General features: G+C 39.1%; 1 pseudogene; it reads right to left on the reverse strand.

Annotated features, from left to right (window-relative positions):
* Window positions 1-739: 739 nt before the first annotated feature.
* Window positions 740-7,458, reverse strand: LOC125058913 (annotated as a pseudogene).
* Window positions 7,459-72,089: the final 64,631 nt, after the last annotated feature.

A 72,089-nucleotide genomic window follows, 5' to 3' on the forward strand; every position in this document is an offset into this window, starting at 1 on the left:
TGTTAAATAATTTACGGGTATCACGTCATGTAATGATTAACTCGTATGAACAATTAGAAATTCATGTGTTTTCGGACGCTTCTGAAAGGGCATACGGTGCCTGTTTATACATACGTAGTAGTGATCGTAGCGGTAATGTATTAGTACGTTTATTAACAGCTAAGAGTAGGGTAGCACCGATTAAACCAACTACAATACCACGGCTCGAGCTTTGTGGAGCTCAAGTGGCTGCAAAACTATATAAAAAAATGTGCGTGTACTAGTGTACACACGTTAGAAGTGAAACTTCTTTATGACCTTATTTTTCGAAATTTATCTATATGCAACTTTACAGAAATTGGTTAAATAAAGTTAAATTAGATAAAGTTTAACAAAAGGCTTTTAATATCACAGACTTGAATACAAATAATACAATTATTTCATTTTACCTTATTACCACTAAGATTATTACAGAATTTCATAAATTGTAATATAATTTTTAGTATCATTGTTATCGTTATTATACATTTTTGTTATTAATGGTTTAGAATCTCTTTGAATCAACCCTCATAGGGACAAGAAAAAGACGCGCGTAACGGTCAAATGTGACGCGTAACCGAAACATGTGACGCGTAACGAAAAAATGTTACACAAATTTTTTTTCCAACCCCGATAAAGAAGTTTCACTTCAAAAATTGATTAATTAATTTACTAAATAAATTATTCTTTATAATATTGATCTTAGATAACTGAAAAACTCTTACCTCCTGAATGGATCTTCATTTTTTTTTCGGATTCTGTACTCTTTGGCACGCTCTGCGGCTGATCTTTTCTGTTTTTGATTATTCACCGTTAGAGTTTCTTTTTTTTTCCGAGCTCTATACTCTCGCATTCGCTCTGCAGCTGTTTTTGGATAACCAGGATGGATTGAAGAAACATCATTCGTTGCTTGAGTTTCATTCACACAGACATGGTTTGTGGTAGCAACTGATGCACTGAGTTGTGAACAATGCCGATGATGGACATCAACTTGAACAGTAACTGCATTTGAAGATTCCTCAGGATTTGGCGATATTTCCATCGTTGAATCTAAAAAAAATTGATTAATTAATTTACTAAATAAATTATTATTTATAATATTGATCTTAGATAACTGAAAAACTCTTACCTCCTGAATGGATCTTCATTTTTTTTTGGATTCTGTACTCTTTGGCACGCTCTGCGGCTGATCTTTTCTGTTTCTGATGATTCACCGTTAGAGTTTCTTTTTTTTTCCGAGCTCTATACTCTCGCATTCGCTCTGCAGCTGTTTTTGGATAACCAGGGTGGTTTGAAGAAACATCATTCGTTGCTTAAGTTTCATTCACACAGACATGGTTTGTGGTAGCAACTGATGCACTGTGTTGTGAACAATGCCGATGATGGACATCAACTTGAACAGTAACTGCATTTGAAGATTCCTCAGGATTTGGCGATATTTCCATCTTTGAATCTAAAAAATGATTAAGTGGTCTTGCAATAAATTATAGGAATTAAACCATCCATATACCTTAGGTAAGTCCAGTAGGAGGACTTGCTGACTTCTGATTGGCCCATTTGAATCGGATCAACAACTATCGGAGTGGATTTGTATATTGGATCAACATTTCGGTTGCGTTTCCTAACTTAACTTCAACGGAGTAAATCGTTGATCCGGTCAGAACCACATTTGTATGAAAAATATTATATTGGATCAACAAAAACCACCCGGATCAATATAGGTTTTCGGATCAACAAAGTGCTCGCGATATAGCACGCATGATATTGACGGATTGATATAACTAAATATATATATGTATTTATATATATATAACAAAGGTTAAACTTAAATAACTTGAAAAATAAATAACATGATCACGCCCACGTGTTGGTGTTTTCAAAAATGCAATCAAAAACTGAGGTTGACTTTGAATATTTTAGAAAAATAAATATCACAATCAACATTCAAGTATTAGAAAAAATTGATACCATAATTACACCCATGTGTTAGTGTATTGAAAAATACAATAAAAAACTGAGGTTAATTTTAAATAACGTGGAAAAATAAATACCATAATTACACCTAAGTATTAGAAAAAGAGATGTAATTACTTACTTTTTTTAGAAATTCACTGGAATTAGAATTAAAATAAGTATAGTGGTAGGAGTAAGTCCGTTAAAACGATATGCTATTGGGAAATGGCAATTGCACGACACCACCTAGTGGTCAAAGTCATCACTACTCAAAGCGGGTCATGGGCTCTTATGGAAGTCGATGCAATCGCCACCTGGATTTCAAAAATGTAACTACTCAAAACGAGCCGCAAAATACATTGGAGACATTTACCAATCCCTACTCCGCTGGAGAAAGTATACTTCGAATCACGTGTGGTAGGGATAAAAATAAACTAAAGATTGCATGTCAAGTAATGTATACCCAATAACCATAGTTCATTTATTAAGCATTTTTTACACTAACTAATTCTTTAATGAACACATTCAAATACTTCAGTGTAAAATTAACAATAATTTTTGTGTTTTGTATAATATGTGTTTATACTGTCTCATCTCTCGCTTACATTATTTTGACACCTTAAAATATTTCAAATATGAATTCAGGACAAAATGTTGGAAATACTCATAATCATTCAATCATCAATATTTGTTTATGAGACTGTTTTAATTCTATTTAATGTACAAATTGAATTGTTTTCTGTATGTTATGTCATGTGCTCAGTTTTTTTTAGTAAATATGTAAGTTATGTTATTGAAGTATATTACATACCTACTTATCTCGATTTCAAAAACAATATTTTTTAACTAAATGTTATAAAATTAGAATATAATACAGTATGTATTGATAGTAATACTTGTAATATATTAATATTTGTACAGACTTTTTGATAACAAATATATTATTATTATGTTTTCAAATCTTATATTTCGATACCTCCCACGTAAGTTGTTGTATGCCACAAAAATGCTATTTTGCTTTTTTGCTGAAAAACATCCTAATATGGACCATTATATCCATTCAAAGTAAAAAAAACAACAAAATCACTATTTTTAAAGGATTTGTCAGACGCATAATGTTGTAATTTTCAAATGCGAACGGAGTAGACCAATGTATATGCCTATGCATTTGTGTACGCGGGGCGCGAGGTGGGTAAAATCACGCGCTCGCGCCTCGTATTGGTTACATACAACAGACTACGCCGGACTTTCAACCGGCCGCACGCACGTTGCCATCGCATATATTATTTGATAATTCATTGACGTAATTAGTTTACTTCTTATTTGTTATAATGAAACGTGCAAGTATTATATTATCAAGAGGGCATCGAATATGTGATTTGCTGAATAATGCGAATATACAAAATAACAACTCCGATACACCCATGGAAAAGGACAATATTTCATTAAATGAAATAGAATTAAACAGTTTTTCTGATTCAAACCTACAAAACATTAATAATAAGTTTCATTTTGTATTATTTTAGTCGCATGAATTAGATTACTAACACTTTTCATGGTGGCCCCAACCTAAACTATTGTATAGATTACGTACAACAATATACGCTGGTGAGCGTTCATCGAAAATGTTGTATGTAATACATACAATATTTTACGTCTTCGTTGAAGTTAAACATTTTGTTGTATCTAATAAATACATCGTTTTACTTCGGAAATCGTTCATCAAAATGTAGTTGTATAGTGAAATGCAATATTTTACGTTGGATTTACTTTTTTTTTAATGAAAATTTACGTTGTAAGTCAAGTCATCAGTTCAAAAGTCGATCTTTAAATGGTAAGTCCGACTGCCTCAATAGCCAGATGCATACCTAGTGCATTGTTTTAGCAGCAGATATCTTTGATAATAACCTAGAAGTTGCTTCAGATTCTTATACTGCAAATCTCGAAACATCGCACCCTTCACCTTCTTGTGGTACCAACCACTTGGACTACGACTGTGATAATGATTTCTGCCCTTATTATATACAAAAGGAAAACCTATCAACTTTTGATATTTTGCCCGTACCCTCACCAGGTTATCTGCCTAGCTGCTCAACGTATACAACAATAAACAGTTATAGTCCGCTGTCAGATATTTCGAATAACAGTCCTAGCACAAGCGATCGCCGTCGTCAACCAAGGAAAGATAAAGGTAATATAAGAAAAAGACATTTTAATGAATAGATAGACACTAAGAGACAGAATTTACGTAATATAGGAAAAGAGTACATGTCAAGAAATGGTAAAATTCAAGCAAAGAGAAAGATGGGGCCGCCATGTCAATGCCGCAAGAAGTGTTTTAATAAATTAAGTGAAGGAAAAAGACAGAAGATATTTGAGAGTTTTTGGAATTCGGGCAATCGAGAAAAACAATAGATGTATATAGTCAGCTTAGTAAAAAAGCAAAATAAACGCAGAGTCTACACAGATACCACTTCAAGACGAAAGTACACGTTAAAGTACTAATTTCCAGTAGATCATGGTGAAGATAATTATGTGGATGTATGCAAAAAACATTTCTTAAGCACTATTTCTGTCAGTGATCAGGTTATTAATAAGGCCCTAGAAAAGATGGCTGCGACTACTGGAGTATTAATTCCAGATCAAAGAGGAAAACAATCAAACCACCCTGTAAAAAAGACAGAGTCTGTTATAACCAGTGTGTGTGACCATATCAAGAGTTTGCAGCCAGTTGAGTCACATTTTACTAGGCAAAGGTCAAATAAGTTATATTTGGATGGAGTGGCTTCAATCAATATATGAAGAGAAAGCTAAATCCGAACGTCTATATCGAGACATTGTAAATGAAAACTTTAAGCTCAGTTTTCATATTCCTAAGAAAGATCAGTGCGATCAGTGTCACATCTTCAGAAATATTAACGGAATTATTTTATATTACAAACGGAAGGTGTCCGTCTTTAATTTTACTTTGTTTGATTTAGCAAATAAAGAGGGTCATTGTTATATGTGGCACGAGGGAGAAGCCAAACGTGGTTCTAATGAGGTATCAGACTGTCTTTCTCATTTTATACACAAAATCCATGAACAAGTTACAAAAGAATTTAGATTCTGGTGTCCGACAATTGTGCCGGTCATAATCGCAATCGTGTTTGCGTTTTATGTTTATATTGCTCATAAGCTAAATATTACTATCAAACATACATTTCTTGAAAAAGGTCACACCCAGGCAGAAGGTGATAGCGTACATAGCGTCTAATAGAACGTTCGTCCAAAAATAAACTTATTTATACACTTACGATGACTTAATAAACCTGTGTCATACTGAAATTATTCCAGCTACGTATCACGACTTTTTCAGGCATTTATCTTTCGTTGTTGGCGTTAATAATGACGCTGAATTTTCTGATTCAGAATAGAGTCTTTTTCAAATATTCCGTTTATTTTTCTTTTTATATTGAATTGCCTTTAATTAAGCATCTCAGGTTTTAATATTGATCTCATAAAAATAATATTTATTTGTTTTACATTGTTTTAAGGCTTCCATAAAAGCTAATTTTAGGTTTGTTAGGTTGACAATTAACACAATTGTTTTTATTTTAAAATTTCTTTAGCATTATTATAAACCAATAAGTACATGCCTAAAATTACAAATGGTTACCAAATTACTACTTTGATTTTAAGCTGATCTCACATAAAATATGATTAATTAAGTTCATATTTTTGTTTTTTTATAGTGATGTTGATTTTTGTAATTCTATTTGATTTCTTAAGAAGAGTTTGTAACGTTACCTATTCTATAATTTTTAAAAAGTCTTTTGTATGATTGTTATGTGTTAAAACGTTTTTGATTATTCAGCAATAGAAGAAGTAATTTAATTAAGTTTTAAAAGCTCATTATTTTATTTTCAAAGATTTTCTGATTAGCTTTTTAACACTGATGTTGTTTTTAATACAAAAAATTAACCTTAATAACATTTCTTTTTTATTTATTAACCTAAAAATTAATCACTTTCAAATTGTACATTTGAATTCTGTACCTAATATAAATATAATTACCACATACGACAGAGTAAGACTTATGTTTTTCAAAGTATACAGTTGTAACTATCATATACCACAAGTGATGCTATCTGGGCGCCGCGGTATAATGTTGTTAGTATCAGATGCAACAACTGGCATAGCTTCTACTCCGGAGTAAAATGTTGTATGAACAATATCTCCGCAAATAGACATATTACTTAAAATTTCTTTTAACGTAGTTAAGAACACTAATTATATTACATTAAATACGAAATTTTAAAAAGATGCAACAATAAATGCAGATTTTGGGTTAATTTGAATCTTTGAAACGCTCTACTGTAAAATTGCAGTTTTGGAGATACAACAACTTACGTGGGAGGTATCGATTTGTCTACAACATAATTTTATAATTAAAGTAGTTTTTCTTATTCATACATTTAAAATATATAAGAATAAATACCATTGAATTTCATTTTTAAACTGACATGATTCTCAAATATTTGTTGAAATAGTGACTATACTAGTAGATTCTTAAGATTTATACATTCCTATGTAATGATTAAGAAGCAATAGTATCCATCATAAATTTAAAAAGAATAAATAATGGTCAATAAATCAATTTTCCTTATTACATTCTTAAGTTTAATCAAGTTATGTGATGTATATTAGCTTATTGGCAAACTAATTAAACAACAAAATAATAAATAAGAGTTTTATTCATTGATTTAAAACATTTTCACTTAAAACCTACAAAAAATCATGCACTAACACTTTGATTTTAATTATTTTTTTCCCAGTTTTCACGTTCTTGCTTTTCCTTTTTAACTTGTTCAACAATTGGTGTTAGATAGAGTTTGTCCTCTTCAAATTTTGTCCACTCCTCCTTTGGTAAAATTGTTTTAGTAACGGACAATTGGACAGCTCTAACTAAACGATAATTGCGTTCATCAACTACATGTTGAGGTAAACGGCGAAGTGCCTCAGTAACTTCTTCAGTTTCGTGAAGGCAATCGTCCCTTAGTAAACCTGTTTATGATTAAAAATTTTAATAATCTCTATATAAATATCTACTTTTACAGCAAAAAATGGGCAAATTATATATTATGTAAATAATTAGGGATTGCAGGCTTCATATACGTATAAAGAACACACCAGAAAATCCTTTTTAAAAAAAAGACGCGCGTAACGGTCAAATGTGACGCGTAACCGATACATGTGACGCGTAACCGAAAAATGTGACGCGTAACGAAAAAGTGTTACACAAAAATTTTTCCAACCCCGATAAAGAAGTTTCACTTCAAAAAGGTTTGTAGTTCGTTAAGAATTAAAGTTACGAAATCATTTTTCTGGACTGACTCTTCCATTGTATTAGGGTGGCTTAAGATGTTGCCAAGTAAATTAAATACGTTTGTAAGGAATCGCGTCGGAGACATTTTAGAAATAACCGGTGATTGTGAATGGCGTCATGTTCCTACCGCTCAAAACCCAGCTGATTATGTTTCTCGAGGAGTTAAAGTCGATGATATTGAATCACTAAACATATGGTGGTCAGGACCAAACTTTTTACAGAAGTCTTATACTGATTGGCCTTCCATTTTAGTACAATGTGAACCATTGCCAGAAATGCGTAATGAGGTATGTTTACTTAACATTGCTCATCCAATAGAATTCATTCAATTTGAACGCTTTTCAAATTTTAACAGACTACGACGTGCTATAGCTTATCTACTTAGGTTTATTGAATCATGTAAGGGTCGACGTGCTGTAACTAATTACCTTACTGAAACAGAATTAAGTAATTCACTTAACGTTATTATTCGTTCTGCTCAGAGAGAATCTTTTCCAGAATATGATATTCTTTTACAAAAGAAAGAATTACCAGTTAAAAGTGCTTTATTAAAATTTAATGTATTTTTAGATCAAAATAATTTAATGCGTATTGGCGGTCGTATTAGTAATTCACAATTTTCATATGATAAAAAACATCCTTTACTATTAATGTCCACACTATGCAGGTCCTATTGCTTCTGTTAGTCGTCAAGGTCGAGGCTCTCGTATTGTCAAAGTTTATATAGTTATATTTGTATGTTTTACGACTAAAGCATTACATCTGGAATTAGTGGGTGATTTGACAAGTAACAGTTTTATTTCTACTTTTCGTCGATTCATTGCTCGTCGGGGTAAACCATTGCACTTATATTCAGATAATGGTACTACATTTGTTGGGGCTTGTAAAGATTTAGCTAATTTCTTAATGCGTAACTCTGACTCTCTTGCCACTGATCTCATCAATGATGGCATAAACTTTCATTTCATACCTGCGTATTCACCACATTTTGGTGGGATTTGGGAGGCAGCAGTTAAATCTACGAAATACCATTTATTAAGAGTATTAGGGAACTCTAAATTAACTTTTGAAGAATTGTATACAGTTTTAACGCAAATAGAAGCGATTTTAAACTCTCGACCACTCACTTCCTTATCAATGCACCCTGAAGATCTGACCCCACTGACCCCTGGACATTTTTTGATCGGACGTCCACTCACAATTATACTCATCTTTCTCACTGAAAGTTATGTAGACCACAATTATACTCATCTTTCGAGATTTCGAAGAATTGAACAGCTTCGTCAACATTTCTGGACACGATGGAGCAAGGAGTATATCTCAGAACTCCAAAAACGGACAAAATGGCAAACCCAAGGAAACCCTTTGCAAATTGACTCACTTGTTTTGCTAAAGGAGGAAAATCTGCCACCTATGAAATGGAAGCTGGGTCGCATCGTGGCGCTCTTTCCTAGTGCAGATGATGTTGTTCGTGTCGCAGAGATTAGAACGTCTACTGGAAATGTGAGACGATCATTTTCGAAAATTTGTCCATTGCCGAGTGGATTGGTTGAAGCCAAGCCTTCAACGCCTGGGGACATGTTGGTGCATAGCGCCTGAATACTATTGAGTAGCAACTACTACAATTGTCTTAACTGCTACAAACAGAACAAGGGCGTGCTTTAGCTTGTAGTATTACTAATTCATTCCGATTACACCTCTGTACAAGGAAACATCTTTTTTAAATTATTATCCTTTTTTCAAAGAAAATATATTAGTGTTAACTTTCATACTATCCTGCAGTAACAATGATACTAAAAATTCTATTACAATTTATGAAATTCTGTAATAATCTTAGTGGTAATAAGGTAAAATGAAATAATTGTATTATTTGTATTCAAGTCTGTGATATTAAAAGCCTTTTGTTAAACTTTATCTAATTTAACTTTATTTAACCAATTTCTGTAAAGTTGCATATAGATAATTTTTCGAAAAATAAGGTCATAAAGAAGTTTCACTTCTTACGTGTGTACACTAGTACACGCACATTTTTTCTAAATCATCATATAATCGTTTTTTTATTAATACAAGATATTTATTGATTTGCAAAAAAAAAAATTCCCGCCATTTGTTGATAAATTTTTTTTAAACAAATTGATTAAATCAATATTTTAAAAAAATTTTTTAACACAACTTTATTACATTAAAAATTTTATGATTTTTAAAAAATTTTTTTTCCTTAATAACAATTTTTAATTGTTTATAATCGTTTTTTTTTAATTTTCTATTGTTTAAATAATTAGTTAAGAAATTTTTTTTTTCCTAAAAATCATAATTGACAGTCTTCTATAAAGTAACAGAATTTTTTTTTTTTTTATATCAACAATTCTAGTGTTTATTAACTTACCAATTTGTTATAAACAAATATTCAACTTTTGTTTATTTTTTTTCTAAAACTTCTAAAATTAACAAAAACAACCATATATAACAAAGTATAGAAAAATTTTTTTTGTAAATTTTTTGATTATCATGAATATTACTTTTATTTAACTATGTATGTAAGAAAGGCTCTACGAAGCGAAATATTTTTACGACCATTATTTAAACATTTTTTTTCACTTACAATTAAGACGGTCGTTCGAGAAAATTTCGTTAGTTAACAATTATTTAACTTGTTGAAAAATTAACTTTAAGTAAAATTTTCAACGGGAATAAATTAATTATAGTGTTCAAAACACACCATAATTTTTTCATATTTAAAAAAAAATATTCAATACCTTAAATAAATTAATTAATGTGCCGTAGTCGCTTCTGACGCCACGCGCGAATCCTAAAAATGTCACCCGCAGACCTATTTTCAGCGTTAAATTAACATTATAAATAATGGAGATAGAGTTCTGGGAGTCAGGAGTTTTTTATTGGAAATTTCCTCCTCTTTCAGTATCTTTATTTGAAATTTATTAAATATTAATAGTTTATTAAATATTGGCCAAAAAACTAAATGCCAATTTTTTTCATCTTTAATGGTCTATAACTTTTGCAATTTTTTATGTGCTAATTCACGCTTTTAGCACATTTTTCTAGACGTCATTCCGGATCCAATGAGCTATCACACATAATTTTAAGAGCAGTATCTCTAATTTGTTCCATTTTCAACTTGTCGACTAGACTATAATATTACTATCAAACATACATTTCTTGAAAAAGGTCACACCCAGGCAGAAGATGATAGCGTACATGCTCTAATAGAACGTTCGTCCAAAAATAAACTTATTTATACACCCTTTGAATGGTTTAGCTTGGTTCGATGGGCGAAACAGGAGGGCAAACCATATAACGTCATAGAAATGAAGCATACAGATTTTTTAAACTATAAAACACTTTTGATTGGACGTAATTGGTCTAAAAATGTAAATGGGAACGTAGTTAGATGGAATAAAATAAAAGAAGTAAGTGTATGTGCAGAAGATCCTTTTAAAATTATGTATCGGTACGATTTGGCAGACAGTAATGCTATGACAATTGCTCTTAATACCAATAGACGCCAAAGGAATAGTATGGCTGAGCTATGCCCCTTGTATTCCAACCGTCTTCCCATAACTAAGGCAAAATAAGACGACTTAATGAACCTGTGTCATACTGAAATTATCTTTCGTTGCTGGCGTTAATAATGACGCTGAATTTTCTGATTCAGAATAGACATTAGTCTTTTCCAAATATTCCATTTATTTTTCTTTTTGAAGTTGTACTTCTTTAGGCGCGTTATGAAAAATTGATGAGAGTGAAATTTTACGATTGCGCGCGCACCTATGACACAAAATTGGCAGTGTGATATAGCGTGCGCGAGCGAGATGGGAATAAGACAAACTACAAGTAAAAAGAAATAGAATATGCGTGAAGCTAACTTCACGCATATTCTAGCTTAGCAGCTTAACAAGAATTTTGAATGACCATGACAATTGACATCTGACAATGACATTTACCTTTTAAACAAATATAGGAGTTTTAATTATTGTTTAAAATTAATAATAATTATATACCTAGTTATTTTCATTATACAAAATATTTGTGAAATAATATAAAATATTTGTGAAAAAACTGTGCTAACCTTCCTGAGTGCTTCAATACAATTGAGGTTAACTATCCGTATGTATTATCGAGTATTATTGTTGATTAAAACTGAAACATGAACCATTATTCATTGCTTTTGTTTATTGCGTTTGTTACAGAAACTTTTTAGAAATATTCTACGACCCTATATATCAATAATTGAGAACAAAGATTTAAGCACGAATACTAATAAGGAGAAAATGAAGGCTTGGAGCGATATAACAGAGAAGTAAACATTTTAATAAGTACCTGCATCTCAAAAAAATGACCACATTATTTAATCAAAACATCAGATTTAATCTAGCAAATATAAGGACAAGAGACAAAAAACAATTGATGAATCAGTGGAAGTGCACTAAATTGAATACAAAAAAAGAGTTGTCATCTTATCGCCGTGAAACATCAAAAACTGGAGGTGGAACAAAGCCACCATCACCTTCTCGAGACACAATGGTTTGAAGTAGATTTCAATGAATTTGATTGTGATGGTGTCGAGGTAGGAATGTTAATTATAAATATGATGTATGGTGATGTTCAAGGTTCAACCTTTCAAGCATAGGCATATGCTTACAACATTACTTTATTCCCCTACAGGGTAGTTAGAGATATTGTAATACCTCAAAACATCCATGTTGCACTTGTAGTACCGAAACTCTGTCCTGCCAGAAGTGAGCCCATTCCCACTTATAATGGACAGTGGGTATAATACACCTTAATACCTGAGTGCGAACCACTCACCATGATACTTAAATTAATAGATGTTATTTATATATTTCAGGTTATTACACATAAAATCATTTTGGAAACAATTGATATCCCAAAAGCAAATAAAGCCAACAATGACAAGGTAATAAATCAGTTTTGACATAACTTGAATACTAAAAAAGCCAAACAAAGGTGTGCACAACAGTGACAACATAACTTAACAATTTCATTATTTTGTAGGATTAAAGAAAGGTTAAAGAAAATCATGTCGAACTGAACAACAAGAATCCCCAAACAACTCCAAAGAAACCTACAAGGAAGACACCGGTATTATATTTAAATTATCTCTATCTCTAAATAGAATAAAAGAAAGTTGCTATCCAGGTCTGTAGCATGTGCTACAAATTATATTATTAACACATTTATATAATTATATTAATATAAATGTGTTAAAAAATTTATAATATGAATTATAAAAAATTTTAAGTTTTGCATGGACAGAGCTTAAATTAATATTCTCTTATTTGTTGCAGAAAGCAAGTAGTTTTGGAGAAGCCTCGTAGATGCACAACCAAGTAATGATTAATTTAAAATTACAAACCGAAATTCTGATGAAGACATTAGAGTCACTTAAAAATAAATAGTATAATGAAATAAAAATGTTTTAAAGATAAATAGTGTTTTATTTGTTTAATGTAAGAGAATAATAATAAATATTTATTTAATTAATTTTTCAAATGTAAACTGAACTTTATTGACTTTAATGACTCCTTTTCCAGTCTTTGATTATTTAATTGTAATTAATTATTTGCATGCAATCAAAAACTATTTTTAATAATGCCAAAGAAGTATAACTTCTTACGCGCGTACATAAGTACACGCACCCTTTTTTTTTTTATTAGAAACAACATCAGTGTTAAAAAGCTAATCAGAAAATCTTTGAAAATAAAATACTGAGCTTTTAAAACTTAATTAAATTACTTCTTCTTTTGCTGAATAATCAAAAACGTTTTAACACATAACAATCATACAAAAGACTTTTTAATACAAAGTTATAGGTAAGTATATTAATTTCCTTGAATTTATCTCTCAGAGATTCCCTACATTTTAAATTATAGATTGCACGAATAGCCCTCTTCTGCAGGATGAAAATAGTTTCGACATCAGCAGCATGACCCCATAATAATAAGCCATAAGTCATTAAGCTATGAAAGTAACTAAAATAAACAAGTCTAGCTGTATCGACATCAGTTAGTGAGCGAATTTTTTTAAACGCGTAGGCTGCAGAACTAATTAATCATTTATATGAAATCAGCTTAAAATCAAAGTAGTAATTTGGAAACTATGTATTTATATTTTTTGGCACGCACTTATTGGATTATAATAATGATAAAGAAATTTTAAAATAAAAACAATTGTGTTAATTATCAACCTAACAAACCTAAAATTAGCTTTTATTATTATTTTTATGAGATCAATATTAAAACCTGAGATGCTTAATCAAATGCAATATAGAAATAAATAAAAAAAAGGGTGCGTGTACTTATGTACGCGCGTAAGAAGTTATACTTCTTTGGCATTATTAAAAATAGTTTTTGATTGCATGCAAATAATTAATTACAATTAAATAATCAAAGACTGGAAAAGGAGTCATTAAAGTCAATAAAGTTCAGTTTACATTTGAAAAATTAATTAAATAAATATTTATTATTATTCTCTTACATTAAACAAATAAAACATTATTTATCTTTAAAACATTTTTATTTCATTATACTATTTATTTTTAAGTGACTCTAATGTCTTCATCAGAATTTCGGTTTGTAATTTTAAATTAATCATTACTTGGTTGTGCATCTACGAGGCTTCTCCAAAACTACTTGCTTTCTGCAACAAATAAGAGAATATTAATTTAAGCTCTGTCCATGCAAAACTTAAAATTTTTTATAATTCATATTATAAATTTTTTAACACATTTATATTAATATAATTATATAAATGTGTTAATAATATAATTTGTAGCACATGCTACAGACCTGGATAGCAACTTTCTTTTATTCTATTTAGAGATAGAGATAATTTAAATATAATACCGGTGTCTTCCTTGTAGGTTTCTTTGGAGTTGTTTGGGGATTCTTGTTGTTCAGTTCGACATGATTTTCTTTAACCTTTCTTTAATCCTACAAAATAATGAAATTGTTAAGTTATGTTGTCACTGTTGTGCACACCTTTGTTTGGCTTTTTTAGTATTCAAGTTATGTCAAAACTGATTTATTACCTTGTCATTGTTGGCTTTATTTGCTTTTGGGATATCAATTGTTTCCAAAATGATTTTATTTGTAATAACCTGAAATATATAAATAACATCTATTAATTTAAGTATCATGGTGAGTGGTTCGCACTCAGGTATTAAGGTGTATTATACCCACTGTCCATTATAAGTGGGAATGGGCTCACTTCTGGCAGGACAGAGTTTCGGTACTACAAGTGCAACATGGATGTTTTGAGGTATTACAATATCTCTAACTACCCTGTAGGGGAATAAAGTAATGTTGTAAGCATATGCCTATGCTTGAAAGGTTGAACCTTGAACATCACCATACATCATATTTATAATTAACATTCCTACCTCGACACCATCACAATCAAATTCATTGAAATCTACTTCAAACCATTGTGTCTCGAGAAGGTGATGGTGGCTTTGTTCCACCTCCAGTTTTTGATGTTTCACGGCGATAAGATGACAACTCTTTTTTTGTATTCAATTTAGTGCACTTCCACTGATTCATCAATTGTTTTTTGTCTCTTGTCCTTATATTTGCTAGATTAAATCTGATGTTTTGATTAAATAATGTGGTCATTTTTTTGAGATGCAGGTACTTATTAAAATGTTTACTTCTCTGTTATATCGCTCCAAGCCTTCATTTTCTCCTTATTAGTATTCGTGCTTAAATCTTTGTTCTCAATTATTGATATATAGGGTCGTAGAATATTTCTAAAAAGTTTCTGTAACAAACGCAATAAACAAAAGCAATGAATAATGGTTCATGTTTCAGTTTTAATCAACAATAATACTCGATAATACATACGGATAGTTAACCTCAATTGTATTGAAGCACTCAGGAAGGTTAGCACAGTTTTTTCACAAATATTTTATATTATTTCACAAATATTTTGTATAATGAAAATAACTAGGTATATAATTATTAATTTTAAACAATAATTAAAACTCCTATATTTGTTTAAAAGGTAAATGTCATTGTCAGATGTCAATTGTCATGGTCATTCAAAATTCTTGTTAAGCTGCTAAGCTAGAATATGCGTGAAGTTAGCTTCACGCATATTCTATTTCTTTTTACTTGTAGTTTGTCTTATTCCCATCTCGCTCGCGCACGCTATATCACACTGCCAATTTTGTGTCATAGGTGCGCGCGCAATCGTAAAATTTCACTCTCATCAATTTTTCATAACGCGCCTAAAGAAGTACAACTTCAAAAATTAACCTTAATAACATTTATTTTTTATTTATTAACCTAAAAAATTAATCACCTTCAAATTGTACATTTGAATTTTGTACCTAATTAACACAATATAATTACCACATACAACAGAGTAAGACTTATGTTTTTCAAAGTATACAGTTGAAACTATCATATACCACAAGTGATGCTATCTGGGCGCCGCGGTATAATGTTGTTAGTATCAGATGCAACAACTGGCATAGCTTCTACTCCGGAGTAAAATGTTATATGAACAATATCTCCGCAAATAGACATATTACTTAAAATTTCTTTTAACGTAGTTAAGAAGACTAATTATATTACATTAAATACGAAATTTTAAAAAGATGCAACAATAAATGCAGATTTTGGGTTAATTTAAATCTTTGAAACGCTCTACTGTAAAATTGCAGTTTTGGAGATAGAACAACTTACGTGGGAGGTATCGAAATGAATGACGGTCATCGAAGCACAAATACATGAGTAAATAGCTGTACAAATTTTAATTTGGAATTCTTAACCAAAGAGGAGATATTTGAGGTCAAAGTGGCCAAAACGTAAATCGCCAATTTCATATGTAAGGACCTAATATGAAGGTAGATAGAAATGCCTATTCAATGTGAGGGATATTGTTTAAGCGAAACATAATTTAATATTCATGATAAATATTTTTATAATAGTCAATTCCTGCTGACAATAAGATATATTTTTTTTAGAAGTTTATTATTATTATTACTTTCAATGACAAATGACATCACTAACATGATATACTAAAATATTTTTTTAAACTACAGTTATAATTTAATATTGTTTTTTTTTTTTTTATAGAACGGGGGGCAAACGGGCAGGAGGCTCACCTGATGTTAAGTGATACCGCCGCCCATGGACACTCTCAATGCCAGAGGGCTCGCGAGTGCGTTGCCGGCCTTTTAAGAATAGGTACGCTCTTTTCTTGAAGGACCCTAAGTCGAATTGGTTCGGAAATACTTCAGTGGGCAGCTGGTTCCACATAGTGGTTGTGCGCGGCAAAAACTGCCTTAAAAAACGCTCAGTTGTGGAACGGCGGACGTCGAGGTGATACGGGTGGAATTTCGTATTCTGTCTCGACGTCCGATGATGAAATTCAGCTGCAGGTATTAATCCGAACAACTCCTCTGAACACTCTCCATGGTAAATGCGGTAGAAGATGCAGAGTGACCCCACATCTCTACGCAACGCCAAAGGATCAAGCCGCTCGGAGAGGGATTGGTCGTCGACAATTCGAACCGCTCTGCGTTGTATACGGTCAAGTGGAAGGAGCTGGTACTGGGGAGCCCCCGCCCAGAGGTGAGAGCAGTACTCCATGTGGGGCCGAATTTGCGCTTTATATAGTTGCATGCGGTGGCCCGGAGTGAAGTACCGCCTCGCCTTGCTGAGCACACCAAGCTTTTTGGAGGCTAATTTAGCCTTTCCCTCCAAGTGACCGCGAAACTGAACGTCGTTCGATATGTCAACGCCAAGTATTCCAATGCTGGCTGTGGCTTTAAGAAGAGTGTTTTCGAAAAGAGGAGTAGCGACAAAGGGTGTTTTTTTAGCGGAAAACGCGCAAACTTGTGTCTTCTTGGGGTTAAATTGGACTAGGTTTTGTCTGCCCCAGTCTGAGACTCCACGTAGTAGAGTTTCGACTTCAGACACAAGTTTGTTCCGGTACTCATCAACAACTGCCCGAGAAATACCTGCCCGGCCAGTGTAAAGAATATCCCCAGTGCTGTCATCCGCATAGCAGTGAATGTTGCTAAGTTGCAACATATCATTGATATGCAGAAGAAATAGGGTCGGGGATAGAACACAGCCTTGTGGGACCCCAGCGTTCACGGGTTTAAGGTCGGAACATGCTTTTCCTAGTGGGAGTGCCATGCTGTTGCCTTCGGGCTTCAGCCAAATGGGCAGGCACGACCGGGGCAGTACCACTGTCTCTCAGAAAACCGGCGTGAAGTGATGCAATAAGTTTGCCTTATTGTACTCGCGTTTCGTGCGGTGAGAGAGACTCCCGGAGCCCATTTCCCCCCCCCCCCCCCCCCTCTTCAAGAAATATGAAGGTGCAGAAAAAAAGACAGAATCTACCCCAGGGGGGTACCACACGCGCTCGCGGTGGAGAATCCCCCTCTGGGCGTCCAACACCGGGACACTCTGCGCCCGGGGGTGGACGCACAGGCTGCCCTTCGTATTCTGGGGGGGGCAATTCTGCGCTCGGAAAAAATAACATAATTCGTTCTCGGGGCAAACGGAGCAAACCTACAAAGGCACCCCCGTCCACACTCGCCGTGGACTTCACAAATGTTAGGGGGCTCAATACCAATATCAACGCAGTCCACTACCATTTAGAGACTGCGAAGCCGGCCTTGCTCTTTCTTACCGAGACTCAGATTTCCTCCCCGGCTGATACTTCCTACCTCTCCTACCCGGGGTACAAATTGGAACATTCATTTGTGCCGCGGGCGGGAGTTTGCGTGTACGTCAGAGAGGATATCTGTTCTCGTCGCCTCGGGACGCTTGAAGGAAGGGACCTATCTAACCTCTGGCTGCGCGTAGACTGCGATGACCATCCGCGATTCTACGCATGCCTGTATAGGTCCCATAGCGGAAATATCGAAACTGACCGACTCATTGAGCACATCCAAATGGCTACAGATTCCCTGCTCGAAAGGGTTCCTACCGCTGAAATCGTGATACTTGGCGATTTTAACGCCCACCATGCCGATTGGCTCGGCTCTAAAACTACCGATCACGCGGGAAGATCCTTTCACGACTTTGCTTTAGCCTACGACCTGACACAAATGGTCCCTGCGATTACGCGAATACCAGATGTGGATGGTCATAAACCCTCTTTGTTGGACCTTCTGCTGACTTCACATCCGGAGAACTATCAAGTCTCTGTTGACCCGCCATTGGGTTCATCAGATCATTGTGTGGTCCGGAGTACTGTGCCATCTACGCGCCCTTCACGGCCCCGCTTTATGGGTTGTCGCCGTATTTGGCACTATAAGTCAGCAGATTGGGACGGGATGCGGTCTTTCTTTGCGTCCTACCCTTGGGGGCCTATGTGCTTTTCGCCGGAAGCTCCAGATTCCGTCGCCGCCTCTGTCGCCGAAGTGGTTCTGCAGGGCATGGAACTCTTTATTCCATTTTCTGCGGTGCCGATCGGTGGCAAGTCTCAGCCCTGGTTTAAACGTTCTTGCAAGGCGGCCTCGCGTCGAAAGCGAGAATGCTTTAAGGCATGGGCGGAAGCGGCGAAATCTCGTGATGCCAATACCAGCGAACTTAAAACAGCATATAACTCAGCCTCCAGGTCCTTCAAACGAGAAATCACTAAGGCAAAGTCAGAGCACATTGCCAGATTTGGCGAGAGATTGGCCCAACTCCCTTCAGGGACTCGAGCCTTCTGGTCTCTCGCCAAAGCTATCCAGGGGAATTTTTGTCAGCCCTCCATTCCGCCACTGCACAGGGAGGATGACTCTCTGGCCCACACTGCGAAGGAGAAGGCCGACCTTTTGGGCTGTCTCTTCGCGTCCAACTCGACTTTGGATGACCGAGGGAGATCACCACCGACCATTTCGCGGTGTGATTCCTCGATGCCGGAAATCACATTCCGGCAACGTGCTGTCCGCAAAGCACTATCTTCCTTGGACATTCATAAGTCGAGCGGGCCGGATGGTATCCCCCCAATTGTGCTGCGTACTTGTGCTCCTGAGTTGGCTCCGGTCTTAACGCGCCTTTTCCGGTACCTGTACTCGCTCAGCACTGTCCCGAAGTGCTGGAAGACCGCTTCGATACATCCGATCCCAAAAAAAGGCGATCGCTCTGATCCGTCCAACTATCGCCCAATAGCTATAACCTCCTTGTTCTCCAAAATAATGGAAACCATTATTAATTGCCAGCTCTTGAGTTATCTAGAAGGTCACCAGTTGATTAGCGATTCTCAGTACGGCTTTCGTCGTGGTCGCTCAGCTGGTGACCTCCTTGTATACCTTACCCATAGGTGGGCGGAAGCAATTGAGTCCAAGGGGGAGGCGCTGGCGGTAAGTTTGGACATAGCGAAAGCCTTCGATCGGGTGTGGCACAGAGCACTGCTCTTGAAGCTTCCAGCCTATGGGCTTCCCGAGAAATTATGCGATTGGATCTCCAGCTTTCTGGCCGATCGGAGCATCAAGGTCGTCATCGACGGAGCATGTTCCGACCTTAAACCCGTGAACGCTGGGGTCCCACAAGGCTGTGTTCTATCCCCGACCCTATTTCTTCTGCATATCAATGATATGTTGCAACTTAGCAACATTCACTGCTATGCGGATGACAGCACTGGGGATATTCTTTACACTGGCCGGGCAGGTATTTCTCGGGCAGTTGTTGATGAGTACCGGAACAAACTTGTGTCTGAAGTCGAAACTCTACTACGTGGAGTCTCAGACTGGGGCAGACAAAACCTAGTCCAATTTAACCCCAAGAAGACACAAGTTTGCGCGTTTTCCGCTAAAAAAACACCCTTTGTCGCTACTCCTCTTTTCGAAAACACTCTTCTTAAAGCCACAGCCAGCATTGGAATACTTGGCGTTGACATATCGAACGACGTTCAGTTTCGCGGTCACTTGGAGGGAAAGGCTAAATTAGCCTCCAAAAAGCTTGGTGTGCTCAGCAAGGCGAGGCGGTACTTCACTCCGGGCCACCGCATGCAACTATATAAAGCGCAAATTCGGCCCCACATGGAGTACTGCTCTCACCTCTGGGCGGGGGCTCCCCAGTACCAGCTCCTTCCACTTGACCGTATACAACGCAGAGCGGTTCGAATCGTCGACGACCAATCCCTCTCCGAGCGGCTTGATCCTTTGGCGTTGCGTAGAGATGTGGGGTCACTCTGCATCTTCTACCGCATTTACCATGGAGAGTGTTCAGAGGAGTTGTTCGGATTAATACCTGCAGCTGAATTTCATCATCGGACGTCGAGACAGAATATGAAATTCCACCCGTATCACCTCGACGTCCGCCGTTCCACAACTGAGCGTTTTTCAAGGCAGTTTTTGCCGCGCACAACCACTATGTGGAACCAGCTGCCCACTGAAGTATTTCCGAACCAATTCGACTTAGGGTCCTTCAAGAAAAGAGCGTACCTATTCTTAAAAGGCCGGCAACGCACTCGCGAGCCCTCTGGCATTGAGTGTCCATGGGCGGCGGTATCACTTAACATCAGGTGAGCCTCCTGCCCGTTTGCCCCCCGTTCTAAAAAAAAAAAAAAAAAAAAAAAAAAATGCTCCGTCGATGACGACCTTGATGCTCCGATCGGCCAGAAAGCTGGAGATCCAATCGCATAATTTCTCGGGAAGCCCATAGGCTGGAAGCTTCGAGAGCAGTGCTCTGTGCCACACCCGATCGAAGGCTTTCGCTATGTCCAAACTTACCGCCAACGCCTCCCCCTTGGACTCAATTGCTTCCGCCCACCTATGGGTAAGGTATACAAGGAGGTCACCAGCTGAGCGACCACGACGAAAGCCGTACTGAGAATCGCTAATCAACTGGTGACCTTCTAGATAACTCAAGAGCTGGCAATTAATAATGGTTTCCATTATTTTGGAGAACAAGGAGGTTATAGCTATGGGGCGATAGTTGGACGGATCAGAGCGATCGCCTTTTTTTGGGATCGGATGTATCGAAGCGGTCTTCCAGCACTTCGGGACAGTGCCGAGCGAGTACAGGTACCGGAAAAGGCGCGTTAAGACCGGAGCCAACTCAGGAGCACAAGTACGCAGCACAATTGGGGGGATACCATCCGGCCCGCTCGACTTATGAATGTCCAAGGAAGATAGTGCTTTGCGGACAGCACGTTGCCGGAATGTGATTTCCGGCATCGAGGAATCACACCGCGAAATGGTCGGTGGTGATCTCCCTCGGTCATCCAAAGTCGAGCTGGACGCGAAGAGACAGCCCAAAAGGTCGGCCTTCTCCTTCGCAGTGTGGGCCAGAGAGTCATCCTCCCTGTGCAGTGGCGGAATGGAGGGCTGACAAAAATTCCCCTGGACAGCTTTGGCGAGAGACCAGAAGGCTCGAGTCCCTGAAGGGAGTTGGGCCAATCTCTCGCCAAATCTGGCAATGTGCTCTGACTTTGCCTTAGTGATTTCTCGTTTGAAGGACCTGGAGGCTGAGTTATATGCTGTTTTAAGTTCGCTGGTATTGGCATCACGAGATTTCGCCGCTTCCGCCCATGCCTTAAAGCATTCTCACTTTCGACGCGAGGCCGCCTTGCAAGAACGTTTAAACCAGGGCTGAGACTTGCCACCGATCGGCACCGCAGAAAATGGAATAAAGAGTTCCATGCCCTGCAGAACCACTTCGGCGACAGAGGCGGCGACGGAATCTGGAGCTTCCGGCGAAAAGCACATAGGCCCCCAAGGGTAGGACGCAAAGAAAGACCGCATCCCGTCCCAATCTGCTGACTTATAGTGCCAAATACGGCGACAACCCATAAAGCGGGGCCGTGAAGGGCGCGTAGATGGCACAGTACTCCGGACCACACAATGATCTGATGAACCCAATGGCGGGTCAACAGAGACTTGATAGTTCTCCGGATGTGAAGTCAGCAGAAGGTCCAACAAAGAGGGTTTATGACCATCCACATCTGGTATTCGCGTAATCGCAGGGACCATTTGTGTCAGGTCGTAGGCTAAAGCAAAGTCGTGAAAGGATCTTCCCGCGTGATCGGTAGTTTCAGAGCCGAGCCAATCGGCATGGTGGGCGTTAAAATAGCCAAGTATCACGATTTCAGCGGTAGGAACCCTTTCGAGCAGGGAATCTGTAGCCATTTGGATGTGCTCAATGAGTCGGTCAGTTTCGATATTTCCGCTATGGGACCTATACAGGCATGCGTAGAATCGCGGATGGTCATCGCAGTCTACGCGCAGCCAGAGGTTAGATAGGTCCCTTCCTTCAAGCGTCCCGAGGCGACGAGAACAGATATCCTCTCTGACGTACACGCAAACTCCCGCCCGCGGCACAAATGAATGTTCCAATTTGTACCCCGGGTAGGAGAGGTAGGAAGTATCAGCCGGGGAGGAAATCTGAGTCTCGGTAAGAAAGAGCAAGGCCGGCTTCGCAGTCTCTAAATGGTAGTGGACTGCGTTGATATTGGTATTGAGCCCCCTAACATTTGTGAAGTCCACGGCGAGTGTGGACGGGGGTGCCTTTGTAGGTTTGCTCCGTTTGCCCCGAGAACGAATTATGTTATTTTTTCCGAGCGCAGAATTGCCCCCCCCAGAATACGAAGGGCAGCCTGTGCGTCCACCACCGGGCGCAGAGTGTCCCGGTGTTGGACGCCCAGAGGGGGATTCTCCACCGCGAGCGCGTGTGGTACCCCCCTGGGGTAGATTCTGTCTTTTTTTCTGCACCTTCATATTTCTTTTAGAGGGGGGGGGGGGGGGGAATGGGCTCCGGGAGTCTCTCTCACCGCACGAAACGCGAGTACAATAAGGCAAACTTATTGCATCACTTCACGCCGGTTTTCTGAGAGACAGTGGTACTGCCCCGGTCGTGCCTGCCCATTTGGCTGAAGCCCGAAGGCAACAGCATGGCACTCCCACTAGGAGTTTTGAAGTTTACTAAAACGCTTTATCTTATGAACTTGTACCACTACTAGTCATCATAAGGGAAGATATAAGAATGTTTTTATGTGAGTCGCGGGTTGAATGCGACGCGATTCACAAGATTTTAGATAAGTATTGTGTGCAGTATTCTTTAACTTAAACAACGCATTCTCTAAATGTATAATTGCATGCAATGGGGATGTCTACCGATACAAATTTAATGATGTGAAATTTCATGAAATATTACATGTGGGAATCTTATTGAATCCTTTGTGTTTTCAAACTGTATTGTAGGTGTAGTTCTTTATTTAAAAACTCATTTTCAGTCACTATTCCAATTAAGTTTAAAAAATGAAATTAAACAGCCGCCACTTTGACAAATGTATTGACCAATGCTGTATGCATTATCCAGTTGCATTTTTTTATAAGACATGAGGTCTTACAAGCTTACGGGACTGCCATAATCGCTTACGGGCCGGGCCGGCCTCTTATAGAAAAACATTAATACATATGTTTTATTGTTCATTTTTCTTTTTAGGCAAGCGCCCACTTGCCTTATTACCTAATTAGCTAACGATTAAGGTCTACGGTCACGAGAGGATTCTCGTATCTAACAACGTAACAGAGTCAACTATCTAATTGTTTCATCCATTAATTCATTTTATTATGTACTGGTCATCTAAAGAGAAAGGAGAAGGGGAGAAGATCGGAGTGTTAAAAAATCGTATCTCGGTCCGGATATCGCAGGAAGGACGCCTTGGAGAAGAACCTACGCGAGATCCAAGTGCATTGGCAAGCGGTAGCGGGATCGGGATTATGGCATTCTTTATTTTCGGAGGCTAAGACTCACTATTATCCAATATTATATTTATAAGCAATGGAGCTCTAAGAAGACGTCAAAGTCCGATCATAACGACTTATTTATACGTAGAAACCTGCAGTCGAAGACATGTATAGCTTTCAATTGGATCTGTGTTTAACTTATTAATTGGCGATTTAAATCAGTACTATCCAACTAACTAACTAAGTGACTAAATGTCTTGCATGTCACCTTAGACATGCAAGTTTCCAAACATCGAGTTTTTTCATCGCAGTATTAATTGTCACATCAAAAGTCTATAAATATGGAATAACAACATTGCCAACTTCTTTACAGAATTAATTTAGTATATAAGACATCAGAAGTTATGACTCATTATAACGTTCATTTACAAGTTATAAAGTCGCAGCATGGAGTATATAATAGTGTTAGCTTTGATTATTTATTTAATAATATTCTAAATAATTTATGAAACATATTCTTTTGCTACAAGTGCGCATGTGCAATAATTACTCATTGCCTCGTTCGGTTATTTACGAAATGTTACGAATTGACTCGAATAACTGCCCGAAGTGGGAAGGTCGAGTCAGAGTGGGGACGAGAGCATAAAATATCTGGTAACACATGCGCACAGGCCAGGGTGAATGGGTGATGCTCCGGCTGTCGTACGCATCGGACGTGTTTTTTTCGTTGCGCGCATACGGACCCGTGTCTTTCTTTTATTTTAACTATCACTACTTTTATATATAAAAGTTTGTTATAGTTGCCAGGAGGTGCTGTCACAATCATTTGATTCCACTCTCGGTGACGTACACTCGCCGCCTATCCCTAAGCCTTCGGGATTCGGGAGAAGCGGTGGAGTGCGCTATGAACCGATAGTTTCGGGTCGTGCGTGACAGCCTCCTAGCTTTATTTTATTTTATTGTGTGTAATTAAAATGAAGCGCATTCCCCAGGTCGGTCAAGAGGAGAAGCAGCCGCCCCGCCCGCAGCGCCCACGCTCCCGTTCAGGTCGAGCGAGGCCCCCTGCGGGTGCCGAGGCCGCCGCCAACCCCGGACCGTCACACATGGTGCGCGAAACAGCGCCCAGCTAGGCCACGGCCAAGCACCAGGCTGCGCCAAGCTGCTCCAGCTTTGCGGAGCCAGCTCCGCTTCAGCCGAGTCGTGACCAAAACCTACTACCAATTCAAAAATTAACATCAAAGAAATCGCCCTCATCATTCGAAACTACATTTCAGACCGGTGAGTCACTCGCAAAACATCACGCCACCGATGACGTAACTCGCCCGCTTGCCATCGAGACATCGCGTCCTGGCACCGAGCCGAGAACCGAGCGTGTGACGTCAGCAGGCCACGCCCCCTCCGCGTCAGAGACATCGCGCCATGGCACCGAGTCGCGAGCCGTGTGCGTGACGTCAGCAGGCCACGCCCCCGATGCCGCCATCTTATCAATGAGCATCGAGCCAACCAATACCGTGCGAGATCCGTCCGCCGCGCCTCCATTTCCGCATCGCGAGTCTAGCGTGACGTCATCGGAATGCGACGTCGCCATTCATCCGTCCGCCCCGCCTCCTTTCATTCATAACGCGCCCGTAGTTTCGATGAATGAGGCCTCATTAGCCGGTCGCGCGTTCAATATTACCCTGCCTAGGGTTACAGGTGAAGACCTTAACGGCGGTGAAGGCGTAGATCTAGAAGATCACATCGGTGACATCGGCGGAAGAGGCAAGCTCAGCTGTAGGAGCTTAATACGACAGCCTGGCGCTAGGCAGCAGTAGGGCCAGTACGATATCGAGGCCAGAGATGGGCTCATATCGAGAATTACCGGCGGAGCTAGGATGGCGGTACGGCGGTAATCTGCGATGACGGAAGGCAACGGGAAACCACCGTCATAATACTCCCTAGTTGATCAGCTCTGATCATTAAGCATGGATAGCACAAATATAGCCACGGCCCTGAGTCTCCGGCGTCCCTTAAATGGGTCAGGGGTGCGAAGAATCTCCGGAGGGGATCACGAACAAAAACAACGACACAGGCTAAAAATTGGAACATGGAACGTAAGGAGTCTTAAACAGCATGGGAAACTACATAATGTCATCAAAGAAATGAGGCGCCTAGAAATTGGGGTGTTGGGTATTAGTGATACTAAATGGCCAGGAAACGATCGATACAAGACCACAGAGGGCGAAGTACTGTACTACTCGGGTAAAAATGGCTCAACCGAACCTTATGGAGTGGCAGTCCTGCTCACCAAAGAAACTGCTCAAGCCGTTCGCGGTTTCATACCACATTCCAACCGAAGTATGCTGTTACGTCTGGAAGCTAAACCGCAGAACATAAATATCATACAAGTGTATGCCCCGACAGCCGACAAACCCCAGAACGAGTTGGATGAATTTTACGCGGAAGTTAGGAATCTTTTACAATACACGAAGAAACATGACATAAATATTATAATGGGAGATCTAAACGCAAAGGTGGGTGCAGGGGAGGTACCAGGAGTGATCGGACCTTATGGATTAGGGGTAAGAAATGAACGGGGCGAAGCGCTCATTGAGTTCTGTCAAGAACATGAACTCGTAGTCACGAACACCCTATTCAAACATCACCCAAGGAGGCTCTACACATGGACCTCACCAGCGCATACACCAGATCACATAGTTCGCAACCAGATAGATTACATAGCGATAAATAGTCGTTTCAAAAATTCGATTAAAAGTGCTCAAACCTATCCTGGTGCTGATATCAACTCTGACCACAACCCTGTTATAGTTAAAATGTGCTGTAACCTGAAAAAACTAAAAAAGACTAAAATCATCTGTCGTCCGGATATACGCAGTATCAAACATCCGGATAAAAGAGTAAAAGTCTCCAAGGCTATAAACCGCTGGGCTGAAGAAAATTTTAATACAACTGCATCTGTAGAAGAAGTGAATCATGCTCTAGTTAGAACCATTACCGATATTAATGAAACTATTTTGGGTCAGACGCAATATAACAAAAGACAACAGTGGATGGAAGATGAAATCTTAGACCTCATGGAAGAAAGACGACTGATTAAACAATTCGATCCACACGCATACAATGCCCTAAATAAGTTAATCAGGAGGAAAATTCGAGCAGCTAGGTCAAAATTTTATGAGGACAAATGTGTTAGGTTGGAAGAGCTCAACGCCAAACATGACAGCTTTAACTTACACAAAGAGATCAAAGAGATGGCTGGATTGCGGAAAAGGACAAACCGGAATACGTTAGTGGATGATAGTGGTAATGTATTATTAGACGTAGAGAGCAAGAAATCTACTTGGAAACTCTATGTTGAAGACATATTCGCAGATGCAACTAGAAGAATCACAGTAACACCAGGAAATGAAACTGGACCTCCTATATTGAGAGCAGAGGTAGTAAAAGCTCTAAAGAGAGCCAAAACTGGAAAATCTCCAGGTCCAGATCAAATTCATGTGGAGATTCTTCAACTATTAGAGGAACACCTTGTGGATGCGGTAACCAACTTCTTCAACTGTATTTATGAAACGGGGATTATGCCGAAGGATTGGTTAAATTCAACGTTCATCACCCTCCCGAAGAAACCTACGGCTAAGAAATGCACAGAATATCGCACAATAAGTCTGATGAGTCAGGTCTTAAAACTTTTTCTCTCGATTATACATGAGAGGATTAGAGGCAAATGCGATGCACAAATTTCGGAGAGCCAGTTCGGGTTCAGATCTGGAGTAGGAACCAGAGAAGCCTTGTTCTCATTGAATGTGCTTGTTCAAAAATGTCGAGATTTACAGACAGACGTCATTATATGTTTTGTTGATTACGAAAAGGCCTTTGACCGTGTCAAACACGAGGTACTTATGCGTCGTCTGCAAGAAGTCGGAATTGATGGCAGGGATATGAGGATAATACAAAACCTCTACTGGAATCAAACCAGCACGGTGAGAGTGGACGGTGATGAAACCGAACTAATTTCAATCTGTCGTGGAGTCAGGCAAGGGTGCATTCTGTCCCCGCTTCTATTTAATCTGTATTCAGAAGCAATTATCTCTGAAGCACTGGAAGGCAAAGAGTGGGGTATCAAGATCAATGGGCAAATAATTAACAACTTGAGATACGCCGATGATACCACTCTTATAGCAACAACACCTGAAGATCTACAGAGTATAGTTGACCACGTCTATGAGTGCAGCAAAAGAGCGGGGCTATCAATGAACCTCGCCAAAACCAAGTATATGGTGATTAGCAGAAGAGAAGACTTAAACCCAACAATCTCGGTGGCAGGTACTACTTTAGAGAGAGTTAATAAATACAAGTACCTAGGCACATGGCTGACTGAAGCATGGGAGTCTGAAAATGAAGTGAAGACCCGAATAGAAGTTGCTCGTGCTTCCTTCAACAAAATGAGAAAGGTACTGTGCAACAAGGACATCAGTCTGCACCTCCGAAGTAGGATGCTTCAATGTTACATCTGGCCAGTTGTAATGTATGGTTGCGAGGCTTGGACCTTGAAGGAGGCAACCATTAAGAAACTTGACGCCTTTGAAATGTGGTGTTACCGAAGAATGCTGAGGATAAGCTGGGTCCATAGAGTCACGAACGAAGAAGTTCTACGGCGCGTCAAACGATCCCGAGAACTCACGTTGAACATTAAAAAGAAGAAGATAAGTTACTTGGGACATGTGTTTCGACACGAACGGTACCGACTTCTTCAAGTAATCATGATGGGCAAGGTCGAGGGGAAAAGACGCGCTGGCAGAAGGAGGAAGTCGTGGCTCCGCAATATTAGAGAATGGACGGGAGTGGCCAGCGTAGAACAGCTGATGCGCTTGGCGAAAAATAAGAAGGAGTTTGACGAGCTGACCGCCAACCTCCAGTAGTGGAGAGGCACTTTAAGAAGAAGAAGACCTGTTGACCTAGTGAACGTGACCTCATTACCCAGTGCAAGTTCGACGCGTTTTAATATTATTGACAATGAAAATGCGAGAGCTGTGTTTACAGGCCCGAAGCCTTACGTACGCGAGTGTAACAGTGTAGATGAACTCCTGAACATGTTAGACAGCGACCCGGGTCCTAGTGCCGCGTCCTCGCCGCGGACGGCATTCGAGTCAGACCTGATCTTTCTGGCTCAGTCGGCCGCATGTTCGTTCGCGTCGCGGGGGATGCTGCGCGCTATGGCCCGTTACGCCAAGTCACGCGAAGAGGCGCTGCGTAACAGCGGAGTTTTGGAGTCTCCACTGACGGACGCCGAGCAGCGGGAGTTGGCGCAGGTACGAGACGAGTGTCGTCTGCCGGCGCGCACCCCGAACACCCCTGTGCGCCGCCCTTTTTCAGCCGTGGACCCCGGCTCGGAAGGTGAGTCCGCGGCAAAGCGCCCATGCGCTTCCATTAATACTAAAAGTGCGTCAGGCTTCCCTGGCGACCCTCGGCTGGCGCCAGGACGCCGCCTTGATATGGGAGGGCCATCGGCACAGCCACCTGGCGCCGTTCCACCGCCCGCCGCACCAACTGACATTAACATTATCATTGACGCCTCACTTCCGGGACCCGCTGCCGCTCCCGTCGCCTCCGCTGACGACGGCGCCGCTTCAGCACCGGACGCACCCACTTACGCAAGGATGGTGACTGCGCCGACGGTCCAGGCGCAGCCCCCTAGAGCTCCCGCGGCCCCCAAGAGATCTGACTATCCACCGATAGTTATTGAGTGCCTCCCCAATTACGTACATCATTTGGGGAGGATCAGTCAGCTGTTGGGGCGGCCAGCCAATGCCAGGGCGTACGGTAAGGGATACCGAATCACCCCCGAATCCGGCGAAGAGTACCGGGTGGTCCAACGTTACCTTTCGGACCTGGAGAAGGAGGATCGCCGGGTCTCCTGGTTTTCGTACTCCCTTCCCGCGGAGCAGGATCTTAAGGTGGCGATTCGGGGGATACCGGTTACAACCGACCCCGAGGAGCTGGCTCAGGCGCTGCGAGACCGCGGGTACGAGCCTGACTATATCCGCCCGATTCGGGCCCGGAAGGGCCGACCCGGCTGCATTTTCCTTGCAGTGATGCGGCGTACTCCAGACATCACCCCTGCCATATACAATATTACCGAGCTGTTGTATATGACGGGGGTCACCATTGAAGCCTGGCGCGGGAAACAGGGTCCCGCGCAATGTCATCGCTGCCAGTCGTTCAGGCACTCCTCGGTCAATTGCCATAGGCGAATGGCGTGCGTTCGCTGCGCGGGGGAGCATCGCGCGGCTGACTGCACCAGACCGAGGGAAGTGCCGGCGACCTGCGCCAACTGCGGGGGGCCTCACCCCGCATGCCACTCAACTTGCCCGGTGCGCAAGGAGGAGGAGCGGAACCGGCGCGCGGGCACGTTCGCCCGAACGGCGCCGCCTCGCCCCTTGCGCCAACGCCTCAACGAGCAAAGCCGAAACCAACATCCGCCCATGGGCGCGCCGCCTTCGGCCGCCCCTCTGACGTCTGCCGCCGCTCCTACGTTCGACGATGAGGGCTTCGTCACGGTGCGACGCCGCACGAGACGAGGCGGCCGCAGGCGGGGCCCCGCCGCGCCTTCGCTTGCCGCGCAGGAGGCGAGCCGCGCTGCCGCACTTCATGCGGTTTCTGCGGGCGTCGCCAACCGCACCGCTGCCGCAGCCGCAGCCCCAGCGCCAGCACCAGCATCAGCACCAGCACCACCTCCGCGCGCGCGAGTTAAGAGTACCAACCCTATTAGTATATGCTTTGCTAGCACTAAGCCGAATGTAGGTCGTGCGTCAGCAACGACCAATACTTAGTAAGTAAATTTGAATGTATAAATTCACGAAGACATAGATATTAAGTTGATTATTGTTTAGTTCTTAATTAAGTGCTGTCACTCTGTTGATTTAAATAAATTATTTTTAAACCAAAAGTCCGTTGCCGTTCCTTTACTGGCGCAGCCGGTAGGATCTCCATAGTTGCCTGGAAGACGTTATACCGCGTTTTTTTCGTGATCTAGTACCAACCGGGTAACGTACGTTTTAACGTTTTAACGGAGATCGCCGAACAAATAAATAAGTTAAGGACAGCACGGCATCGGGGGAAGAGCAGCCAAGAACTAGCAGTATCCCGGAGGAGCATGGGCAAGATTACAGGACTGTGAGAAAAACTTTTCACTTCCCGTGACTTTCCTTGTTTTCCTCTTGTATTAGTTATACGTTTATTTCGGATTGGAAAACGCCGGAAAAATATTTTTATTAAACAATCAAAATATTGTTAATAGAAGTTAGGTTTAAACAATTATTTTATAGGTAAATTTTTTTTTTATATTCAAAATGGAAAATATCGTAAGAGTACCTGTAGAAATGGTAGAAATTATTCCTGTTTTTGATGGTGATTCTAGATTATTACCATTATTCATTAAGAAATGCGAATACATTTTACGGACATTTCAAGGTGGCAATTTACAAAATGAATATCTGTTTCACGTAATTACTAGTCGATTATCCGGGGAAGCCGCAAGTCTAGTTGGGGAACGGGAACAAATAGATACTTGGGATAATCTTAAATTATTATTAAGCCAACACTTTGGCGATCCAAGGTCAGAAGATTGTCTGGCTATGGAATTAGATTCTCTAAAAAAGGATAGGAACGAAAGTCATTTAGATTTCTGTCATCGTGTCCAACATTTAAGGAGTATTTTATTCTCCAAAATTAATGAAACCATTAACAACCCCGAAATAAGACAGGCTAAACAAGCAATATATAATAATTCGGCATTAAACGTTTTCTTATTTAATTTACCAGCGTATCTTGTAAGATTAGTGAGACTACGTAATGTTACCACCCTGGAAGATGCTTTAAAAACCGTGTTGGAAGAACAAAATTTTCAAACGGTTTACGATAGTAAGAACCTAAGGTCCAATCAAAATTTTAGACCTAATTATAATAATTTTAAGTCCCAAAGCCAAGTGGAGCCAAGTCCACAGCCTGGAACTTCGAAAGATGGACCAGAATCCAGGAATCATCCCAATGAAATTTGGAGTAGCAGTAATGAAGAATAGCTATTGGACAGTTTTTAAAACAGTAGACATTAAAACTTTAGGTATACAAATAAATAATAATATAGAACTATATAATAAATTAAATGAATTAATAACGGTTAATCACTTAGATAGGGAATTAGTTGTAATAAGAGTTCAAATAGATACATCAATTAAAACAGTAGAAAATAAGTTTCACCAGTTACTTCCATATAGTATGAGGAAACGTGCTATTTTTAGTCCTTTAGGTTCTTTAGTAAAAGTTATAACTGGAAATTTAGATGAGGAAGATGCTGTAAAATTTAATGAGGAAATTAGTAGGATAAGTAATAGAGAACATTTGACGGAAATTAAAGTATCTTCTATGCACAAAGCATTTGCTACTTTAGCCAATATCTCCGAGATAATGAATCATAATATAGAAAATTTACATTTTAAAACAAATGAGTTTGATAAAGTTGTCGAAATAGAAATTAAAATTAGTAATGTCATTCGTACTATGAATAGTTTATATCAGATTCTAAATAACTTTCGTTACATTTATGAGAGTATACAAGAAATTGAAACTGCTATTGCATTTAGTAAATTGCACACCTTACACCAATCTATTATTAATTCTACAGAGTTATTAGGTGTTTTTAAAGTGATAGAAAAACATGCACAAACAATTTATCCAGTAACAAAAAACAACTTACTTAAATTAGAACGTAATATTATATTAAAGTCTTATATTGATAAGAATAAATTAGTATTTGTATTAGAAATTCCTTTGATAGAATCAGAAACGTATAACTATTACAAGGTTATTCCTATTCCTATAACAAAATCTTCTAAAACTTACACAATTATTCCTAAATATCCTTACCTTTTGGTGAATGGTTTGAAATACAGAAATGTGTTGAGCCCTTGCGAGAGCATAGAAGACAACAAATACTTATGTTCAGAGGAGAATATGACAACAGACAATGAGGAAACATGTATCGAGGAATTAATGTTAATAAAGAATAATTACAGCCTATGTCATCAACATCAAATACGAATTGAGAAGCTAAAAATCCAGAAGATAATGAACAATAGCTGGGTGATATTCACAGCAGATAAAATAATTTTGTCAGAACACTGCAGAAACGACGTCCGTCGATTCAGTTTACTGGGGACTTACATCGTGACGCCAAGTCAACGGTGCAGCATGCAAATTGGCAGAACGATCTTCGGTCAATCAAGCAATGTATCGGATGTGAATATACAGATGCCACTGGTGGTGATTCCCGAACTTCAGCAAGATTTAGCAACGGCAGATAAAAAGTTAGATTTGACAAACGTGGACTTCAGTGACGTAAAAGAAATGTTAAATAATGTGAGAAATAGCAATAGTGAAATAGTGGTGGAAAGTGTGGTGACACATAACATAAGTGTATGGACATTAGTTCTTTATTTTATAGTGGTAATAATAGTAATTGTTATAATATTAAAGTTTAAATTGTATTCTATTTGCAATAAAAGAAATTCTCCGAAGTCACCTTTAGCTCCTTCGGATAATTTCTCTCTTAGGGAGGGAGGAGTTAAGAGTACCAACCCTATTAGTATATGCTTTGCTAGCACTAAGCCGAATGTAGGTCGTGCGTCAGCAACGACCAATACTTAGTAAGTAAATTTGAATGTATAAATTCACGAAGACATAGATATTAAGTTGATTATTGTTTAGTTCTTAATTAAGTGCTGTCACTCTGTTGATTTAAATAAATTATTTTTAAACCAAAAGTCCGTTGCCGTTCCTTTACTCGCGCACCAGGTCCCGCGCGCGCCGTCCCCAAATGGAGGAGGCACTGGCGGCCATCGCTAACATACTCCAGGCCGTGCAAGCCGGAGACGACCCAGCCCCGCTTTTTAGGAGAGCGGCATCGGCCCTCAAGGGCCCTACCCGAGGTCGCAGCCGCCGATAATGGGGGGCCTTCGGCTCCTACATTGGAACGCGCGCGGCCTCGCAAATAAGGCCACCTATCTCAAAAATCTTTTGAACTCGCAGGATATTGACGTCGCCCTAATCAGTGAGACGCACCTCACGGAAGCAGCCAGGTTGCGCATCCCGGGGTTCGAGACCTATCGCCAACACCACGTCGACGCCATCGGCCGCGCCTACCGTGGCCTAGCAGTCATGGTCAGGCGCCGCATACCACACCGGTTGCTGCCCGACGTGGCTGTCACCGAGTGCTCGGCCCTGGGCGTGGAGCTGCAGCTCGCCGGTCGCCCCACAGGCTTCTTCGCGGTCTACGCTCCACCGAATCAACGCTACGCTTCCGCCGATGTTCGCGCGCTCCTCGCCGCCGCCCATCCTTGCGTCATCGCCGGCGACTGGAACGCGAAGCACCCGGCGTGGAATTCGCGGACATCTAACCTTCGTGGCAGACACCTGCTGCACGACGCCGATACGCTGGATTTTTCAGTGTCCGGCCCGGACGTGCCGACCCATTATCCGGATATTGCCTACCACCGAGCCGATACGCTAGACATCGTTGTCCACCAGGGAGTGACGTGCCAGATGACCCAGGACGTGATCGTCGACGAGCTGCTGTCCGATCACCTCCCCGTGGTTGTCTCCCTGTTGGACACCGAGCCGAGTCTAGCACCTCTGACACCGCCTCGCCTCAAATGCATCGACTGGAGGGTCTTTGAGCGAGCCCTCGAGGTAGCACCACAACCGCGACCTCCCGAAACCCCTACATCAATCGACAATTTTTCTACCATAGTCACCTCGATGTTTCAGAGTGCACTGCAAGCGGCCACCACCGAGCGCCCTCTGCCGGCGACATACCCGCAGCTGCCGCCTCGTTTGCTGGCGCTCATTCGCCCCAAACGCGCACTGCGGAGACGCTGGCAGCAGACCCGCTGTCCGCGCATGCGCGCAGAACTGCGCACCCTCGCCGAGCGGGTAAAGGCTGCGCTCGAGGACCACAGCAACGAGTCGTGGGAGCGCTGTCTCGACGAGGCCACTACAGATTGGGTACGGCTGCACCGACTGTGCAGGCGCCTCAATGGCGCAGCCGACCCGATCCGCCCGCTGAGACACCCGGACGGAACGCTGCGCTACGACGCCGAGGCGCGCGCCGAGCTGTTCGCAGACCACCTTCAGCGGCAGTTCTCCCCTAACCCCGCGGCGGACCCGGCACGCGCGTTAGAGGTCGAGAACGCCGTCGTCGAGCAGCTAGGCGCCCCTCCGCCGGCAGACGAAGAGGTGCTGTTCGTCTCGCCGAGCGCCGTCAAGCGACAAGCAGCGCGGCTCAAGGCCAAGAAGGCTCCCGGCCCGGACGGCATCACAAACGCAGCTCTGCGTCACCTGCCCCATCGTGCGGTGGTGACGCTCATGCGTCTATTTAATGCGATCCTCCGGACCGGGCACTTCCCCGAGCCATGGAAAGAGGCCAAAGTCATCATGCTGCCCAAAAAGGGCAAAAATATTATGGACCCGGCGAGCTATCGCCCCATCTCTCTACTAGCTACGCAATCCAAGCTGTTCGAGGCCAAGCTGCTGCCGACCATCAGGCGGCACTTCACTCCCAGGCCCGAACAGTTTGGATTCCGGAGCGAGCATTCAACTACGCTACAGCTGTCGAGGGTACTGCACGACGTCGTCTTCGCCTTGAACAAGAAGGAGGTGGCGGCGGCGGTATTCCTCGACATGGAGAAAGCTTTCGACCGAGTCTGGCACGCGGGGCTGGTGCACAGGCTCCTCAGCTCTGACTTCCCGCGGCGCGTGGTGGCGATCGTCAGCTCCTTCCTCTCCGACCGGCGTTTCTACGTCTCCGTCGAGGGGGTCAAGTCGAGCTGCCGGCCGATCGCCGCGGGGGTCCCTCAAGGAAGCTGCCTCTCACCGGACCTTTACTCAATTTACACCAATGACGTTCCAGTTGCTGCGGGGTGTGCGGTGGCGCTGTACGCGGACGACACCGCCTACACCGCCTCCTCACTCAATGCGCGCCACGCAGCAGCCAAGCTCCAGAGGTCGCTGGACGCCCTCCCAGTCTGGCTGGCGGAGCGGCGCCTCACGACGAACGCCGCCAAAACACAAGCCATCATCTTCGGGCAGGGGAGAAAGCTCCCGCCGCCGCTCATCCTGCAAGGGGCCGAGGTTCAGTGCCCCCAAGTCACCTACTTGGGCATCACGCTGGACCGAGGCCTCACGATGCGCCCGCACGTCGCCGCAGCCGCAGGCCGCGCGAAGGCGGCCGCCGCCAGACTGCGCCCGGTGCTCCAGTCGAGCCTCCCATTGCGACAAAAACTGACCCTATACAAGATCTATATAAGACCACATCTCACGTACGCGGCGCCCGCGTGGTATGCTCTCGCGGCCGAGACGCATCGGCGACGGTTGCGCGCCGTGCAGAGCACCACCCTTCGACGTATCGTCGACGCGCCGCGTTACGTGAGAAACGCGACCATCTCGAGGGACCTAAGGCAACAAGGTCTGGATGACTTTATCGGCGAGCTGGCGAGGCGCATGTTCGAGCGTGCGGACGCGTCCGGCTTCGAGCACCTCCAGCGCCTCGCCCCGCATCATACTCGACCTCCAGACCACAGGCGAGCCTTCCCGCGCGAGCTGGTCCGCGCGGAGGCTGAATCTGACGAATCCACATAATATTATGACAACATCCAAGACTAATGGGCTGGACCCCTCCCGTCGGCGTCTCGGAGCGCGCAGAGGATTCGTCCGCTGGTCTGCCTCGCTGGGCTTCCCTCGGGTAACCGAGGGTCTCACCCGGTGTGGTACGACCGCGCCCGCGCGCGCCCGTTACCGCCACGGGGGGGCGCCACCAGCCCCACGGACATGACACGAGAGGCGCTGCGTGAGCGAAGACGCTCCGCAACGCAAACGAAGTTCAGGGCCGTGCCAGGCCCACCCTAACGACCGTCCCGCCGTTGAGCGGGACGCGTACCCCGCAACCCCCCGCAAGCCCATGGGCGTAACGGGGTTCCCAGCGCCACTCAAGGGTGATTGCGCGGAGGAAAGCAGTTAGAGCGCACAGGCCATTCCGTTGTTCAAGTTGGTGTTTGTACATTTTACGTAGGGTCAGTGTGTGAAATATAGTAAATCAAGTCATCATTGGAGTGTTTAATTTCCTACCCTAAGAACCAGATCAACTAGCCCTAACAAATCAGAAGTGGGATGCCATCGAGGTAAACTGATATGGTAAGGTATGTCAAAGAAAAGAGGGAGAGAGCGATTGAGACTTGAACACCGATGGTGTTTTTAATACATATCAATATCATTATTATTTTATTATGAAAAAAAATTACAATTTTTTTTTTGTTGGTTTTGGACCTTTTGCTAAGACCCAGTTGGCTATTTTACAAAATGTGGACATTAGTTAGCAATTATGATAGTAATTTATTATATTATTGAACTAATTTAACTAATTTTAGCTCTGGTTTTTAATTAGCCTTGGTATCATTTAATAATATAGAAAGACTGGAAAATTAAATTATGGGATTTGCACAGCTTAATTACTCAATAATTAATCTACAAAGAAGTTTCACTTTTGACATGTGTATCATTCATCATTTATTCGTATAATTGACACAGACTAGAATATTTATTTATTTATTTAGTTAATAAGCTTACGACATCACACACAGTACTAAATCTACTAATTATTTTACAAAATCTTACATCTTAAATGTGTGACAATTAATGTAAAGATAAGTTTTACAAAAAAATATATAAATTATAAAGTACAATTAAAACATATACGAATTAAAAGAAAAATGCTTTTTACCGGATTAAAGTTATGTACATAACTTTAATCCGGTAAAAAGCATTTTTCTTTTAATGTTATGAGTTATGTTAATCAAAGACAATACTACATATACGAATATCAATTTCACATGATAAATTCACTATTGTGAATATAAAGAGATCATAATGGACTTAGTTTGGTAAAACTTTATTGTGATCTTAAAAAGATCACAGTAGTTTCAGTTATGTAGGACTTTATTGTGAATATAAAGATATCTCAAAGGATTTAGTTATGTAAACTTTATTTTGAAAATAAAAATATCACAATAGATATAGTTATATAAACTTTATTGTGAATATTAAGAGATCACAATAGATATAGTAATATAAACTTTATTGTAAATATAAAGATATCACAATAGATTTAGTCATATAAACTTTATTGTGAATAAAAAGAGATCACAAAACAGATTCAGTTATGTAAACTTTATGGTGAATTTAAAGAGACCACAATGCATTTAGTGATGTGAACTTTATTTTATAAAGAGATAAAACAGAGTTAGTTATGTAAAATATATTGTAAATATAAAGAGATCTCAAAAGATTTAGTCATGTAAACTATATTGTGAACATAAAAAGATCTCAAAAGATTTAGTTATGTATGTATGTATGTAAGACTATTGTGAATGTAAAGAGGTCACCGTAGATTTGGATGTGTCCGACTATTGTGAATGTAAAGAGGTCACAGTAGATTGGATATATAAGACTATTGTGAATGTGAAGAGGTCACAGTAGATTTAGATATGTAAGACCTAAGGTAACCTAACCTAAGGTGACCTAAGGTACCTAAGGTATTTCCTCGTTTAGCCACATAATGGACACAAATATAAGTGATAACTTTATAATAGTCGGTGACTTTAACCTCCCAAATATTAATTGGACGCCCTTGGGACCCATTCTATTAAAAAAAGGAACTTCTAAAATACAAAATGTCTCCGAAATATTTTTAAATGAAATTAATATTTCAGGCCTAAAACAACATAATTTGTCGTCTAATAGTAGCAATAATGTCCTTGATTTAATTTTAAGTAATGTTTCCATCGACAGTTCGACAACTGATATGGCGCTAGTTAAACCAGACATATATCATCCTTGCTTAAAGATCGATGCTACCGACTTAGTTCTATGTAAAACCATCCCAAAAGCACAAATAAAATATAACTTTCGTCGTGCTAACTACGAGGATATCAATAAAGCGTTGTCGAATATTGATTGGGTAAAAGTTTTAATTGGAGGTACTATTGATGAAGTGACAGGTAGTTTCTATGTAATATTAGATAAAATAATTTCATGTTCTGTCCCTAAAAGCCGGAGTATTGGCAGAAGTAAATTTCCTATTTGGTACTCAAGCTCTTTGATACATATAATAAAAGATAAATTAAAAGCTCACAAGCGTTGGAAAACTTATAGGAATCCAAGAGACTATGATGAATTTTCGCTGTTACGCGCTAGGCAAAAACTTGTATCCAAGAAGTGCTTTGATATGTATGAGAAGAGTATCCAAAATAATTTGAGTAAGGATCCCAAAGCGCTGTGGTCATATCTGAGAAACAAACGCCAATGTAGTCCAGGCTACCCTAACACAATGATTCTCGGAGATGAAGTCTACTATACAGAAGCAGACACTTGTGAAGGGTTCAACAGGTTTTTTAAAAGTGTTTTTCAGCACCCAGACGATAGTTACAATCTTCAACACCTACCTGAATCCGATTTTACATGCAACCAAGTAGTACTGACCGAGGATGAAGTCTGTAGAGAGTTGAAATCTTTAAATATTAATAAAGGTTCAGGGAGTGATGGAATACCTTCAATTTTTCTCCAAAAATGCTATAGACAACTCTCTAAGCCCTTGACAAATATATTTAATCAGTCGCTTAATGTATTCTGTAGTTTCCCATCCAAATGGAAAGAAGCCCACATTGTTCCGATCCACAAAAAAGGGTCTAGAAATAAAATAGAACATTATCGACCAATTTCAATTCTAAATTCGTTTGGTAAATTATTTGAAAAATTAGTTAACAAAACGTTGAGTCCTCTTATCCTAAGACAATTACCACTTCAGCAACATGGTTTTACAAAAAATCGTTCAACTGTCAGCAACCTCACCGTTTTCACGGAGTACATATTAAAGGGAATGGACGATGGAGAACAAATTGATGCGATCTATACGGATTTTGAAAAAGCTTTCGATCGAGTTGATCATGTCATTCTCCTACATAAACTATTCGCACTAGGAATCCGTGGGGATCTATACAGATGGATCAAATCCTATGTCAGTAATAGAAGGCAGGCGGTAGTAATGAGTGGACATAGGAGCACATTTATAAATGTGACATCCGGTGTTCCTCAAGGCTCTATACTGGGTCCGTTGTTGTTTAATGCTTATCTTTATGATATACAGAGTTGTTTCAAGTATTCAGAATATCTTATGTTTGCAGATGACAAAAAAATATTTCTAAAAATTAAATCTATAGATAACTGTATTCAACTGCAACAGGATCTTAGTAGATTGGAAATTTACTACAAAAGAAATAAACTATCCTTAAATATTGGAAAATGTAGTAAAATTACTTTTACTCGCAAACATAAGAAAATACAATTTTGTTATAAGATAAGAGATACAACAATTAAACAGGTGAATTTGGTTAGAGACTTGGGGTTACTACTAGATGATAAGATGTCTTTCTCAGAACATATAGATAATATAACAGAAAAAGCATATAAACAACTCGGATTCGTCAAACGAGTATGCAAATCTTTTAAGAATATAAAATGTATAAAATGCCTGTACTTTGCTTTTGTTAGGAGTGCACTAGAATATGCATGCACTGTTTGGTCCCCAACCTACAAGAAATACATTGAAGCGATAGAGAATATTCAAATAAAGTTTCTTAAGTTTTTAAGTTTTAAGGATTTCCGAAAATATAGTAGCTATATAGATTCCTGCAGGTACTTTGGTATTGAATCGTTAGAATGTCGACGTAAACAATATGACCTTATGTTTTTACACGCTATCTGCAACGGTTTAATTGATTGTCCTGACTTATTGTCGCTTTTACTTTTTCACGCCCCTTCTTCACACAATACAAGGCAAACGCAACTATTTAAAATTCCTCGGTTTAATTCAAACTATTTATGTAACTCAGTCATGCATCGTATACCTTCAGATTATAACAGAAATTACCAGCAAATAGAAATATTTAATGTATCTAAAAAATGCTTAAGAAATTATATAAAAACTCTAGTATCCTTTATTATATAGAATGGCTTTGTTATTCCTCCTTTATAATAAATATGTTGTAATGAACTATGAATCTTAGAATTTAGAATTTACATACATACATATATATATTCTTTGTATTTTTTTGTATTTTTTGTATTTGTATAGGTGTAACTGTGTTTTGTGTATGTTTAAATGTGTATTCCATTTTTGGCTCTTGAGTATAGTGTAATTTTTTGAATATTGTATAGTACTTGTAAGTAGCTGTAGGAATACCATTAAGCAAATAAAATAAAATAAAAAAAATAAAAAAATAAAGACTATTGTGAATGTAAAGAGGTCACAGTAGATTTTGATATGATATGATATGATAAGACTATTGTTAATTATTGATGACTTGATATTTTAAAAGAGTACCGAGAGTTTATTACGCCGGTTTTTTCTCTTGGCCTACACCCCATGTCTTCTTTGCCGATGAATAGGGATTTCTACCGATACATATTTAATGACGTGAAATAGGTGATACCTGTATCTTTTATTCCATTATAAATAAACGTTATTCGTCTTTAATATAATAGCCAAACAACATGTCCATACCCCTTATAACCCAGAGGTTTGCAGTAACAAACGCTGTATACCAAATGTACTCCCCACAGCAAAATTCCGTACTACCTTCGCAAGGCGACAACGAGCATATCTCTCAGTCTTTCTATATAATAAAATAAACAAAAAATTAAATTTCTACCCTCTTTCACTACATGACTGCAAATCAATTGTTAAGACTTGGCTTTTGTCCTTAAATTATGAGGAAACAGAAGATCTATTTAACTAACATGCTACAATAATATTTTAGTTATTTTGATTCATTAATTATGTGTATAATTTATATATTTATACTAGTGTTACATATACCCATATGTAAAATGTATAATTATGTATATTTATGTATTATGTATATTTATGTATTTTAGTATTTTATGTGTATGTACCTATTTTATTACCTATTATATTCATTGTAATTTATACTGAAACATTTTTTTTTAATATATGTTATTTTTGTTTAAGTATATTATGTGTAAGAGGATAATTAGATGTAATATCTGGAATTTACAAATGTCTATAAAAAGTATTGTCTTGTAAAATTTTGAATAAGCTCTCTTGACACTTGTTACGAATTATATTGGGAGAAGCCACTGACTCCTGAGATACAGGCACTAAAGCCTAGTTTAGGTGTCAGAGTCTTCATAGGATTTCTGTAATTACAAATATGTCAATAAAGATTATTATTATTATTATTATTATAAACATAAATTAAATTTAGGTTCAATTTAACTAAAGAGATGTAATTCAAGAATGAAAGTTAAAAGATACATAGAATTAATTTTGTTTCTGTTTTGAGTTGTAATTTACAAAGCATTGTTTTTGTTTTTCTTTTTTTTTGCGAGACGCAAACATTGTCAGGAAAGGCCGACTGTTAGCTTTTATTATTTATTTAATAATATTCTAAATAATTCATGAAACATATTCTTTTGCTACAAGTGCGCATGTGCAATAATTACTCATTGCCTCGTTCGGTTATTTACGAAATGTTACGAATTGACTCGAATAACTGCCCGAAGTGGGAAGGTCGAGTCAGAGTGGGGACGAGAGCATAAAATATCTGGTAACACATGCACACAGGCCATTCCATTGTTCAAGTTGGTGTTTGTACATTTTACGTAGGGTCAGTGTGTGAAATATAGTAAATCAAGTCATCATTGGAGTGTTTAATTTCCTACCCTAAGAACCAGATCAACTAGCCCTAACAATAGTATCTTATCATTTTTCCCAGCTTGTTTTACGATTCAATCAAAATCATCCTTTATTAAGGTAATAATAATAATGAGCAGCGTTGGCCTAGTGGCTTCAGCCTTTGACTATCATCTCTGAGGTCGTAGATTCGATCACCGGCTGTGCGCCAATGGACTTTATTTCTATGTGCGCATTTAACATTTGCTCGAACGGTGAAGGAAAACATCGTGAGGAAGCCGACGCAAAAAGTCGACGGCGTACGCCAGGCACTGAAGGCTGATCACCGACTTGCCTATTAGATTGAAAAAATATTATAAAACTTATTCAGATATCTGAGGCCCAGACCTAAAGAGGTTGTAGCACCACTGATTTATTTTTATTTTTATTAAGGTAAAAATGTCTCTTATTCGTGGAATACTATAGTATAAATATATCTAAAACTAAGGTATATCACTATGGTGTAATGTAACTTGAATAATGAAGAAGCCAATATACTGATAAAAAAAAAAAAATTATGTACCACAAAGAACGGTTCGGTGGCCGTCGATACACAATTCATATTAAAATAATAAGTCCTGAGTACATACCTCGTCAATGTCTCCTTACAGGAAAATAGGCACACATATATTATCAGCTATAAGGATTTGGATTAGTGTTAGTATGGGCACAAAAAGAGGTTAGACTGATGATAATTGATACCTTGCCTCACAATAGTTCTTAAACACGCACTAAACACTCACTATACAATTTTAAATAGTGGACGTGTCTATAATCAACTATAATTAACAAAAAGTATATATCCAAATAAAAAATGCTAGATGCACGAGAACACGTAACCCGAAAGAAGCTCAACAATGACTAACAAAAAATGCGTCGATCGGCCGTGCGTAAATATTTGGCATCACCCTCATCAAATTTATAAAATTAATAAAATGTATTTCGAACAATAAGGAATTTGAAGAACTGCATCCATAATGCAGATAATCCTACACATAATATATTATATTGAAATGTTGAAGCGGCAATTAATTTTCTTTTTATTTTTTTGTGAGACAGACGGAGACACATTAATGTGTGTTTATATGCTCATCATTTAAGAGCAATCAAAGTCAAAGGCTCTTACAAACATTCAAAAATTTAGATAGATACTACTCAGGTAGGAATTCGTCGAAAAATCCAATAACAGAAGGTCATATTTAAAGCAACACGTATTTACACACGTACATTATCGTAAAAAGAAATAAATTGCACAAGATCAGAAAAGCCAAAGTTGAAATGTTTAAACTATGAAAAAAGTACACGAGTCTCGGTTGCCAACCATTGCATATTGGTCTTATTACAGACACTAAAACGAAGTTTTGAATTGTACTTTATTGTGAAACTTCAACATTTTATGACGTATGCTAATTTCCTCTTGAAATTTAATATTTCACTGCCTTGAAGATTTCGCGAAGTTTGAAAACATGTATACTTACTATACTCATATGTATCTACTTTATATCATTGAAACTCTGTTGAGATGAGTGTAGTTGTTACTGTTTTAATGTAAAGTGGGAACAAACCGTGATCCATGTGGTATCAAATTATTTCAGAATAAGTAGTATTATTATTATTATTTTCTTATGTATCCAAGTTCACATTTCAAGGATCGTCATGCTCGCTTAAATGTCATTGCTTGTGGCGGCGTCCATGCGTCGGGTTGTCTCTCTCCCTAAAATATGGCGAGGGGGCCGATGGCTGGCCATGCGTCATGCTCGTGAACGGGTGCTGCTTGTGGTGACTGGTCGTACTTGAATTCGTGTACGCGGTGATGTTGGTTATTTCGACTATGTGTTTGCGTGTTGTTCCCACGAGAATGTAAGTGCGTGCTCCTATTTCACCATGCCTTCTGCTGATAGAGGACAAATCTTTGTTTTTAATTTATGTTATTAGTATTAATTACTTAAAATGTCACATGGAACATGGTGTAATGGCTGCAGTTCCTTACAAACATTTTGTAAAACAAAACAATGGCGATTAAAAAGAGTGGCGGAGAGTTTATTGCCAGTTCTTCTCTCCCGTTCTACGCCCTTGATTTGAGAACTGGCAGTAAACGTAAAATTAGAAGCATTAATATGTATTTCTTTACTGACAAGTCATAAGTGTACATTATGTTACCTATGTGATTAAATGTTTTTTTTTTTTTTTAGTACCAACCATATCTACTGTAAATATCTTATGTCGTATAACGTTCGATATTTAAGACAATTAGTAGGTACGTATGTCACGACCTCAGCTTTTTCCTTAATCTGGTCTATGTCAGCTATTCTCGGTCTTCCTCATCCTCTCCTGCCTTCTATCTTCCCCTCCAAGATGGTCTTAAAGAAGTTGTCGTGTCGCACCAGGTGTCAAATCATCATCCCTCTCCAGTTTTCTATGGTTTTATTTTTTTCTCCAGGAGGTCAAGACACTGGCGCAGAACCGCACTGAATGGTGATTAATCCACAGACAAGAGCCCGGCTCATAAATTTGAAGAAGAAGTAGGTACCCCTACCACATTTTTATATAATAATATATAATATATGGGTCGATCTGACCCACCGCCGTACTCTCGAAATGAAACTCATAGTGGATTTTTATTTCAATTTTTGGTTGACTACCACTAACGTTCAACCAATAATAACAAAATTACAAGACGAAGCAAGCTTATGACTAACGTCCGTCCGGCACGGCTGTGTAAATATATCAACTATAGAATACAAATAATATCTTAAAGTAAGACCTAAACTATACGCTGGTAAAAGGGACTGGCTGATCCTTCCGCTATCTTTCCTATACCAACATCTGGCTGCCAGGTTCTTTTAGCAGCTTTCTAAACTATATTGTTTGTTGTCCATAACAATAGTTATGTTTAGTAATAAAGCATATTATATATTTTCCCGTCTTATCTTATCAAATATATACAATATTACATTCTATTAAAGTCATCCGAAGCATGTCATTGTTCAACCATATTATAACGTATTATAACCGTATAACCGTTCATTATTTTTCTAAAGTTTATTTGAAGTTTTAAGACAAATTAAAGAAAAAACTCCAAAAACCAACGTTATCACAACAACGTTTCACATAAAGAATTTCCGGCTGAAAACATTCGCAAGTATCTGGATAAACTATTCTTACTTTATTATCCGGTCCATGTCGACTTTTCTCTTTTCCTCCTTCCGTAGTTTAATTAAAATTATATCAAACGTTCGGACTGTTGGTAATTGAGCAGGATTTTTAGCGGAATTTTCGCACCAAATTAGCTTTAAAAGGAATTCTCGAGTGTATTAAAGTAAAGACGATGGCACTAATTTCAAAAATCTGGGATTTCTTTAAGAGGTGTTTCTGGTTTAATTTCGGAACTGTTTATTTTTGTTGCATTCTAAGTTTATATTCCACAGTGTTGTAGAAACTGAAGAAGTGTCGTTTATAATCAAAACGTTCTGATGAATATAAAAATAATCTTACATACTAGTTATTAAGAGAATATAAATTAATTGATCGAGCAATGATATTTTTCTCAAAAGGTTCAAATCTAATTCTGGATTGAATTAGATATTTTTTGCAAGAAACTATATTTTTTACACCTACCTGCAAGCATGTGTTAATAGTAATATAAGAAAGAAATAGCTAGTTTTCTTTGAATATAACGTTTCCTTTTCATATACATCCGTCATATTGATATGTCACGTCTTATTTGAAGCAATGATATATTTAGAATATTTTTAGGCTATTCAGAATATTTTCGACTTTTACCTTAGATTTTCCAACACAAAATGAACATGTATGTATAAATTGTATTGCATGTTTAACGCATCTTTGGGTTGGTTAAAGCATGGTGTATAAACTATTATAAGCAGATACTGACTTAAAAATAATAATTAATTAATCAGACGCAGAAATGAGTCAGCCAATTTGACTTATTCAACATCACTTAACTCCAATTTAACTATAGGTGATCAGACAGAACGATTTTTAGAGTTATATAATTTATAACGACTGTTGGCCTGACATTTAAAAAAACAAGTGTCTTAAGCTTTTTGAATAATAATAATACAGAAGCACTACAATGCTATACAGTTCTTAGCCTCAGATTGAATTGTTTTCTTTGATCATTCATTTTTATCCTTTTGACATGTTTTTTTTTATTTTTTTTAGGACATGCTGGTCTCCTCACGACGTTTGCCTTCATTGTAGTAGCAAGTGTTAATTTCGCACGTAGAATAAAATTCCACTGATTTACAGCCGTGATTAGAACGAACGACCTAAGGTCGTAAAACTGCTTATAGCTTAGGAACATAGGCTTTTGAAATAACACACTAATGATTATTTGGCAAGATTTATGTTACATTATGTATATATATGTCGGAGCAATGCCATAGCTGTCAGCAAAAATACATGAAATAGTCGTTAATTTCTAGATCTGTTAATATTTACAAATAGTATAAATCAAAATTTTAAACTGAAGAGGCTTTGATGTTGTTAATCTATGAGTTCTGAGACATATAATAACAATGACAGTTGACAGTCATGCCATTGCTCCGACATATATAATATTTCTGTGAGCATATTATATATATGCTCGACTTCTGTTTGGCAAAATACTTTAGATTTTACAACTTTCTAAAATAATATAAATTTGATAGATATTTTGTTTTTCAACTTTAAATACTTTTTTATTACACTATAAAACAGCATTTCCACAGATCTGACGGGCAGTCCGAAATGAATAGAATACTGCAGTAGTCACATTGTTTTATACAGGTGCCTCCCATTTTCTCACACCTTGATTCTGAAAGAAAGTATAGTAACATGAGCAACAGAGATGGAATTGAGAATTGATAAAGATTGGCATTTAAATTAAGTTTTTGAGAACTTTAATAGCATAATTATTGCTTCACGTTATTTAAAAAAAATCAGTGGTCCATATAGGTTTATATCAGTAGATAAATAAAATAAATAAATTAGTGGCGCTACAACCTCTTTAGGTCTAGGCCTCAGATTTCTGACTCTGTTTCATGCTAATTTTTCAATTTAATAGGCATGTAGGTGATCAGCCTCCAGTGCCTGACACACGCCGTCGACTTTTTAGGTCTAAGACATGTCGGTTTCCTCACCATGTTTTCCTTCACCGTTCGAGCGAATGTTAAATGCGCACATAGAAACAAAGTCCATTGGTGCACAGCCGGCGATCGAACCTACGACCTCAGCGATGAGAGTCGCACGCTGAAGCCACAAGGCCTTCAACACTGCTCATCAGTAGAAAAATAGAATTATAATTATTGTTCTTGATAATTTTTTGCGTACCTATTATTATTACTTACTAGCTGGGTATTTTAAATTAATCTATTATCTTCTTAATACTATATACTCACGTCCATGGCAACATTCTACCCCATGTTTGCGCTGTTTGGGGCAAAGATCTAGTTTTTCAGCCAAATGGCCTTTTGGGCAATCAGCGGCCACTGTACAGATACCACCTTGAGATGCACACGGCTCCTCTTGAATGATAGAATCGATGAGCCTAACTGGAATCGAGTAAAACCAATTTTACTATAATAAGGGTCTGTTTCACAATGTACGGATAAGTTCTACATAAGTTCCAAATTAGCTATTTATTACTTATTGGTAGGATAAACACTATTGTTGCGTTTCACGACTGTCAGATAGCGCTATTCATCACATAAAGTCCATCATAAGTTATGAGTTCGATGAATGTCAAATAGCACATATTATCTTCCACATAATTGTTGTTGTGTTGTGTTGCATAGCTATTTGGTACTTTATCTATACATTGCCACAAATAATTCGCCATTAAAAATGTCTAGCCGTGTGAAACGGTAAAAGCTAGCTAGTAATTAATAAAAAGTTAATGTTAATTTTCAAATTCAAATCCCAACCTATAATATATCATTCTTTTTTTGTAATATATGTTATGGGTACAATGGTATAAAATAAGTTTATGAAATAACTGAAAAACTAAACCTGAAAGAATCCTATATTCAATTAATGTAAAATTCCTATAAAAAAGACACACAAGTTGAGGCAGACATACAAGTTGAGGCAGACACACAACTTCGCATGCGAATATATATCCGCAATCATGTTATTGCAACTAAATTCGCTGGTAGCTATTAACAATTGATCTCAATAATGTATGTCCTATAAAGGACACTGCATAAAATATCATTGTAAAGGCCAATTAACTTGACAATTGGATAATGGATCTACGCGCACATTGCACAAAAGCAAAAGGATTCCGTACCTAAGTAGAATTTAATAAATATTATTTCTCACATACTATCGAGTTAAAACTTTGTCTATACAAATCAATTTTGAGTTTGAGTTTGAGATCTAATAGAAAACGTTTTTTCTGTACAATATAGTAATTTTAATTTAGTAAAATATAAGATCTCTTTATTTCATTTTCTTTCTCTTCTTTTCTCAGGTAGCTGGCAGAGCATTTTACGCTTTTAAAAACAATTTTTCTCACTTTTTTTACTTTTTAAAGAATAAGGAACTATAGAACTATTGTGTGTGGTACGAAAACCCAATTTTTTGATCGTCGACTTTTTGGGTCGGTTTCCTCAAGATGTTTCCTTCACTGTTCGGGCGAACATTAAATGTGCACATAGACAGAAAGTCCATTGGTGCACAGCTGGAGATCGAACCTACGAACTCAGGGTTGAGAGTCGCGCGGTGGAGCTACTAGGCCAACACGGCTCTCTGTTAAATTAACAAGGTTTGACATGAAACGTTTATTTTTTATGTAACGCATAAGTCACGGCAATTTTCTTAGAGTATTCATTATTTGCAATTTCACACCAATTGGCTGTATCAAATTAAAACAAATACAATCAGTCATGACTAAAAAATATTAAAAATAATATGCATATTGTGTCGAATACCGGGAAATTAAAGAAAATTAATTACTATGAAGATAAGAAAATCTAGGTAATATTTAGACTTACAACTTTGTATTTGGAAACAAACGCCGACTTCACCACATCATACACAACGCTAACCTACATATAAGCCTAAAAACTCACTTTCTTCGAAACACTTTTTCTCATTCAAAGGCTTATCTTTAACCACTTTATTTTAAAAAATCACTAACTATTCAAAACTTTATACATTCACTTTCAATCTTCAACAAGATCTTCTCAACCTGTCCTATGCTAAAGCGGAAAATATTCTTATCGTGACAATACTTTAATTACAAAATGTAAGTAGAAATTATTGTCAAGTTAATTATAGTCATGTTAAACGTAAATTAATCAATAAAGCTTTTTATAAATTTGACGAAAACGAATGATCCTAATCCTTGGGATTGATTTGCTCCAGTTCAAACAATTTGTATGATTCAATACTTGGCGATTAAAAAGAGTGGCGGAAAGTTTCTTGCCAGTTCTTACCCGCTCTACACCCTTGACTTGCGAAATGTAAATTTACAATTAATTTAACTTCTTTTTGACGTTCATAAGTGTACATGTTTACCTATATGAGTAAAGATATTTTGAGTTTGAGTTAACATGTCAAAAGTTAAAATATAGCTAGCTGCCCACGACACAAGGAATCCTAGTGTAGCTAGAGGACATTCTTTTTAACAAAATAACCTTTTTTACTATATATAAGTTTTTTCTTTTTTTCTTTCTCAACCTTTCGACTTATAAGAAAATTCATTATTTTTCATATTTAAATGGTGTTGATTTATTTTGTTCACAAAACTATATTTCACAAGTTTTGAAGTCCACTCGGGCATGGACAAAACGTTTCATTTATGATAAATAATGATGAAATCACTACCAGTATCCATCCCATATACAGCAATTATGAGTGTATAAAAATATTTAAAATAGAATAAGAATATATACAAATTCCCGACAAAATAATAACTAATTCAAAATGGTACATTTCAAAAATTTGCCTTTACATCAATGAAAATGAGCCATCTCATTCAAATTTTTCACAATACCTATAATATATCGAATTATGAAAGATATATAAAAAATTAGTTCATGAAATAAGCTTATGAAAAAACTACTCACAATCCTCCTCATTTCCACATACGACGTATACAAATATGCAAATAATAAATACAGTCTTCATTGCGTCTGCGCTTGCGTCGATCGAAACCAAGAGTGATGAAATGTCTTGTGGGGATCGGCTTAACACAGATTTCCTTATATGGACCAATTGTATAATAGTTAGGACAGAGTTATGGTCTTCGCTGATTCTGACCGATAACAAGTGTAAATAAATATAATTGGCGACAATTGTTGAGGAAAATTATGAACAATTTTGTTTTCAATTTATTTGTATTCATAGTTTAATAGAAGTGAACTTGCTATTAAAAACTCATTATACATACATACATTTTCTAAGTCTAAGATTTATGTCCGTGATGTTAGAGGTATCGGGTTTGAATCCCGGTCGGAGCGCAAGTTTATTTCTATAAATTTAAATTTGTGTTCTGTACACTACCATAGTTTCATGAGTTTGGCAATTCAACATTCCTTTTTAAACTTGGTAGAATGGGGTAACCCATTGACGTGATTGGTGGGAGGGGTTTTGGTGGGTAGGGCTGTTAGAGCGATTTCCACACTCTGTGCGGAAATGCATTCCCCTGAATTTAAAATAAAATCTAAGACAACATTTGATATGTAACTTAAACATCAGAATTTAATCGTTCGCTGTAGTTTTAACTTTTCTCCTTTTAATCAAATTTTCTAAATAAATACAACATTCTCGCCAACATTTCACGTGCATTAGCGCATAAGTACCGGACTACTGAAACAAATTGTAAAATTTAATAAAATGAAGCCTTTATAATCTAATAGTTAAAAGTGTGAGTGAATGAGACAAGACTATTAGAGATCTTGAATATATACATATAAATAAAACTCTTTAGGCGCTATTCCAGCCTACAACCATATTAACGCAGGTAGGTCACAGCTAGACTTGTTATAAAAGATGTAACCTTCATATACTCGTAATAAAATATGACTAGGTAGCGATTGGAATAGGAAACACACTAATTATTATATATGTATGAAGAAATAAAGGAAATACTCAACACGGATCGTAACTATTAAGTTTATTAGATTTCAAAACTATTTTACCCATTACACATATTGTGCCAGTACAATGGAAACTCTTTTTGCCAAAGTCGAGAACAAACACTAGGTTATAATAAGCATTTTATAAATACAACAGTAAGCTAAGGAAGCAATTTTCATAATGGCAACGTTCCTGCAACATCCAGTTAATTGAAACAAAGGCTTATAATAGGCTATCACGGAATCTTTACGCTCTGAATACTATATAGTGTATTTTGTAACGCCCGACAGAAATTATCAAAGGGACTGTAGTGGTGTAATTATTGTTTATATAGAAATTTCGTAATTCCATTTGTAATATTGTCGACGTATCATTATTTCGTAATACCACTTGCACGTGGATCAATCAGTCGCCCTATAACCGCCATGTAAGTCAGAGGACAATAAAGCTAGTGAATTCTATTATGGTTTTCAATTGGTGTACCTCAAACACTAAACTGGTGACCCCAACGTGATCCGCAGGCGGCCCGGCGTGATCCAATGTGGGCAAAAGTAAGAATCTAAATAGGGCGGGGCGACTCACAAAAATATGTAAAAATTTGTCGTGCAAGTATACGAAGAAAGCGCACAACAACGGCGAAATCGCAGTCATGGCCGGAGCATCATCAGCAGCACCACAGATGCCTGCTGTATCAGACACATTCACGGGGCTCGTGCAGCAATTAAACAAGCTCATGCTGGAAGTTGCGGCACTCCGCAGCGAGGTACAAGATCAAGGGCATCCCAGGAGTCGCGGCCACCAAAGCTACAGGAGCAGGTCCGCGTCGCGCAAAAGAAGGACTCCAGGGGATCCAGAGTGGCTCTGCAGGTTTCATTTCCGGTGGAGGAAGAACGCGAGGAGGTGCGAGGAACCTTGTGCCTGGCGTAAAGACAGACAGTGGCGCGGGAAACTAGAACCAGTATATCCGCAGGCGGTGGACGTATGTACTCAGGGACAGGTATCTAGTAATCACCGTTTGTTAGTTAGGGATAGTTTATCTAAGTTTACTTTCCTGATAGACACAGGAGCTAATATTTCTGTAATCCCGAAATGGTGTGTTAAACAACGCACACTAATTCATTGCGATTTTAAATTATACGCGGCTAATGATAGTGAGATAAAGACATACGGCATATGTTATTTAACAATAACTTTTGGTCTTAGAAGAGATTTCAAATGGCCGTTCATAGTGTGCGATGTTAAGCAACCAATAATTGGGGCAGATTTTTTAAGAAATTTTAGATTATCTGTAGATTTATATAATAATAGATTAGTCGACCTAGTTACTAATTTGTACGTTTGTGGATCAAAGAGTGTAAACTCGATAGGAGCGGTGAAGAGTATTAGTAGTAGCCAGCCGTACGCGGAATTACTTGAGCAATTCAAGGAAATCACGCGCCCACCTATTTTTAAGGAAGTGCCAGAGCATTCTGTCTATCACCATATTGAGACAACAGGCCCGCCAGTGTATACGCGTGCAAGGAAGCTGCCACAGGTATGATTTAGTTAAAAAAGAATTCCAGCTGATGCAGGAGTTAGGGATATGCAGACCATCGAGTAGTCTGTGGGCCAGTCCACTACATGTTGTGCCTAAAAAGAACGGTGACATTCGACCTTGCGGGGACTATAGAATGCTTAATGCAATAACAAAACCGGACCGTTACCCGATTCCCAGAGTTCAGGACTTTACCTATGGTTTACACAACAAAAAAGTTTTTTCAAAAATTGATATTTGTCGAGCGTATCATGTTATAAAAATTAGGCCGGAAGATATTGAAAAGACCGCGATTATTACCCCATTCGGACTTTTTGAGTTCCCAAGGATGACGTTTGGACTGCGTAACGCGGCCCAAACATGTCAAAGGTTTATAAATAGTACGATATTAGCAGGCATAGAACATTTGAATAGTTTAGATGTTAAGAATATAACCGGAGAATCATATGTATTCGGGTACCTTGATGACGTCATCATTGGATCAGATAACGAGCTAATACACCAAAAACATTTGCGACTGTTGTTCGAGCGTTTCAGTAAATACAGTATGTCAATTAACTTAGGAAAATGTGTTTTTGGTCAAACAAAAATAGATTTTTTAGGATACGAGGTCTCAGAAAAAGGTATTAGTCCGTTACATGACAAAGTTCAAGCTATCGAAATGTACCCGAAGCCCGAAACTATTCTGGACCTTCGCAGGTTTCTCGGCATGTTAAACTTCTATAGAAATCACGTAACAAACGCCGCGAAAGTACAAGGAACGTTAGATAGGTATTTACTTGGAGCAAAAAAGAACGATAAGCGTAAGATACAGTGGACAGACGAGGCTAGTAGGGCATTTGATTTGTGTAAAGATAATTTAAAAAACGCCGCTACTTTATCGCATCCGATTGCAAACGCAGAATTAGCTTTAATGACCGACGCATCCGATTTCAGTATCGGCTCGGTGTTACAACAAAAGGAAAACAACACTTGGAGACCCCTAGGATACTTTTCAAAAAGGCTTACGGAATCCCAAAAGAAGTACTGCACATATGACAAGGAACTTTTGGCGATTTACTCAGGCATCGTTTATTTTAGAGACTTAATAGAAGGTAGGAATTTTACGGTGTATACAGACCATAAACCGTTAACATTCGCATTTAGTAAGTTAGGCTCAAACAAAGAATTACCTAGAAGGGCGCGACAGTTGTTATTTATTAGCGAATTTACAAATAACATCCAACACGTAACAGGTAGCGAGAACGCAGTTGCGGACGCATTGTCGAGGATAGAAGAGATAACATGTCCGAACCCGATACAATACCTAGACATCGCCCATGCGCAGGCCGATGACGCTGAGTTAGTAAATTTATTGAGTTCAAGTACCGCTAGTAGCATACAATTGAAACAAATGAACTTAAATAATTCCGATGATTTGATTTATTGCGAAACGTCTACTAAAAATATTCGGCCATACATTCCGAAAGAGTTTAGAAAGTCTATATTTGATTATTTCCATGGGTTAGCGCATCCAGGGGTAAAGGGATCGCGAACACTTATATGTAAAAAATCATTTTGGCCAAATATGAACAAGGATATAGGAATTTGGGCAAAGACATGTATTCAATGTCAAAAAAGTAAAATAGTGCGACACACGGTGTCTAAGTTAGGTACTTTCGAGGAAGGCGACCGTTTTGCACATTTGCATATCGATTTAATAGGACCACTACCCGTGACGGAACATGGCTATCGGTACTGCGTGACGATGTTAGATCGGCGTACACGATGGCCTGAGATTTGTCCAGTTACAGATATGACGGCTGAGACTGTTGCAAAAGCAGTTTATGATAACTGGATCTGTAGGTACGGTTGTCCAATTTTCCTGACGTCAGACCAAGGCCGGCAGTTTGAGAGCGAATTATTCATAGATTTAATGAAAATATTAGGCATTCGTAAAACACGCACTAGTCCTTATCATCCGCAGGCAAATGGTAAAATTGAAAGATGGCATAGGTCTTTAAAAGCGGCATTGATGGCGAGACTAAACAATAACGCAGCTTGGTTCGCAGAGTTACCTACGGTGATGCTAGGACTGCGAGCAGCGTGCCAGGCGGACAGCGATAACATAAGCGCAGCGGAATTCGCTCTAGGTCATTGTTTACGTTTACCTGGTGAATTTTGTAGCGATAGTATTAGTAAAATAGAGAATCCACAAGCGTACATCCACAGATTAAGAGATATTTTAAATGGTATTAAACCTAAACCTAGAGATTGTAATAATAAAAATATGTTTGTACATGCTGATTTAGGTTCCTGTTCACATGTTTTCTTGAGAATAGATACTGTACGGAAACCTTTAGTACCACCTTATTGCGGGCCCTACAAGGTATTGGAAAGAAATAAAAAGAATTTTAAGATTGCGATAAATGATAAAATTTCTTACGTTTCAATAGACCGTGTAAAGCCAGCGTATATACTAGATGAGTTTAATAGCAACCAGGTTAGCGGAAACTTAGATCAGCATAAGCAGGTTAATGAACCTTTAAAAATTACGAGTAGTGGTAGAAATGTTAAGCAACCCGTTAGGTTTATGTTTTGATTTGTAAGCAACATACTTAGTAAGTAGGGAATTGCAAATTCAGCGATTGTTCAGCTAATTGCAAAACCAATTTGTATTTAGATTTAAAAGAAAAATATGGAATTCATTTATACTACGTATATAGTTATAACATTTATATATTTTGTCATAGTTTGTATTTAAAAGTTTCAGTAGTAAAATTTTTGTTTTTTGTGTTTATATGTATCTACTCATTTTTTTTAAGAAGGGGGTGTATGTAGTGGTGTAATTATTGTTTATATAGAAATTTCGTAATTCCATTTTTAATATTGTCGACGTATCATTATTTCGTAATTCCACTTGCACGTGGATCAATCAGTCGCCTTATAACCGCCATGTAAGTCAGAGGACAATAAAGCTAGTGAATTCTATTATGGTTTTCATTTGGTGTACCTCAAACACTAAAGGACCTTTCAGATATTCAATATGGAATTTTAATTATATTCTTTGAACGAAAGGTGAACAACAGTTGATCTTTAAGAAATGGTTCTTATTTTTTTAGCTATCTAGAGACGCATGACGAAAACCGTTAATTGGAATCGAATTTTTTTTCAAAATGGGAAATGTTTTTTTCCTTATCAACTTATTAAGTTATTTTATCATAATAATATCTATCAGAATTAATTGCACCGTCTTAACAATGTTAACTACTATTTACCTTATTGTGTACTATAAAAATATATTTTGATTAGTAATTATAACAATCAAATATACAGTATATACATTTTCTTAACCTACATAGTAATAATAAAAATAATTAAAAATTAATATAAAAATAATTACTAGTTTGGTCCCTGTGTTACTGTGATTGTACTTTTAACGCTGGCAGCATTTCCTCGCTGTATTGCGAGGAAATTCGTTGAGCAAGGAAAGCACCAGCTCTGGGTTCACCGGTACTATCTACCAGGTGCCAACTTAAATCTTTAATTAGCGCCTGTGCACTTGAACCCCACGGAACAGAGTTTACTCCAAAGGGAACAAAATTGAAGTTGGAGGAAAGACTCTTATATTTGCCGTTTATTATTTTCCGTCTGCTTTCCGGCCGTTGTGTGTGTGTTGAATTCACATGTTTGCTAAAGAGTATCGACTACTATTTAACCGAAAATTGGGTGAACTTTTGTTATTTTGCATAACATAAATAATAATATGGCATTTCGTTGTAGCTGCCCACTGAAGTATTTCCGAACCAATTTGACTTAGGGTCCTTCAAGATAAGAGCTTACCAATTTTTAAAAGGCCGGCAGCGCGTTCGCGCCTTTTGGCAGTGTGAGTGTCCATGGACGGCGGTATCACTTAACATCAGGTGACCCTCCTGCCCGTTTGCCTTTTTTAACATAAAAAAGCGACACCCCTTCGATTACAGTAATTGCGATGTCATATGACGAAGTTATTCCGGCTATTAGATATACAACTTTTCGACTTTAGCCACTGGGAACTTCAGGCCGGCTAGTCAGTGGTTAGAGTGGTCGAGGATCCTTCCTTTAGGTTCACTATCCTTCCTTCACATCGTTAGTAAAGTTTAAGTGTGATAAAAGTCATTCCCAAAAAATTATTGTGGTACATCAAAATATACAGGGGATGAAAAATAAAGAATTAGAAATTGAACTATTCTTAAATAGTCAAAAAATAGACTTTTTGTGCATAACAGTGCACTGGCTAAAAAAATATGAAGTTTTGTTTAATTTTTGTAACCACAGGGTTGGTAGTGTGTTTTGCAGAGAAAATGCAATTCATGGTGGCTCATTAATCCTAATTAGTAAAAAACTTAAATGCAAAGAAAGAAAGGATATTATCAGCCTCTCTGTAGAACTAACTATTGAAATCTCCTGTGTGGAACTGGAGCAATTCATTGTTGTATGTCTATATTGTCCTCCATCAGCTGTCTATAATAATGTTGAAAATGTATTAGAGGAGATATTGTGTAAATTAGTAAAGTGTAATAAAGGGCTAATTGTGTGTGGGGACTTTAATGTCAATTAAATTTGTCATTCTAATTCAAGTGTACGCATACTTAGTCTTTTTCGATCATACAATTTAATAAATCAATTTCATTCACCCACAAGAATAACAGCTAGCACCGCAACTTGTATAGATAATATATATAGTGACATAGCCCCTTTGAATGTTTGTATTTTCAATAGATTTAAATCTGATCACACTGGTCAATGGTTTGAATTCCAATTAAGGAAACAAAAAACATGTAAAAAAAAGAAAATTGTGATAACTCCTATTACAAATGACCGTTTGGACAGATTTAGAGAAGCATTGGTCTATAGGATGCCATTTCTGTGTGGCAACTCATCCCCTAATAATTTATACAATTGTAAGGGCGTGTTGAGAATTAAACTCAATTGTCCTTAAGAAAGTAATTTATTGTTCTTCTTGTTACAATATTGAAAACATTACAGTAGGTAGGTACAATACGACTAACCTAACATTGAACCGTAGGGAGGACGCGGGGCATCGCAACCCTTATGTTCACCTAGCTAAGGCTTAACTTAACGACGCGGGGCATCGGTCAAGAAAAGCTACTGAAGCAGACGACCCGGTGGGCTATCGTACTTGCAGACGTCTAGCTAGCGAATGCCACGAGCTTGATCGGACATCGCATTATATAGAAGCCGCGCGTTTTTATGTGTGCGTTGCGTGTATGCGTCTTGGCCGTAGTGTGATATTGTTTACGCCAACGCGAGTCTGTCGCGTTACATCCTCCCCCTCTGGTACTCGGTGAGTCGTCCCGACGAGAGTACCAGCATTAACATTGGCAGGAGTTTTCCTTGATCTTCCTCTTCTTCTAAAAGGCAGGACTGCTTCTGGAACATCTTTTTCTTCTCTTTGTTGAAACTTCCTTATTGCTGATGTATGAAATTTACCAACATGCTCATTATTGTCCTCCCCCTGCAATAAAGCTGCTCCAATAGCATAGTCACTTGCATCGGTTTTTAAGGTAAATGGTTCGTCATTTATAGCTTGACGCAATATTGGTGCAGTAGTTAATGCTTCTTTGAGTAAATTGAATGCATTGCAACGATCCATGAGCCTCTGAAAAGTTGCTGGAGCATTGCGTAACCCAAATGGCATTCTCTTAAATTTATATGTTCCGAAGGGAGACACAAATGCTGTTTTGTTTTGGTCATTAATGTTTACAATTATTTGCCAGTAACCTGACTGTAAGTCAATTGTAGACATATATGACATTGCTTTAGCTTGATGCAATAAATCATCCATCCTTGGCAAAGGAAATCTGTCAGGTTTAGTTATGTCGTTCAAAACTTTCATCTCTTGAAGACAATGATGTTCTTGATATTGCTTCAATCAAGTGAATGAGTTGATTGTCACTCATAACTATATTTGTAGCTTGTTCGCTCATTTTGAAAAAATGCGGGTAGTTTAAAATTTTAGTACACCCGTATATTTATTTTTACTGTTGCCAGTTGAACGACGCGTTGATAAACCAGTTGTAAACCAGTTGTAGGCCAGATGTAAGGCGCGTTAAAAATATTGCGGGTCTGTTTAATTTTAATATACCCGTCTTCTTCTTTTACATTGAACGCCAGTTGTAAGGCGCGTTGAAAATTTGCGGGTCTGTTTAATTTTAGTATACCCGTCTTCTTCTTTTACGTTGGGCGCCAGTTGTAAGGCGCGTTGATAAAAAATGCGGGTCTTTTGAATTTTTAGTATACCCGTCTTCTTCTTTTACGTTGGGCGCCAGTTGTAAGGCGCGTTGATAAAAAATGCGGGTCTTTTGAATTTTTAGTATACCCGTCTTCTTCTTTTACGTTGGGCGCCAGTTGTAAGGCGCGTTGATAAAAAATGCGGGTCTTTTGAATTTTTAGTATACCCGTCTTCTTTTACGTTGGGCGCCAGTTGTAAGGCGCGTTGATAAAAAATGCGGGTCTTTTGAATTTTTAGTATACCCGTCTTCTTTTACGTTGGGCGCCAGTTGTAAGGGCGTGTTGAGAATTAAACTCAATTGTCCTTAAGAAAGTAATTTATTGTTCTTCTTGTTACAATATTGAAAACATTACAGTAGGTAGGTACAATACGACTAACCTAACATTGAACCGTAGGGAGGACGCGGGGCATCGCAACCCTTATGTTCACCTAGCTAAGGCTTAACTTAACGACGCGGGGCATCGGTCAAGAAAAGCTACTGAAGATCCACAAGCAGACGACCCGGTGGGCTATCGTACTTGCAGACGTCTAGCTAGCGAATGCCACGAGCTTGATCGGACATCGCATTATATAGAAGCCGCGCGCTTCTATGTGTGCGTTGCGTGTATGCGTCTTGGCCGTAGTGTGATATTGTTTACGCCAACGCGAGTCTGTCGCGTTACACAATACTTTTTTTTGATCATTTATTGATGAATTCAAGAAAGTATTTACTCAAAAGACTTTATTGGTCTCTGAGAAAACAAGTTTCTGTGACTGGGCAAATGAGGAGTTACACAGGAAAAGGTTAAAATTATATGAAATGTATGACGAAAAGCAATATAACACTAGTGTGGAATTTAGGGAATATGTTAGGTTTTATTCAAATAATTTCAAAAAAGATTGCAAAATTGCAAAATCACAATATTTAAGTTCAAAAATAAAAAATAGCATGGATAAAAGTAAAAGCTACCTGGAAAATAATAAATGAAGAATCAGGTAACACGTCTGACAAACGAACCGATTATATGTTAAAAGTTAAAGGGAAATTAATTAAATCTGACCCAGAGGTAGCTTCTTCTTTTGAAGAGTTCTTTACAAATGTACCACTAAATACGACCAAGTCCCTAAATTCTTCACCTGCTGCTGCGATCTCATTGCTAGAAAAATGTGTACCTGAATGTAATATTAAATTTCAGTTTAAACATATAACTTGTAATGATATCGTTAAAGCTTATTAATTTAAAAAAAAGTAAAGATATATGGGGTATGTCAGCAGTCATTTTAAATTCCGTTATTAATGTAATAAGCTCTGAATTGTCTATAATTTTTAACAGATGTATCGATTGTGGAGTCTTTCCGGACGAAATGAAATTAAGTAAGATTACACCGTTGTTCAAGGCAGGTAGTGAGTCTGATCCGTCAAACTTCAGACCTGTTTCCGTGCTCCCTGCGTTGAGCAAAGTTTTTTGTTTGCTAGACCAGCTTTCTTTACATTTTAATAAAAATAACTCTTACATAATAAACAGTATGGTTTCACTAAGGGTCGCTCCACAATCGATGCCGGTGTGAAGTTGATTTTGGACATATTTAACGCCTGGGAAGAATCATATGATGGAGTCGGCGTCTTTTGTGACCTGTCAAAGGCCTTTGACTGTGTTCATCCTGATATACTCGTTGGAAAGCTTCAACACTATGGCGTTGATGGCAAAGCTTCCAGCCTGATGGATTCATATTTAAAGGGAAGGATCCAAAGAGTTCATGTCAATGGAGTCACCTCTCCGGGTTCGCAGGTATCAATGGGCGTCCCCCAAGGATCGATTCTCGGGCCTTTCTTATTTCTGATTTACATAAATGACCTCCCATTCTTTGTCAACGAAGTTCATGAGATGGTATTGTTTGCTGATGACACTTCACTTCTATTTAAACTGAATAGGAATAACGTGTTATTGGACGATGTAAAAAATTCTATCTCTCGTATAGTTAACTGGTTTAATGTAAATAACTTACTGCTTAATGAGAATAAAACAAAATATATAAGTTTTACAACTACTAGCGTAAAGCGAGATATTGGTAACCTGAAAATTAAAGACAGTGAACTAAACTTTGTTGACAAAACTGTTTTTCTAGGCATAACAATAGATAGTAAACTCCAATGGGGCCCACACATAGAGACTCTTTCGAATAGGCTGAGCATTGCAGCATATGCAGTAAAGAAAATCCGACAGTTTACTAATAAGGACACGGCTAAAATTGTGTATCATAGCTACTTTCACAGCGTTATGTCGTACGGTATTTTACTGTGGGGTGCTGCTGCAGAGGTTCAATCCATATTTGTGCTGCAGAAGCGGGCTGTTCGGGGTATTTGTTGTGTTTCTCCGAGGGAGTCGGTACGGAATAAGTTTAAGGAATTAAATATTATGACACTATCTGGTCAATATATTCTTGAAGCCTTGTTGTATGTCCAAAAAAATATAAACGATTTTAAAACAAATGGTGACTTTCACCAGTATAATACGCGAAATAGAACTAATTTGAGTGTACGACCAACCAGGCTCCAAAAGATAAACCACTCCTTATATGGAAATTGTATTCGTTTTTACAACAAACTCCCAAGTGAAATTAGAATAGTATCACTAAATAAATTCAAAGCCCTCGTTAAACGAAAACTAATCAACAAAGCTTTTTATAAATTTGAGGACTACTTAAATGATCCTAATCCTTGGGATTGATTTACTCCAGTTCAAACAATTTGTATGACAATACTTGGCGATTAAAAAGAGTGGCGGAAAGTTTCTTGCCAGTTCTTCTTACCCGCTCTACGCCCTTGACTTGCGAACTGGTAGTAAATGTAAATTTACGATTAATTTAACTTGACGATTCAAAAGTGTACTTGGTTACCCACTTGAATAAAGATATTTTGAGTTTGAGTTTGAGTTTGAGTTTAAACAGTGGGTCATATTGGTAATATGTTGATATATTTAATAGCTTTTCTTATAAATGAATCATCATGAAACAGATACAGAAATATGTGCTGCGGACTTAAAAGGTTGTACCGCCATTAGTATAGATAATAAGTTTGCACTTATATAGTTTGAAAAAGTTTTATGTTAATACAAGTAGATATATAGTATAGCAGCATAATTATAGTATAGTGTAGCAGACTCGGCCAAGCGTTGCTGTGGCTAAGGTTTTATAAGGTTATATATTACATAGTGGTAAACTATTCAAGGGAAACGGTAGTAGAACACCAGTCATAGGGACCACCAAATAATATTGCGGGTATAAATTAAGATGTAAGCTATCCTATCTTTTAAGTTAGATCAAACTACACACGGTGTGCAAATTTGATTGAAGTCGGTTAAGTAGTTTAGGAGTCCATAGCGGACAAACAACGTGACGCGTGATTTATATACGTATATTAAGATGTCGCGTAGCAATGACGGACATAATGTTTTTCTTTATTTATAGTTTGGCCAGAAACTAAACCCAGGTAATTTGCGTTACTAACCCACGGATTTCCCATTCCTTTATTGGATTTCATAAGAAAATCTTTATCTAGATTGAAAATAATAATTGTAAATTATATAGATATTAAAATAATTACTATGGCAGTCTTAATGTGCCTCGAAATCCCAGCGGAGAACAAATGAATTGGTTTTGCAAACGAAGCAGAAAGTTAAGGCTGTATACAAACGGAAAATAATGAGATTATTATGATAAATCACAATTTATTTAAATTTGACTCGATTTACAGAATAGCCAAAAATATATTTATTTATTTATTTATTTATTCAGAAGATTCACAGCACAATACAGAAATAGATATATATATATACACTTGCGAGCAAACAAATCGACTCAAGCGCTACCTCTGCATTCAAAGATTGTTTTAAGTGAAAGTATACAACATTTTAATAAAAATGATATGTTATTTAAAAGCTTACATCTTCAGCTTTTATGAAATGTCATCATTAGTAATAACCATGTATCCTTTTTTATTATTATTGGTGTCTGACTTAAATGGGGGAAAAATGGGATTTTGAGTAAAGGAGTTGTGTTCAGAATTGACAAATAAAGAACGATTATTTTTCTTAAAGAGTATAACATTTATTGGTTCACTATTTGGTATTCCCCCCCCCCCCCCCTAGCCCTTATTCAGCCCCTATTCGGTTCTTCATCGACCTTATTAATTTTTTGACGGTGTCTTGAGGAATACCTTCCCACTCCTCTAACAAAGCTGCCTTCAATTATTCAAGGCTCGAATGGGCTGGGTTTCTTGCTCGTACCCTTTGTTTGAGCTCATCCCATAAATGCTCGACGGGATTTATGTCTGGACTGAGCGCAGGCTAGTCCATTGTGCGCAAATCGACTTCTCGAAGAAACTGCTGAGTAACGCGCGCTGTGTGGCATCGAGCATTGTCATGCATTAGGATGAAGTCTTCGTCAACAAACCCCGCGCAGGGCACAACATGTTCCAGGAGAATATTTGTGATGTACCCATCAGGTGTCAGTTCTGCTCTTCGGCCTCCTCCAGGCACGAAAACGAGCTGGGTTTTACCCTCCTACGAGATACCAGACAACATCATGCAACAACTGCCACCATAGGCAACGATTTCAGCGAATCAGCATTGGGAAAATCGCTTTCCCGGGTGCCTGTACACCTGGCCTCTTCTGTCACTGCCATGCAGACACATCCTGCACTCGTCAGTGAACAGGATCGACCGCTATTGCCCAATGCTCCAGTTAAGATGCTCTCGAGCAAACTGTAGCCGAGTTTGCCGGTGGCCTGCAGTCAATTTGGGGCTCGTTGCAGGCCTTTTTGGAGTCAGGTTGGTTTCCTTCAGATGTCTTCTTACTATCCACTCGCTGACAGCTATACCTCGAACACGTCTCAGCTCGCCCTGCACGTCGACACCCGTAAGTTGCCGATTTCGCAGGGAGGTTGAGACAATGAAACGGTCGTCTCGTTCAGAAGTACAACGGTGGCGGCTGGTTGTTGGTCTCCGAGTGAATGCTCCAGTCTCTTGTCTATCTTCTGTATATTCGGGATACATCAGACTGACTCAAGTGAAGCTGGGAAGCGACTACTCGCTGACTGAGTCCTTGTTGCAATAAGGCAAAAACTTGAGCGGCTTATTCAGGTGTGGTATCCATGGTTTCTTGAAAACAATGAATGCAGGTTGCAGAGATGTGTATCGGTCAACTGTTGATAAGCGACTGATAAGGGTTGAAGGGTAACGGGGGTTTTATAGGGGTAGAGGATAGCGCAACTGGTTGGTAGCGTAGTGAGTAATTTGTCCCATACGCCCTAATTGCGCAAATTACCATGTTGGTAGTTGTTTTATTTAATCGTGTTGAAGTTTTTTTTAAAGCTTAGGTTTCAAGCTTTCAAATGACATATCATTTTTATTAAAATGTTGTATACTTTCACTTAAAACAATCTTTGAATACAGAGATAGCGCTTGAGTCGATTTGCTTGCTCGCGAGTGTATAACATTATGGGCCAATTAAAAATCTTCACGTATAGTTTTTTTTTTAACAACAAGAAGGTGTACACTGTACATGCCAAATATTTTTTAGTTTATAATACAAAAAAGAAAAAAACAGAATCTAAATCTCAATGCATTTCATTCATCCTGGTTGAAGTAATTTTGTGTTAAAGCTTTCCTGGCTGTCACCACACTCTCAGCGAACATATCGATGTCAATCTTTAAGTTATTAAATTTGTTCGCCGCTCTAACCATAAAGTTGTTCCCTCTATAATTTGTACTTACTTTGGGTACATGTAATAGGTTCATGATTCTAAGTGGCTTACTATGTGTTCGAAGGTTTATTTTGCATACTAGCTCGGTACAATCGACCGAACCAGTAGCAATTTTCATGAGGTATATAGTGTCCGCAATATCCCGTCGTATAGATAATGGCAACATGTGAAAATGTTTACACCGAGCTCTGTAGTCAGGCAGCGAAATTTTGGCCTTAAATTGCAAGTGTTTAAGAAATTTATTTTGAATATTTTCGATTCGATTATTGTAAATAGCATACTGAGGGTTCCAAATTTGCGATGCATACTCTAAGTTGCTTCTAACATACGAACAATATAGAATTTTCAATGTCTTGACTAGGGTAAAACTAGATGATGTTCTTAAAATAAATCCAAGCATTTTGGTTGCTTTCCGTACGATACTATCTATATGTAAATCAAACATTAGCTTATTATCATGCAAAACACCAAGATCCCTAATAACATCGACAGCCTGTAAGGCAGAATTTTTAAGCTTGTAAGTTGCATTGATTTTATTACTTTTCCTAGTGAATGTCATACAAAAGCATTTCGAGACATTCAAGTCTAACTTGTTACGAAGACAGTAATCCTCAAATCGATTTAAATCTTCCTGTAGATCTAATGTATCCTGCCTGGTTGATATTAATTTCATAATTTTCATATCGTCCGCATATAGTAATATTTTAGAATGTTTAAAACATGATAGTATATTGTTCACGCGCACGGCACATGATCTGCGCCGGCGGGAGTGGGGCGCGGGCGCCGCGGCTGCGACCGACCGGCAGTTACAATTACGGACGCACGGCGCGCGACACGAATAAGAATTTTATTTTAATACACATTTAAATCCAGTCCAGGTTGTTTGTTTGATTGCTGCAATTGCAAATTCATCAGCAAATCCATCTCCCGGACAAAATTTGGCGACCGTGACAGGACTAGCACTGTTCTGACCACACTTACCTCATACTCGAGTAACAGCGAAGTCCTCCTGGGCACTGCAGTGGTTGAAGTCGTCGTTGAGCGTGACAACAGTACTTACCTGGCACGCGTTCTTTTGGACTGTGGAAGTCAAAGTTCGTTTGTCACAGATAACCTGAAAAATAAACTTAAAATTAAAACTAATAGTACTAAGTCACGGTGTATAAGTGGACTGAACAATTCAATATCTACAGCCACTGAATATTGTACATTAAAATTTAAGTCAAGAATTAATGCCTACACTACGGATGTACATTGTATGATTATATCAAATATTTCAGAAAACTTACCTAGTGTAGAAATCGATCCCGAGGATTTAAACATACCCAACAATACTGCACTCGCCGATCCAAACTTCCATAAAAGTAACAAAGTTGATATATTAATTGGGTCCGATGTAATGTGGAATATTGTTAAGGGAGGTTGCCAGATATCGTTAGGTGAAAATAAACCTAAGTTAATTTATTCGAAGTTTGGATGGTTGGTTTCAGGGCCCATGACTCTGGCCATGCCATCTGTGAAGTGTAACAAGAAATCTGTATGTCATTTTAGTCAGGAAATTAAAGACTCACTTTCTAAATTTTGGGACTTGGAAAATTTCATAATGCCAAAACGATCATTGTCAACAGATGAACAAATCTGTGAAGATTCCTTTAATGAAAATACAATTCGCTTACCGTCTGGTAGATTCCAAGTAAAAATGCCTTTGCGCGAGTCTCCTGAGGCTCTTGGAGACTCTTACTCACTTGCTAAGAGATGTTTTTTAAATTTGGAAAGGCGTTTCCAAAAGCAGCCGAAATTAAAGGAAATGTATAGTGATTTTATACATGAATATGCTACGTTAGGTCATTTGACAGAAATAGAGAAGCCGCCTATTGGAAATTATTTACCTCATCACGCGGTGCTGCGAGAGAAAAGCGAGACCACAAAACTTCGGGTCGTTTTTAACGGCTCTGCTCGCACAGCATCAGGTAAATCGTTAAATGATATCCAGTATGTGGGCCCAGTAGTACAAAATGATTTGATGTCAATTTTGTTGCGATTCCGCCAGCACAAGTATGTATTAACGGGGGACATTGAAAAAATGTTCCGCCAAGTAAAACTGGATGAATCGCAACGTCACTTACAGCTGATATTATGGCGAGACAATGAAGCTCAGCCTTTGCGAACATTGCAGCTCAATACTGTAACGTATGGGACAGCATCAGCCCCTTATCTGACCACCAGATGTTTAGTTCAGTTATCAACAGAGTGTTCAGACAAACGAGTAGCTAATACTATAAAAAACGATTTTTACTGTGACGATCTTATAACCGGTTGTGATAACAAAACAGAACTCAAATACTTACGTGATGCAGTCGTCGACAAGTTGGCTGAGGCTTGCCTCCCACTTAGAAAATTTAGAACTAACATTCCGAGTATATTTGCGAGTGAACCCATTTCAACCACATGTACTGAAAAGGATTTATCCCAGACAAATGATCAGTACTCTAACTTACAGAATCAATCATCAGTGCTGGGGTTGAATTGGTGTCCCTCACAGGATAAGCTGTATTTTTCAGTCGACTTTCAGATTGAACAGCCGTTCACAAAGAGAACTATTCTGGCAGCAACATGCAAGATTTTTGACCCCCTAGGGTTGCTAAGCGCTTGTACAATTGTTCCTAAAATGCTGTTACAAAGGTTGTGGGAGTCTAAACTGGACTGGGATGATTTGGTGTCCGCCGATGTATCGAAACAGTGGAGTGACTTTGTAAAATTTAAATCAAATAAAAGCGATAAATATTCCACGCCACGTTTTGCATCCATCGTCGGACACTCCAGTGTCAGTGGAATTACACTGTTTTGTCGATAGTTCTCAGAGTGCATTTGCAGCATGTGTATTTATACGTTGTACTGATCAAGAGGACAACGTATCAGTCAAGTTATTATGCGCCAAGGCTAGGGTTGCCCCCTTGAAGCCCAGTACTATACCGCGGCTGGAACTGGCAGCGGCCCTGCTTGGTGCTCAGTTAAGTTCAAAGGTTTGTCAGTCACTCAGTCGTAAGTTTGATCAAAAATATTTCTGGAGTGATTCTACAATTGTGCTGGGATGGATTAAAAATACCAACCCTAGTAATCTAAAGCAATTTGTTTACAATCGAGTAAATGAAATTCATGAACTGACTGACAAATCTACATGGCATCACATTTCTACAGAAATAAATCCGGCAGACATAGCTTCTCGAGGAGTCAGCCCTAGCAAGCTTCAAGATTTAGAATTATGGTGGAGTGGCCCACCCTTTTTAATGAAACCTAAAACGGAGTGGCCAAGCGCTCCTATAGAAAATGTTGAGCTTCCGGAGCTCAAAGTATATTCATGTTGTGTGTCTGCTGAGCATTCATTTGAGTTTGATAGGTTCTCGAAATTTCAACGAATGATCCGGGTGGTAGGATATATCTTAAGATTTATTCACAATTGTAAAACAAATAAGGATTCGCGGCTAAGTGGTGATCTGAGTAACGATGAAATAGATAGGTCTACTCAGACCCTAATCAAAACCTGCCAACAAGATTCCTTTCCAAATGAGGTGCAATCATTAAAAAACAATAAAAAGATACATTATAAATCGAGGATTTTGTCACTTAACCCTTACTTAGATGAGCATGATTTGATTAGGGTTGGAGGCAGAATCCAAAACTCAATCTGTGAGTATTCTAAAAAACATCCCATTTTATTATGTGCACGTCATAACTTTACGAAACTGTTGTTTCAGAAAAAACATGTGCGTCATAAACATTGTGGGCCTGAATTATTACTTAGCATTATACGAGATCAATATTGGCCCATCGGGGGACGTAATCTTGCACGCAGTACATTTAGGAAATGTATCGTGTGTGTTCGTATGCAGAGTAACTCAATACAGCCTATGATGGGTAACTTACCCCCTCCTCGAGTCACTCTTACCTATCCCTTCCTCGCGACAGGCGTAGACTTTGGCGGGCCCTTCTCATTCGTAGACCGCAAGGGCAGAGGATGTAAGATATCCAAATGTTGGCTTAGTCTTTTTGTGTGTTTAAGCACTAAGGCATTAACTTTGGAGGTGGTTAGTAGTCTGAGTACTGAAGCATTTTTAATGTGTTTGCGTAGATTTATATGACGTCGTGGCAAGCCTCATGATATTTATTGTGACAATGGCACCAACTTTGTGGGTGCAAATAATGAGCTAGGCAGAATGTTGCAGGCAAGCCAAAGTTCTGTAAGTGCGGCTGCCCACGACGAGGGCATTAAATTTCATTTTTCGCCCGCTTATTCCCCTCACTGGAGGGGACTGAACGAGGCTGGAATCCGTTCAGCAAAGTTACTAATGAAACGTGTAATAGGAAATGCGAACCTGACGTTCGAGGAGCTCACGACGCTATTCACCCAGATTGAAGCAATTCTTAACTCCCGCCCGTTAACTCCCCTAACGTCAGACCCTTCCGATGTTACTCCTCTGACTCCAGGGCACTTCCTTATAGGCCGGCCGCTGACAGCTTTACCAGAACCACCTATTTTAACAAATTATCCAAACAGATACCAAAAATTGGAACAGCTTAAGGGGCATTTCTGGGACCGGTTTCATAGGGAATATTTAAGTGAGCTGCAGCAGCGGACTAAGTGGCGAGAGCAGAGGGGAACACTCAAAGAGGGCGATCTTGTTGTCATCAAGGACGACAACCTTCCCCCAATGCGATGGCGCTTGGGACGAGTTAAGAAACTGTATCCAGGGGCAGACGGCATCACTCGAGTAGCCGATTTCACGACCTCACGTGGCGTAATCCAGAGGGCCTTAGGCAGGGTCTGTCTGCTACCAGCTATCAACCCAGAGGACGAGTCTCTTGGTAACCAGGGTTCCCAAGGCGGGGAGCCTGTTCACGCGCACGGCACATGATCTGCGCCGGCGGGAGTGGGGCGCGGGCGCCGCGGCTGCGACCGACCGGCAGTTACAATTACGGACGCACGTCGCGCGACACGAATAAGAATTTTATTTTAATACACATTTAAATCCAGTCCAGGTTGTTTGTTTGATTGCTGCAATTGCAAATTCATCAGCAAATCCATCTCCCGGACATATATCGTTCACAAATAATAAAAATAAGAGGGGTCCTAATAAGGAGCCCTAGGGAACACCTGAAGGAATAGACATCCAATTAGATGTATAACCTTGTAAAACGAGCTTGTGAACGATTGTCGACGTATGACTTGAACCAGCGAAACAGGTCGCCGTGTATACCCATGGATGTCAACTTGTTACGCAAAATGTCATGATCAATACGATCAAAACATTTGCTGTAATCCGTGTAGACGACGTCGACCTGCGCTCGCCGATCCATGCCAATCGATATAAACTCAGCGTCAAAAAAATCGCACCTTTCCTAAAATTCGTGTCAAGCGATTATAACTCCGAAGATCCTTCCTGTACCCTATCATTATTAGTATCATTTGAAGGCTAATGAAATCCCTTATTTGAAAACGGTAGGAAACTGGCCACAACCCTCATAAAAAAAGAAAATTCTGGGAAAATGTGAAACAATGTGTATTCTGATCAAAATTACAAATAAAAGGAACAATACAAAAATTAAAAATAAACAATGACAATCCTTAAAAATTAGTCTTAAAACCTAGTGTTGCCTCCTCTAGCCCTCCGACCAGCTTCCAAGCGGTCAGTCATGGACCTGATGAGCGTCACGACGTGTTCCTGGGGAATGTTGTCCCACTCCTCGATGACGGCATCTCGAAGCTTCGAGAGTGGCAGGAGCTGGATTACGGGCCCGAACTCGCCGTTTCAGCTCGTCCCAGAGGTGCTCGATAGGATTGAGGTCGGGGCTACTTGCTGGCCAGTCCATTACCTTCATGCCAACTCGACGTAGGTAGTCCTTGACAATCAAGGCTGTGTCGCACCGGGCGTTGTCGTGCATGAACTCGAAGTTGGCGCCGACAAAACCTGCAAATGGGACCACATCCTCCTCCAAAACCTCGGTGATATACCGGTGGCCAGTCAGAGATCCCTGGCCGCGACCATCTCCAGCTCTGGAGACGCACACGAGGTCTGTCTTGCCGTCGATAGAAATGCCGCCCTAGAACATGCAGGATCCTCCTCCATACCCGACGGTTTCCACGGTGCAGGCTGGTGTGAAACGCTCCCCTGGTCGCCTGTAGACTCTCTTAAGCATGTTGTTGGTGTATAGGCACACTCGGGTTTCATCGGAGAACAGGACATTCATCCACTGGTCGAATGTGCACGGCACGTGCGTTTCGTAAAATCGCTTCCTTTTCGTCCGGTGGATGGCAGTCAATTGGGGGCCTGTAGCAGCTCTCCGGGGCAGCAAATTCTTCTCTCACAGCCTTCTTCTGATAGTGGAGACGCTGTGAGCTGTCCTTCGAGTAGCTCAAAGCCGCTGCTGCAGCTCCACAGCGTTGGAGAAGCGGTTCCGCAAAGACGTCGACACAATGAAGCGATCACCTCTGACGGTAGTGCAGCGACGTCTCCCGGATCCATGTCTCCTGATGTAACCTCCAGTCTCTTGGAACCGTTGGTATACCCGTTGCACTCGAA

This window comes from Pieris napi, chromosome 18 (assembly GCF_905475465.1).
Source record: "Pieris napi chromosome 18, ilPieNapi1.2, whole genome shotgun sequence".
Taxonomy (NCBI): domain Eukaryota; kingdom Metazoa; phylum Arthropoda; class Insecta; order Lepidoptera; family Pieridae; genus Pieris; species Pieris napi.